Here is a 72,089-nt window from a genome sequence, read left to right as displayed (position 1 = left end):
TTTCTGGACTGATTTAGACGAGACTTGTTTAAAATCAAAAAAAAAAAGCTTGTGAAATATTTCATTTATTTATAATTCTTGTCAACATTCAGCCTCACACCGATATAATACACTACAAAACAGTTAGTAACAACGTAATTATAATCAAGAACAATAATGAATAGGCGTAAACCCCTCCTTCGTCCATTCATTCTTTTCAATGGTCTGTCATGAAATTTCATACTCTACAAATGTAGTTAATTGGTCTGGCGGTTGATGAATAAATATATTTGAGGAGTTAATAGAAACCGCAGTCATTTGTTAACATCAATTAAAGTCAGATAGGTTACTGTTAACATCGCTGCTGGAACGCCAGTAATGTTAATGCACATATTTGCTCTTTTGTTTTGTACAAAGCACAACAAAAGTCTTTTCACAAATAAATACAATATTGGGTGTTTAGAGCCAATCACCAATATTTACTAATTCGCGTGGCGATTCATCTGCCATTTTATTGACGTATGACTACTTCTGAATATAACATCCAATGACAATTTAGTCATACTTCAACGTACGTGACAGATTGAAAAGACCAAAATGTGAAACATTGAAAGCATAACGACTAATCCAACGTAATACGAGTAGATGAGTCAATAAATATGAAGTTAGCGCCCAAGTGATCAGTAATTATGGAAAGAAATGGCGGTCTCAAATAGCCTATCCGATTTCAATGTCACTTTTCCCGCCATTTCTATCTCAGAACGACGTCTGCCTTAAGTGGATAGAGACCAATATGAGATGATTTAAATTTTTTGATAGTGGTATGAACATAAGGGTACCATCAATATTGTGATCTGCCAAACTTCAATTAAGATCATTTCACCCACCTTTCGCATTTCTCAAATATTTCTGAAATTAATGGATATAGTTGGCGCCTCGTAGATGATACAGACGATTAATAGAATGACTATTCAGATTCTATATAGGGGACGTTTCAGACAATTATACTTAGCATATAAAGGACAAGTTTAAATATTTTAAAGGTGAAGTAATGGGAAGAACAGTTTACTCTTAATAGGCGTTAAAAGAAAAATTGGAGGAACATTGAATCATTAACCATTCGAGAGATCATTTAAGAAGTTTATTAAATGGTAAATAATGGAAGATATAGCGACTTTGGGGCGACACCAAACCCTCGACCTGGGCAGTAAATATCTTGACCTGTCTCTCTAGATTCTCCACTCTCGACCACATTATAATAGTAATAACTGAGATATTAGTAATAAAATTCAAGTATAGTATAGAAGATATGTACCTGTGTATATTGTTAGCTGTAGATACTAATTCAAGATTGATATATGTATATTGATACACTTTGCCCACCAAACACACCTTTTCTGACAAAATACACAAAAACAGAGGAATTACTAAGGTATATGTACGTTGGCCTACCTGCAATGCGTTTTATAACAGTAAATTGGTTTTGGAAATTAATTCCTGTTAAATATTAGTGTGAGTGTAAACACCATAGGATGAACCTTATTGAAAATTATTTGATATGAGCTATCCAGTTTTTGAAAACGTGTTAAATTGATAGAAGTTATAGTTATAGTCTAGAAGTCACAATTATTGAGAGATTTGCACAAAACGTAGTGAAATTGTTTATTATACCAAAGGATAAACCCAAATGAAAATGAAAACTATCGAAAAATATATGTGTTATTGCTCTACTTTTGAAAACGCTTTCAATTTTCAACTTCTTCATTCTAGAAGGCACATTCTCTACAATTTTAAAGTAACTTTGTGAAATAGTATATAATCACACAAGGATAAATATTTAATACTTCCCGACCAAGATCAAATAATGCGACATATATAATATTGCACTTTTAGCCTATATAAAACAAATACCTACATCTTAAATGTATTATTTGCTAATAGCTCAAGTCAACCTCCTGGACAACTTGGCTACCATCGCTATTTTTCTTGTTATTACCCCTTTCAGGGTCGATTGCATTATACACTTCTCCATATACATTCTTACTATTTCGTGATTTTATCTTTAGTTTTCTCTGTAGTATTTTTCATGTCAGAGAATATAGCCTGGCTGAATAGAACGACTAAAATTATAATTGTCAAAACTTTATATGCTGGACTACAAAGCATCCCATTACAATCCTAAAATTTCAAAATTACCCCTTGATCAGTGATGAAGGCAAATTTACAGCGAAGATATCTTACTTTAGTCGTGTATGGAAATTATTACAAGAAGTACGGTATATCATTCTATACCTGTCTACTATTTTGAGTACCATTGACAACAAAAGTTAATGTAAGAAGTTCTTATCGCTTAATTTGATTTATTTGTATTTAAGTAGTGTTTACCTATACGTATATTGGTAAGCATTTCAAGAGCTTTACCGTCTTATGAATTGATGACAAAATATTGACATTCGTAAATTTAGATTATATCGATTGGATCTCGGAATATACGATTTTGTTTCACACAGCAAATAAACATCACACACATCATTTCATATATGCTGTGAATTGCCCGAACAGGTAGTCTAATCTGTATGAAACACAGTCCTCGTTTCCATTTATCTATGTCACAAAAAATAATACCGTTATTGACTTTGTCGGTGATCATAGGTCTAAATGAATGGAACGATTACGTATCTCTTCTGGTGAGAGAATCTATTCTTTTAACCACTGGACTGTCACGTGATTGCAACTTTGCAAATTGAACAAAGATATATTCTCAAGCTTTAGTGTCAAAATTGGGAGATAACTCGGACTCTTATTTAAAGATGAGTTCCCCTATTTTCATTTATGAAAATGAAAATGCTAATACTTATTTAAATAGAAAGTAGAGTTGTTCTTATGACTTGTAAAAATACCAGTTTGTCTCACATGTCCATAATTAATTCATAATAATGAGCTAATTAAGAAAAGAATTACCAGCAGAATTCCACTGAATGACCGATCAAGAAAGGTCAAAAAGTTCATCCAGACTGTAAATACACAATTATGATTGGTTAAAAGTCTTAATTATATGTAATAAGAACATAATGATTTGATTAAGAATACATGATAATTCATTAGAAAAACCAATTAAGCAAATATTTTGCTTAATTTGACACTAAAAAAATAAGGAAACCCATCTTTAAGCACTCTATATTAGTTTATGTTGTCATTTAACTAAGATTTTACCAAATTGCCAACACAAGTGCCTTGATATGTAACATAGCACAAGCGAAACTTTTACGACGGATAGTTTGTCAAAGAAAGTGTCAATTCAACAGTGTTCCTCCGTATATTTACACAGTATTTTTAAGAACCAATTTATTCACTTACAAGAATTATAGGGAAGATTTAATAACTCGATGGTTTGTACTTTATTGGTCACCTTGCTCATCGGATCATTTTCACAGTTGAACGAAAAGACGGAAATATAAAAATTCCCACTAGCCTGAAAAAAAAAGTACACGATTGTCAGTGGGAACTCTCTTATACCCTTTTGTACCGTGTTTTAAAAAAAATTATGTGCCAAAATTCAGTGATTTAAAATTCTTCGTATGTAGATGGTCATAAACATAAACTTTTTAATAGAAAGTTAGGCGTTGTCCAAATTATACCGTTCTAATTTATGATATATATTATAGAAATATAAAGTTATTGAAAGTGATATATTATGTATTTATGATGAAGATTTTATGATTAATAATAAAGGTATAATGATATCATACTTGACCCTTTCAATTACAATATTACCTAAAATAATATCGTGTCATAGCCAAAATAAAACTTCTCAACTAATACTTCAGATAATGTGAGAAACCACCTCAATACTTCTCGAAACAAACCACCTTACTTTATTACCATTTAATAACTCTACCAGCTTTATGTTCGCTTCATATAGCTTCTAATCTTGTCCTTGGCGAATCACTGTCGCCCCCAAGAACTCTTTATAATCATAAATTTGTCAAATTATTATTGAAAGAGACGATTATTAACCTTATTTAATAATAAATATAACAATTATAAATACTATTATATTACAATCTATCAATATCTTCTGCATAGAGTAGTGGAATTGTTTTTTGTTTTGTTTCCAGAACCTCAATCACAAAGGAGCGGGCGCCAAAGAGACTATTCGCCCACACAAGCAGAAAATTACAGGGCAGCTAAACATTTTGACCAAAGGGTCAATGACAATAATTTGAAAAATCACAAAATTTCTTGCGTACCCAAAAAAAATTTCCTTCTCAATTAACTTCTGAATTCTATCATTTCAACATTTCACAATGCTTAAATTTCTCTTTTCATCATAATGATGATATGTATTGTATATGACTTTTAGTATCTCGAATTCCTTTTTTCTCTGCTTCAAATGTGTTTTCTGTTTCTGTAAGAGTTGGGTTTGCTAGGATTTTCGGTTTTTCTACTATCACGGCGTCTTTGTATGCTTTAGTAGATGCCAGTAGTTGTATATTGGAATATTTGTACCAGGCGTATCTTGTATTATGCACTTTCGCCCTTTTAGTGACTATGCAAGGTATATATTACAAACAGTTCTCGGAGGTACTGTGTTCTCAATCCATGAACAATTGAAATTCGGACCAATACGTTCAAGGCAATACCAAGACTAATTAGCTTATTAATCCAGTAAGGGTGAAAAAATACGGTGTGTTTTACCAATAAGGGTATATTATTTTAGAGTTAAGAGAGATAAGGCAGAGTTTGTATATTTAATAGTAAGCTGATCAATATTGAACGAGATCATGAATATTATTATCTGAATAACTTTTCATTGTATTTGAACGATACTTGATTCAAGTACCTGCATATTAGATAGATAAATGACCAAGATATACCTCTATTATAGATATATTACTGACTTTTCAGATAAATAAATAAATAAACCTAATGGATTTCTAGTACCTCTATAATCATAATAATATGTACTGCTTGGAAACACAAACCTTGCAAGTAAAGCGTAAACAGATAGGTATTTCAAATTTTTATCCGAATGATACAGTGACTAAACGAGCAACTCTTTTAAACGGATGAAAGTTTTGAAGCTTGCATATGTTGTTCTATTCCCGTCATGATTTGAACACCCAATTCAGAATTCGGAATTCGAGTGTATTATAACATAATCACGAAAACCGATGGCCAGCATCCTATCAAACTAAACTCGTTTGTACTTTAAAATGTCAAACTAATACGAACTCTTCTACTTTGATTGCAATAGCCTCCTTGTTTACGGCCTTTTGGTCGAGGGCTTCGATTGTTTGTATTTGCTAACATACAATCCAACCAAATCGCAGCATTTGCAAACTTTCGTTATACAAGAAAGGTGGCTATTGCAGTCAAGGTATAAGACGCAGTTTTGAAAAGATTGATATTGTGAAGCGAACAAAGAAATAAACAAAGTATAAGAAATCAGTAGAGTGAACTCAAGATTGTACCTCTCGATTTCAGCTTGACCCTTCCCTTATATATATATACATGTACTTCTAATCTTCGTGTGGAACAATAAAAGAATCATGAAACACTACAGTCGGAAAAAATAAATTACAGGCACTTTTTCTGACCAAAAGGAGGTTAATATGAAATGCCCCCTTCAGCAGACAGCTCTATTAAGTGTATGTACAACAGGTATGGTATGGTATGCTAATAACATACACTCAAGTTAATTATTAGGTAAAAAGAGAACGACATAGATATGTTTTCACTGTGGAGAAATGTGTTGAATCGGATTAGAAGGGATTTCATTTTCATTTAATAAAAACTTTAACATGACATATCAATCTCGTTTACATTAATAACATTTTAATATTCGGTTTGAAGAGGGTTAATTTTCAATTTATTTCATACGTTTAAAATTCTTAAACAAACTATTATTTAATCATTATGTTATAAACACAGGTCTGCATGGCGCCTTGGTCTTATAAAATTTTATAAATTAGTATTTAAGGACATTTAAACTTATGTAGTTTTAAATCTATGTATTTTATCACCAATGTTAGGACAAACGAACAATTTAGTGCAGAATGAAATAGGAGTGAATGCATAATTTACAGGGATGTGTTGTATGTCAATACTTGATTTTGAATTTTTTGTTTTTTTAATTATGATATAAAGTTAACTTATGTCATTGAACTTTATAGATTTAGAATTGCGCTTTAGGCACAATAAAATTGTTGATTATGTAAAGTATATATATATACAAAATAATTCAATAGTATGTATACATGTGTATTCAATTGACCAAGAATATTCGAGGTTCAGTTTTAAAACAACAGTACATAGGTTACCACTTGTAAACTAGATTGACGCCAATTCTGTTTGAAAGGAAATTGTTTGATTGCTAATAGAATTGTTACAGGCCATAGAGTCATAAACAAAGCTCTCATTTCATAAATTATGATTTTATCAAGTATTATGATAAGAGCACATGGTTTGTTATATACGCGATATTCGGAAAGTATCTTAATTATTATCCTAAATATCAAAAAGTGTATTTGTATATTTCAAGTTGAACTTCACGCTTTGTTTCCTGAGTTGACTTCCATCTATATTACTACAATCAAGTGTCTATTGTTTGTAATTTGATATTTTTAACTAAAAGCGACCTGCTCGTCCCTCCACTAAACAAGAGCTGATTTCCGTATATGAAAAGTCATACAGTGTAATTAATATCAATTGAGTTTATAATAAAGGATATTGTGGAAGGAATAAATATTCATTCACTTCCATGTTTATATTTCAAGTATAAATCAACGCTAAATAAAACTCAGTGATTGACAAACATAAAGAACTATATTTAGCACGAATGAGACAAGCTTTCTTTTCATTGTGAATGAATGACTTTAGTCATCGTAACAAATTTACAAAGACAACAATATACCCCTCTTAAAGATTGGTTCCCTTATTTTCATTTAGGAAAATGAAAATGCTAATACTTATATGAATAGAAAGTAGAGGTGTTCTAATAACTTGGAAAAATACCAGTTTGTCTCGCATGTCCATAACCAATTCATAATTAGCTAAATTAGAGGAGCTGCAATGAGTGACCGATCAAGAAAGGTCAAAAAAATTTTTTTTTATCTTGACTGTACATGCATGAACATTTATGGTTGCTTAAAACTCTTATTTATATTCAATAAGAACATATTGATATGATTAAGAATCCGTGATAATTGAATAGAAACACCAAAAAATTTGACACAAAAAGACTCAGAAGCAATAACTTAAACTTCCGGTTGGTGCGGATGAGTTGTTGGTATGTCAACGCTAATATCTTAAAGCAATTCGTTACTTTTGAGTTAGATGAAAAGGTCTACTTTTCATTTGCTAAGCAAATATCAAGTTCTCTCAACTCAGAAAGTAAGTACATGTACATGTAGTCGGGTGACTTTATTTCTTCAACAAATACACTTACAATTGTGAAAATTGTGGAGTAATCGAACCGAGTGAGAGAATACCATCAACGCGGCCTGGTACTAGTCATCCTATCGGTAGACTACAACACTTGATAGCAAACTTTCTGTCTCAATATTGCAAGTCAACATAAATATTTTATCTGGATTCTAAAATCATTTACTTAATCCTATGACCACAATTATTTATCTATTTCTTTGAAAACAGTGGCTTAGTAAAACTAATAATTCATGTTTAAAAGATGATAAATGTCATTGAGGGGGTCGTGTCTTTATACTAATATCATGTTTAAATCGCCTCTAAATCGCTTATAGACTTTTTATTTCAGAAGTAAAATTGTAAAGTATGGGGTATTAGGGATTAGTTAAACAGTTAATATAAGTGATAAATTAGAAACATGATTTAATCAAAACTTTTATATTAAATTTGTGGATTTTGTATGCTGTTGACATAATCAAATCCAGTTGATCTTATAAACCTTTTCACACGCTACAGCAAACAATTTTGATAAACGCATGTGTATACCTTTCGATCGCCCTGTTTTCGCGATGCTCTGAAGGCTGTCGACATCAGAACCGTATTGATTATATCATGATGATGTATTATTCTACATGCCACTATTCTATCAGCCATATCTGTAGGAAGGACTGTTTCACTAATACAAGACCAATAGTCGGAACTATTTTTTCAGATTTGAGTATTGCAAACTTTATTCTTACACGTCGAAGAATTCCTCACAAATGGTGGGTCCACAGAGGTTATATTTAAAAGTGTAGATTTCGTAAAAATATAACGGGTTACCTGTTAAGTTAGAAACTCAGATTTGAAACAGATTGCGTCGTTCCAGAGTTCACTGCGCAATAGTAAACGAGATTCATTGGAAACCCTTTTAAATCATGAAAGCAATATAGAGATACCAAGAGAAGCCTGAAGACAATCATCTAAACATTATCTAAACAATTTGCTCGTTTTCAAGAGTATCTTGTCATATTGTGTCAAATTAGTTCAACTCTTGCAAATAGAATTGTAGAATTGACTGATCATTTCTCACATTTGAAATGTATTTTTTTTGTAAGGACACCACGCGGGGCCGATCATCAAATTTCTACAAACATCAAGTTTGAGTCTGTGTAGGTCTAACAGCTATATTTGTTTTTATTCAATCAATATGGTGGAATTATATGTTGAAATAGTTAGGAAAATGAACAGGTGATTGTATTATATTAACTTATACCTGATCTTAATTTAACCATTATTATTAGACAATTTGGCGGTTGTCAGGCAAGCAGATTATCTCTGATACAATATATGATGTTATATTACCGTGATATCATTACTATTGTTTTATTCTGGATTAAAGGTTTATTTCTCAAGCAATATTGAGATAGGCCTAATGTAACCAGTCGATATATTATTGTTAATGTAATGTTCATTTTGATGTGGTGTTGGATAATTAGCTAACAACCACAGAAAAAGAACATTTTCTCTATGATCCGGATACTCGTCGGATAGAATGTCATTTTCTGATGACTCTTGTATCGTTTATCGGTTACTGATCAACAGATCTCGATCTATAGGCTATGACTGTTGTTAAATTGTTCAAACGTTTTGGTATGTAGTTGTCTGTATTTACACTGTTTAATGCAGTAAATGATTAGCCTTTTAAAAGCCTATTACGTCTACTACATGTCAATCAAAAATGCCAACGAGTTCTTTTCATTGCAATCCAATCTTGAAAAAATACCAAGGTTGTTCGAATAGATTCCACATTACAAGAGACAGTGAGCCAATTAATTGAACATTAACATGTTTTTTCTATTTCTAACTCTATTACTATTACATTGTTTCTACGACTTAGTTCACTCAATTTTAGTTACTCAAACATCCTAAAGATATGGTTATAGACCGTCAGATAGAACAGACAACAAACATTTTACAATCTCTATCTTGGAGCTATTAAATATGCATTCTATGTATTCTCTCCGCCAATCCTTTTAAAGAAGATATTTGATTTCAATATTTCATTATTTCATATAATTAAAAATGTTTTTGTTTTAGGTAAACTTAATATACATGACACATTATAAACATTGTCATCGTCATATAACTGGAAAGTTCTTTGCAACATTAGTGTGAAAGGAATAACAGTGTCCCCAGCCATCATAGATTTTGAATTTTGATTTTCATTGCCTGATGTCTATATACCCAGTCGTTATGCAGTACACATACTCAAATGAAACGAAACCTAGTTTTACTTTTCTGCACTCTTTTGGGGCGAATGAGGACGAACAATGCAAATAAGAAGGTACAAATATCATTACTTATCAAATATATTCTTTTTAATAAATAATATTTATAGCACTTGGTTAGTATGGTAATGCATACACTATAACAATACTTGATAAAAAAAAATTAAATATATCTGTGGTCACTTAACAGTTATTTGGAGGAAATTAGTTTTAAACTCTTGGTACTCAATTTTGTATTTTAATTTATATAATATTGTTCACATATATATTGTACCGCAGTCTACAGATAATAAGCAGAAAGAAGTCAATGGTCAAAATTTGTTCACAAAATCAATGTGTAAATAAACAAATTTCCATCCGTTATGTTTCATTGACTTTTGTGTCTACATGTAGGTTGCAGAAGGTCGCACATAGATGTTTTATAAATTTTTTATAATTTTGTGCTTAAATCACTTGAGATACATGACATGTTTATGATTATCTGCTTCTCGAAATCATGGAATGTAGTTTTGATATTATTATCACGTTAGTTCTCCTTGTAGCGCAGATTATACACATTTAGTATAATTATGCTGCGGTATTCTTTTTTTCGGAACAAAGTTTTAAGGCACTGATTTACACAACATCATTTGTAGTTTTCGGTAATTCTAACTTTCTTCTTCCTCTTCCACATCTATCTCATCACCTGATATATCTGATTCGATGCGCGGGTAACCACCTCTTGATTCACTTTCCCTTTCAGACTTTAATTTATCAGGTCCGTCAAGCTCTATATCCTCGTTTGTAGGCGAATCCTGTAATATATCGATACATATGATTACTGCATGGCTTTAGAACACAGATTCCATGTTATCGCTTCTACAGGGAAACATCTTCGCTTCAAATGAGATTCATGCGTCTATAGTTATTGAAACAATCAGATGTTTGTTTTTTCAATCCTTCGATCTTAAATCAATGTGAGAAATCAAAATCTAAAATAGTAATATGGGATTATGAAGATGTCTAGGAAAGTACATTGTCGTTATTTGTCTCACACAGTTCCGTGTCTGTCGAAATATTACCATAAACTGTTTAAAGTTGGTACCAACACGGAGTAGAGTAAGATGGATAACTAATGACAGAGAGGTGCTGCATGATAAAGATCAAACTACATGTAAATGTGATTTACCTGTTTCAGTCTTCTCCATTTTGCTCTTCTATTTTGAAACCAGGTTTTAACCTGAAATTGAAAGTAAAATTTTTAAAAACAAAATTATAATTTTCGCTAATTGAAATTTAGTCTTATCACGTTGGTTAATCATATAGCTAGATGATTTCACACCTTTACAAAGAAGTAATCGATAAACTTCAAATGATCGGATGATCGCATACTTAGCCGAAAGAATCTCCAAAATAGAAATATTGTTTTATGTGACATGAGACAGCACAGTACTGTTGTTACAGATGCCTTTTGAAACAGTGCACCTGATGTATGAAGTATGATCTATTTGGTTCCGGTTTTCCTGAGTGAAATATTAGGCTGTAAAAATATTTATTACCACATACCTGTCGCTCGGTCAATGTTAAAACTTTTGCAAGTTTTTTTCTCTCTGGTGGTGACAGATATTTTTGTGATTCGAATTTTTTCTCCAATTCCAATGTTTGATCGTTAGAAAATCGAACCTGGCCACCTTTTCTTTTATGTAAAGGACGTTGTAAATAAGGGTTCCAAAATAATGGTTTAGGACCTGAAAGTAGAAAATATAAAATAGTGTTCAGCATTATGTCTTACTAATTAACTGGATATTCAATATTCTTATTCTCAATAAACTATTTCAAAACAGTTCAAAACAATGTTTCTTTTAAGATATTTCGATATTTTTTAGGGGTTTAGTATTTATGAACTATATCAAAGTTTTAAGAAACTACATAAAATATTTTAGAAACTTGTATATACTATATAAGTTCTTAGGATATATCAAAGTTTTTACATACAAATTTATATCTGGAAAAAAAGTTTTTAGAAACTATATCATAGATTTTAGAAACTATGTCAAAGTTTTTAGAAACTATGTCAAAGTTTTTAGAAACTATATCAAAGTTTTTGGAAACTATATCAAATATTTGAGAAACTATATCGAACTTTTTGGAAAAATGTCTCAAAGTTTTTAGAAAAATGTATCAAAGACTTTAGAACTTTATCAAATCAAGTTTCAAGAAACTATATCAAAGTTTCAAATAAATATATTAAAGTTTCAAATAACAATATCAAAGTTTCAAGTAACTATATAGAAGTTTCAAGTAACTATATCAAAGTTTCAAATAACAATATCAAAGTTTCAAGTAACTATATCAAAGTTTCAAGTAACTATATCAAAGTTTCAAATAACTATATCAAAGTTTCAAATAACAATATCAAAGTTTCAAGTAACTATATCAAAGTTTCAAATAAATATATTAAAGTTTCAAATAACAATATCAAAGTTTCAAGTAACTATATAGAAGTTTCAAGTAACTATATCAAAGTTTCAAATAACAATATCAAAGTTTCAAGTAACTATATCAAAGTTTCAAGTAACTATATCAAAGTTTCAAATAACTATATCAAAGTTTCAAGTAACTATATCAAAGTTTCAAATAACAATATCAAAGTTTCAAGTAACTATATCAAAGTTTCAAATAACTATATCAAAGTTTCAAATAACTATATCAAAGTTTCAAGTAACTATATCAAAGTTTCAAATAACAATATCAAAGTTTCAAGTAACTAAACTATATCAAAGTTTCAAGTAACTATATCAAAGTTTCAAGTAACTATATCAAAGTTTCAAGTAACTATATCAAAGTTTCAAATAACTATATCAAAGTTTCAAGTAACAATATCAAAGTTTCAAGTAACTATATCAAAGTTTCAAGTAACAATATCAAAGTTTCAAGTAACTATATCAAAGTTTCAAATAGATATATCAAAGTTTCAAATAATAATATCAAAGTTTCAAGTAACTATATCAAAGTTTCAAATAACTATATCAAAGTTTCAAGTAACTATATCAAAGTTTCAAGTAACTATATCAAAGTTTCAAGTAATTATATAGAAGTTTCAAGTAACTATATAGAAGTTTCAAGTAACTATATCAAAGTTTCAAGTAACTATATAGAAGTTTCAAGTAACAATATCGAAGTTTCAAATAACTATATCAAAGTTTCAAGTAACTATATCAAAGTTTCAAGTAACTATATAGAAGTTTCAAGTAACTATATAGAAGTTTCAAGTAACTATATCAAAGTTTCAATTAACAATATCAAAGTTTCAAGTAACTATATCAAATTTTCAAATAAATATATCAAAGTTTCAAGTAACTATATAGAAGTTTCGAGTAACTATATCAAAGTTTCAAATAACAATATCAAAGTTTCAAGTAACTATATCAAAGTTTCAAATAACTTTATCAAAGTTTCAAGTAACTATATCAAAGTTTCAAGTAACTATATCAAAGTTTCAAGTAACTATATCAAAGTTTCAAGTAACTATATCAAAGTTTCAAGTAACTATATCAAAGTTTCAAGTAACTATATCAAAGTTTCAAGTAACTATATAGAAGTTTCAAGTAACTATATAGAAGTTTCAAGTAACTATATCAAAGTTTCAAGTAACTATATCAAAGTTTCAAGTAACAATATCGAAGTTTCAAATAACTATATCAAAGTTTCAAGTAACTATATCAAAGTTTCAAGTAACTATATCAAAGTTTCAAGTAACTATATAGAAGTTTCAAGTAACTATATCAAAGTTTCAAGTAACTATATCAAAGTTTCAAGTAACAATATCGAAGTTTCAAATAACTATATCAAAGTTTCAAGTAACTATATCAAAGTTTCAAGTAACTATATAGAAGTTTCAAGTAACTATATCAAAGTTTCAAGTAACTATATAGAAGTTTCAAGTAACTATATAGAAGTTTCAAGTAACTATATAGAAGTTTCAAGTAACTATATAGAAGTTTCAAGTAACTATATAGAAGTTTCAAGTAACTATATCAAAGTTTCAAGTAACTATATAGAAGTTTCAAATAACTATATCGAAGTTTCAAGTTAGTATATCGAAGCTTCAAGTAACTATATCAAAGTTTCAAGTAACTATATCAAAGTTTCAAGTAACTATATCAAAGTTTCAGGTAACTATATCAAAGTTTCAAGTAACTATATAGAAGTTTCAAGTAACTATATCGAAGTTTCAAGTAACTATATAGAAGTTTCATGTAACAATATCAAAGTTTCAAGTAACTATATCAAAGTTTCAAGTAACTATATCAAAGTTTCATGTAACAATATCAAAGTTTCATGTAACAATATCAAAGTTTCAAGTAACTATATCAAAGTTTCATGTAACAATATCAAAGTTTCAAGTAACTATATAGAGGTTTCAAGTAACTATATCGAAGTTTCAAATAACAATATCGAAGTTTCAAGTAACTATATCGAAGTTTCATGTAACAATATCAAAGTTTCAAGTAACTATATCGAAGTTTCAAGTAACTATATAGAAGTTTCATGTAACAATATCAAAGTTTCAAGTAACTATATCAAAGTTTCAAGTAACTATATCAAAGTTTCATGTAACAATATCAAAGTTTCATGTAACAATATCAAAGTTTCAAGTAACTATATCAAAGTTTCATGTAACAATATCAAAGTTTCAAGTAACTATATTAAAGTTTCAAATAACAATATCAAAGTTTCAAATAACTATATCAAAGTTTCAAGTAACTATATAGAAGTTTCATGTAACAATATCGAAGTTTCAAGTTAGTATATCGAAGCTTCAAGTAACTATATCAAAGTTTCAAGTAACTATATCAAAGTTTCAAGTAACTATATCAAAGTTTCAAGTAACTATATAGAAGTTTCAAGTAACTATATAGAAGTTTCAAGTAACTATATCAAAGTTTCAAGTAACTATATCGAAGTTTCAAGTAACTATATCAAAGTTTCAAGTAACTATATAGAAGTTTCAAGTAACTATATCAAAGTTTCAAGTAACAATATCAAAGTTTCAAGTAACTATATCGAAGTTTCAAGTAACTATATAGAAGTTTCAAGTAACTATATCAAAGTTTCAAGTAACTATATAGAAGTTTCAAGTAACTATATAGAAGTTTCAAGTAACTATATCAAAGTTTCAAGTAACTATATCGAAGTTTCAAGTAACTATATCAAAGTTTCAAGTAACTATATCTAAGTTTCAAGTAACTATATCAATTTTTTTAAAAACCACATCAAAGTCTTTAGAAACGGTATCAAAATTTTTAGAAATTGTATCAAAGTTTTTACAAATTGTATCAAAGTTTTTAGAAATTGTATCAAAGTTTTTAGAAATTATATCCTTTAGAACTTTTTTAGAACAAATTTTTCGAAACTATATCTAATGTTTTAGAACCTAAATCAAAGTTTTAAGAAACGGCATCGATTGTTTTAAGAAACTTTATCAAAGGTTTCAAAAACTGTAGCGAGGTTTTAGAGAAAAAATAGTACAGTAAATCTATATTTATATTAAAGGTTTAAGAAACTATATCAAAGTTTTAAGTAACTTTATCAAATTCTTTAAAAGTCTTAAGAAACTAAGCCAAAGTTTTTATAAACCATATCAAAGTCTTTCGAAACTATATCAAAGATTTTAGAAATAATATTACTACAGTAAACTTTTTAGAAACTACATCAAAGTTTTTAGAAATGATATTAGTACATCAAAGTCTTCAGACATTACATTAGTATATATAGTTTTTGGAAATTTTTAGAGAAAATAACAAAGTCTTTGGGAACTAGTTCAAAGTTTTTAGAAACTACATTATTATATTAAAGTTTTTAGAAAAATATTGATATATTTAAGTTTTAGAAAAAAAAATTAATAAAGTTTTTAGAAACTATATAAAATTCTCTATAAACTATATCAAAATGTTTAGAAATTATATTAGTATATTAAAATATATAGAAAGGACGTGGATGTTCAGGAAGTTACACTGTTTTCTATAAATTAAAAGATAACTACTGCATTGTAATTAGGTTAACATTAACAAAAGAACATTAAAAATTTATATATTTAAAAAGGTTGAAAATACGACCAAAGCCTGTAAAAGCTGAGAAACAATATATTGTACAATTTCTTCGTGAGAAAAAGTTATATCAGCCGAGAAACATCTTATATCAATTCATATATTTACTCTGATTAGAAACCATTGGCAAGATATTTTATAACAAACAAATATCAGGAAATTCATAAACTTCTTTGAGGAACATTTTAAGATATTAAAGATTTCATAGAAATTTTGTTGGCTGTTTTGTCTTGTATACTAGCAAAAATATAATCATCAAAACAAGTTACGTTTGCCAATTGTTAGGAGGGGGATTGATAAGTGTGAGCCTTATATATATATATATATATATAGACATATTATATGCCCAATAAAACAGTCATCACCACATAGGGATTCATCCTTTCCACTCTCCCTTCCGAGAAAGGCTCATAACCCCCTTTCAGTCAATAGTTTATATTAATTATCTCATATATATATGGTTATGAGATGAGAAAAATGCTCCAGCACACACATCATTGATAGTAATGGCCAAATTCCACGAGTATGGGCTCTCTTCCCAACATCCACCTTATTCACCTGATTTGGTGGATATTAGAAAAGTACACAGGTACACTCATGGGTTTTTAACTTATAACAATTATAACATCTGTTAGTAACAATATAGAATAGTTCAAAGTTTCTAAGAGTTTAACCATAAACTTTGTTTAGAATTCCACTGTTACTATGATCAAAATTCAGATCTGTTGAGCCATTCTGGTCATTAAGAAATCATCTGTCACAGTGTTAGCGCCAATCTACTGATAGATATAAGCTATAAGTATATATTCATGAAGATCTATGACTGATGGTCTAATAGTGTCGTGAAATATAAAAGTCGTCAGATTAAACTCTTTATTGACTATGATGATAAGAATATTGATATCTATGACCACTATAAACAATACAAGATGCTAACAAATATCTTTATATGTTATATTGAATATAAATTTAATCCCTCATATATTAAAATTGCACTATGTATATTAAATTAGTGATTTACCTATTATATTCAAACAAGACCTTCTCTGGTCGGATTTATGCGGTATAAATAGTTTGCTGGACCGTTTTATAAAGTCGATTGCTAGTAACTATTATTCTCTGTTAAGGTGCAAGTGATATGATGCGTAAGTATGAGTTTACTATTAAGATTAAACCAATACATAGCCGTTTAATTCAACGACGAATGTAACATTTCATGATGTTGACAGAATAAGCATCAAATCTTGAAGTGGATGTAAAGATATATAACAACTTGTTTTTTGGGGTCTGCCAGTGAAAGTATAGTAAAATGATACTATACTAAATGGTACTAATTTTCAGCATTCCTATCACAAGTATAAAGCGGTCTAATAACAAAAAAGGCTTGACGACAATATAATGAAGTGTAAAACAGTTATGAGAGTATAAAACGTAGGTGAGAGGCGGAACTTGTAAAATTTATCCTAAAATTATTAATGAATTTTCCTCTCAAGGGAATTTTGCCAATTCACTTTGTGTACTTTGAATAATAATCAGCAGACTTGTCATGATGGAAAAAGTCTTCAAAAATCAGACTAATGTAATGAGTTACTTGGAAATCACTGTTAATACTTACATGTTTTGCGGGTGATTACTACATCTATTAAGGTTTTTAACAAAAATAGAATGCCAACTGTAGCACAATTTTGACTTTATTTGAAAACTTTATTGGTTTATTGGTAGATTAGTTATTTCTTATTGCTGGTCATATTACATACAATTTGATATAAAACTTGTTCCGAGTGAGTTTCTGAATGTCCTGAAATCACTTGTAAATGTTTGAACCTCGATTTTTGTGTCAAATGATTGCAAATCATTTTAGATTGATGTTAACAATTAGATTTTGGTCTGTTTTACAAATGGAAATGGCAAATCCTTTCATTACATACTCAAATTTGATGACATGCAAAATCAAATTCAGTTCATTTCGGTCTCGTGCACTTTTAATTGTTTATTACTCTATATTGTTACCGAAAAGGCTCCGAGGTTAAAAAGGTGCAATATATAATTCTAATATAGATATATGATATAGTTTACTATTATATATTATTGTACCAGTCTAGCATTGGAACTATACAATTTTTGTATCTCAAATTTCAAATAGAAAATGCAACCAAACTTTGATCTCAAATAGACAAAAGGTATGAGCAATAAATTAAATATTATGATTTCAATTCATTAATTAATAACACTTATTGAAAAATAGGAAATATTAGCTGTGACACGTGCTTGCATTTGAAGTTGCCTTTTGCAATTTTCAAGTAGACCTACGCCCCAAAAGTGCTCATTATTTATTGGAGTGGTTGCAGGCGTTTCGATAGAATGGCAAACACAAGTGAAAACTTAAATTTATCACACATCCGCAAAGTCTTCCGCTAAGCAATATAGGCCAATAAAAGTATATTAAAAGGAAGAAAATAATGAGTGTATATATGACACTGTCTTTCCGCAGATTAAACTATACAGTAAAATACTATAGTGGTTATTATTAGTACCAATAGAGAAAATCTTATTCAACTGAATGATTAACTTTAACAGGAAAACAAGGCAGAATTAGACGTTGTTTGAGTGAAAATTGGAGGTTATATTTGGGTTATTTAAATCAGAAACGAGATTCTTGTTTTCTTTTATTTTCAATTCCTTGTTGATTCGCAATAGTAATTGAAAACATATATCAAATTGGGAAAACAAGATAGATCAAACTGTCTTAGGCTAATAGCAACAAAACGGTAACACGTTCTTTCACCCTAACAGATCCCCAATCTTCCCTTTGTCTATACAAATATAAAGTACTCGGAAATGAATTAGGATATTATTCAAATGATTAAAACTAATTAGTGAGATAGACGCCCGATGTCAACAACTTGAGGTCATCTTTGACTATAGAAATTCAATATGTAATATATATTTGGGTGGGAATTTTTGTCTTCCGATTGTTCTATTCCTACTCGAATATCACAATTGAAATTTGTATTTCACCAATTCAGTTGATTCACACATAACACATTTTTAAAATGAGGGTTGAGATTTCTTAATTATTTTCAATTAAAGAATTTCCACAGCTTTCTCATGTTACTTATGCAGCTTATATAACATTATTCAGTCTGTAATGCATTTTCTAATTTTATTTTTCTTGAACTTTGTACATTATCTGAAATTGAATGTACCAGTTCTTTTTTTTTAATTGTTGCACCTACCCTGGAAGTTTTTAACTGGAAGAACTTGTGTCGAATTTAAATTAGTGACGCAAAGCCTGGAAACGTAAATATTTAAAAACATTTTAAAAAGTAATTTATCCTTATATTTAAAGTTTGTTAATGTCGAAAGTGAAACCAATCCTCTTATCATAGTATGTAGGCCTAACTGACACCAAAATTTATATATATATATATATAATTTTTGGCGGGTAATTAATACGACCGATCAGACTAAAATTAGGTTAGGCAGACACAAGACAGTGATGTGAATACAAAATCCAAGACTTTTTGATTGTCACAGTAATGAAACTGATCTAATGGCCTTATAAGCGATTGCGTAATTCATTACAAATTATCCATTAAAAATGTATTTTGCATTGATCAGTAATTGAGTTTGATAAAAGTTTTCTAGCCTATTCATGTACATAGGTGACATTTACAGCACCTTATACCGATTATCAGTTTGTCATCTGTGATTTTTCTAGAACAACTTAATAAAATCATTAGTCCATTTGGAAATTTGAAAAATTGTTCATCCAATACATCGTACACGTAAACATTCATTTACATAATCAAGGTATGACATATGAAAACACTTTTTATGACACAAAGTGTGTTTTGTAAATGAATAAACCATGTTCAATTTGATTTTAGCTAACTCTTATTCTATTACAGTCTGTTAACTTTTGTTTTTTGTCAAATATCTTAGATTCATTTCACACGTTAATTCGTTTTTTATTTTGCCACTAAGTTCAATAATGGTAAAATTATTAGAAAGTACTGAAGAAAGTTTTAAGGTAATGAGTTCGATTAAAATTCAAATTAAATATTCTTTTCTTTATTTTAAACATATTCTTGTATCCAAGAAAAAAATTAAATGATAAAGTTATTTTACATTCAAATGTTGAATACTGCCCGAATATTAACGATATCAGAATAACGCTTTATAATATTTGAAAAGTAAACTCTTTTTTCTTCAAATTAATTTTTCAGGAAAATTTCAATAAAAAGATCATTTTTAACATCTACTATAAATAAGTTAACAATAAATAAGTTATGACCTACAGAGATAAACTCGGGATGAACTGTATTTCACAGCAAACCACGAAAAGCTTCAAATTATACCAGACATGCATCTTTTAAGTTTATTTTAAGAGAAAACTCCAGAGATACAATCTTTAAGTGATATTTCACAAGATTTGGACAATAGACTTCTTCTGATCAAGTGGGATAGTTTTGAGAGGCGTCTTCCAACCTATCCCAATACACTTGCTACAAAATCAGATGAACTGGGAAAATATTTTCTAAGGAGCAACATTAAGCATGAATTTAGAAACATGTTTGTATACGATATACTTAACATAGGCCCACACAATACCGCTCCTTGGTCTTTTACAGGTATACATTATTGTTTCAATATTATGTTTTATATACATACCTTTCATAAAAGATAAATGTCTATCAAATAAAGCTAAATCTGGACGAGTATAAGGTAATGAATAAACAGCTGCAGGATTCACTAAAGCACTGGAATATCCCATATGAGGTAAATAAGCGGCAGCGGCAGCAGTATGAGTTAATACACTAGGGTCATACATTGCTAAGGGTTTATAAAAATTGGAAGCTGTTAACGGTGCTGTTAAACTATTAGTCTGTAAGGTAACTGGATTTATCGGTGTTGGCCGAGTTATACTAGATTTAGGTGATAAACATAAATTCGATGTTGAACATGAGCTACCTAATATATCGTCTATAAGAAATGAAGTTTGTCCATGTCCTGTATAGGAGGAGGGGTGCCCCTGTGATACCCCGGTATACATAGCTGCTAAACTATTATCGTTAACTAAAACCTCAGATGGTCGCTGTTGAGAAATCGAATGAATCATGACACTGTAAAAACTTGAACTGAAATTCTGTAATCAGTTATTCCATATACTGCAATAATGCCACATTGAATTATATTTCAGACGATATTCCACGTGCAGATTTCTAACAAATCAAAGAAATATGTTTGCTTCTTCATTTATATCACCGATAATCCTTGAACCGATCAGCTATTTAACTTTATCTTCAATAATTTGATTATAAATTAATTTCCATCAAAACTTGTCTTTTATTGTGATTGATATGGTTTGAACATTTACAATCATTTCATTAATAATATTGAAAATGCGGGGCGGGGACGATGGTCACGTGAGTAGAATTTTATCAAATCAAAGTTCTAGTTTAATTATATACCGAATAAATTGTTTACATTCAACGTGATTGACAGTACTGTATTAAATATATAAGAGACCACAAAATTCAAGTCATTCAAGAACGACTATGAATACAAAGTTTTTCCAATGTCTAAGTGTATCTATGAGTTGTCAAATTTATATTTTAAAAAAAAAATCATATCATTTTCAAAATGTCCAATACATCCAAATGGGAAAGATAAATTTTTGAACGGTTTTGCATATTAATTCCCAGAAACTGACCACGCCCCCATGATATTAATTTGAATGGATGGTATTGATGATAGGGGGGTTCTGTTAAACTGATACGAGATTGGGACAAGATAAATGACAAACAAACGCTACCAGTAGTTAGTAGTACAGGAACGGTTTATTATATTATATATTATAAGGCAAGTGGCGCCATAAAGTTGTTGACCTTCTGTTTGGTTTGATAACAAACGACACTTTAAGATTTTCTAATGACGACAAGAGATAGTTCAATTATCAACATATAACAGCGATTAGTCTTTCAATTTCATTCAGAATCTAGTTATAATGAACCAGGTATTCGCCGAGGTACATTGTATACGGGAAAAAACCTACAATATTCTGGAACTGATTCATATCTCCCCCCCCCCCCCCCTTCCCCTCTCGAAAAAATTCTGACAACCGACCAATTCCATTACTGCAACTAAACAAAATAAACCATTGGAAATATGACTTGGTCCTCCGAACAAATAAGTCTAGCTCAAGGCCTGTTTCTTCAAAGGATCTTAGCAGTCTAATCAGACATTTCCAATGTGTCAATGAAGTAAGTATATTCGAAAAGACTGGCATTCCTAAAAAGAACCGCATAATAAGAAATGCTGTAAAGAATTCAAGGCTAATTATGCATGTAGGTATAAAATTATTTGTGTACATGTACTAATGGTTGTAGTGAAGTGAACAGGATCTATATTGTAATCATAATAAGCTAAACACTGTGTGATATATTTGTTTTACTGAAGATAATAATGTTATATTTTGTAATAATTGACACTAGAAGTGTTTGCCTATCTCATGCAATCTTCTCGATTCATTCTTTATTCATTGTTTACCCAATAACATAGCTTATACAGCCTTGGTCATTAACACTCTACTGATATTAAATATCTTCGCTCCGTTCTAGTCTCCATTCCTAATTGTCGATCAAACCCTACCGTACAAAAACGTTATTGTGCTGGAAAGAAGAGAAACGAACTAACAAATATTAATTTTGCGACACTCTAGTGGCAATACGCCTTTATTCCAATGATAATAGACGGGGAATAAACATTGACTAACAATAAAGTAGAGATTAATTAACCAGCAATTAGATAAATAGTTAAACATGTCAATGAGATGTTTAGAGGAGTAAATGGTATCAAACAACTGGTCAGTTCACATCTCGCGTGCCCTCCATTCATAACTGACAGGTCACGTGAACACTTCGAGATTGTGCGAGACAATTGACTGGAAACCGAAAGCTCAGTAAACACTTAAACTAAAAGCATGTTTTGTCCTTATTGAGACGATTGGCCATTACGTTCATGAAATAGAACACCAAAGAGTTTTGAAATGTTTGAAAATGGTTTTATAGGCCACTACAATTACCTCTTATCAATTTGTCGACTTTCTCCTTATTGTAATCTCCCTTGTCATTTGTTTGCCCAGTGATTTAATAAAGCCATAGTTAGGCCACACACAAGGATGTCGATCTTTACTCCTGATTATTTAATCTCCAACTTGTAAAGCACTTGAACATCATTGTGAATGGTTGATGGGGACACCTTGACGGTGGTTTTGATGCTGTTACAGTTAAAATGGACAGAAGCACCTGTTATCCAACTAACTATAAGCTAGTTAACTAACTAGTTAAAACAGAAATACCCAAAACAGGAAGAGCTTGACCATAACAAGAGTAAAAAAAATATTAATTACAGATTTACAGGCTAAGAGAGATCAGGCTATAAGGGCTCTGAAATGAAAAATAATTTGGTCAGGACGAAAGCGGTTTTCCCCCTTTGTATCCTATATGCCGTTGCTCGTCTTCATTAGCCCACAGAGTGCAGAAAAGTGGGACGTAAAACTACATTCATTCCGTTTCTGACCAATGTATAAAATGAATAATGGATTACTATGGATAGCTTGTAAGGAAAATGATAATATGATTCCCCTACATAATACAGCAACAACTTTTTATACAACATTACCGACTGTTATATCGATATATATGTTACTTTTCAGTGGCAACCATCTCCATTTAAAACATTTTTATACACCCACATCTCTCTATGTGGACGTATATTGTCGGCATCCCTGTCCGTCCGTCGGTCCGTCAGTCCGTCCGTCCGCCCTTTAACATCTATACAGTAGGTGCTTCTATCAACATCAATTGCTCTTAAACACTCTGTCCGTCCGTCCGTCAACATTTGCTTGTAAACGCTCTAAAAACTAGAATTTTTGATGGAATCAAATGAAATTCGGTATGTGTATACATATTCATAAAACGAAGATCAAGTTCGAATTTGAGCTATTTTCGACCGTTAAAAGAGTTATTGCCCTTGCCCCAAAATCTTGAATATGCTATTACTCTCTTATATTTCAACCGATTTTGATGAAACTTAAAATGGATTATTGGACCTAAATCGAAAGGTTTGAGAGAGTTAAGTTTACTTCTGATTAAATTCAAGGCTTTTTCAAGATTTAGGCCTCTTACGTCAGTTTTGAGGAGTTATCGCCCTTTAACCTCTATACTGTAAGTGTAAGTGCTTCTATCAACATCAATTGCTCGTAAACGCTCTAAAAACTAGATTTTTTGATGGAATCGCATATTCATAAAACGAAGATCAAGTTCGGATTTGAGCTATTTTCGACCGTTAGAAGCAGAGTTATTGCCCTTGCCCAAAAATCTTGAATATGCTATTACTCTCTTAGTTTTCAACCGATTTTGATGAAACTTAAAATGAACGTTTCGTTTTACCATCCGCATGCCGTGAAGGGCGTATATGGCTGTGGTCCACTATCTTTTTAATTTGAATCATTTTGGGGTTGTAATCAATTTTAACAAGTTTCGTTCAAATCCAGAAAGTATTTTGCCTTCGAGAGTATTACATGTTTAAATCAAAAGCATTTCGAAGAACAAGGGCAATAACTCATAGTAAATACTTTCTGATTAGTTGGTTTTTCAAAAGGGATCATCCTTGAGTGATAATCAATAACTTCAACGAATTTTGTCAAAATCCATCAAGAATTGTGTCTTTTGGAGAGTTTACAATATATTTAGATTTTTCTAAAGATAAGGTTCATCCTCGGGTGATTATAAATACAAGCACCAAGTTTCTTCAAAATCCATCAAGAATTATACCTCCTTGAGTGTTGAAACGGGATACAGTTTAATTTCACGAATTGGGCCACATCCTGAATAATAAAACTATTTAATTATATTACTTACTTTCTCTTAACAAGATGGGATATCTCTGTGAATTTGTGATTTTTCTTATGACATTTCAACAGTTTAGGACAGAGGATGCTTGCTCTTCCAAGTTGTGTGAATGTTCGCATGGTAAGGTAAATTGTATTAGACTAAATTTAACGTATATACCTAGACTTCCGAAAAAAACTTTCAGATTAGAATTTATACAGAATTATCTTCCAAATATTACAGAAGAAACATTTCAAAATATCAGTTCACTTAAAATCATAGATCTGAGATTAACATCTTGTAGAATAACTTTCATTCATAAAGATTCGTTCAAGAAATTTAGAAATTTGAGAAGGTTGGATATGTCCGGTAACAGTCTTACTCTGGATTCAGTTCGAAATGTCTTGTACTCGTGCAATGTTCACAGAATTGGTGGCATTTATTTGAGAAATATTCATTTAAACAAACTACCACCCAATGCATTCCAGGGACCATTGGAGTCTTTGTTAAAATTTGTGGATCTTTCCAGGAATAATCTAAAAATTGTTAACTTAACCGAATTTAAATCGTTGATAAATTTGGCCGATTTGAAAGTAGAAAGCAACAAATTAGAGAGAATCATAACACATCCAATGCCGCATCTAGAACATTTGTATCTAAATTCAAACTATTTAAGGGATGTGCCACAGTTCTGTTATGGTGATACAGCTCTCTTTCCAAAACTTAACTTACTTTTTATGCGCAATAATTCGATCTGTGAGTACATTCCGGAAAATGTGAATTGTTTGAAGAAGTTGGCACAATTAGATATAAGTGATAATTGTATGTATCTCGTTAAAAGCAATTCCTTCTCACGTTTACCACTTCTTAGTTTGCTGAGAATGACAAATCAGAGAAGTCCACGATCATCTCTGAGGTTTGAAAAATACGCTTTAAATAACAGTAACCTTGGTCAGCTTCTATTGCACAGTAATGGAATATTGATCAAATATTTTGATGAACTGACCTTTGTGGGTTGTCATAATCTACGATGGCTTGACTTTTCTTACAATACGTTATGTGGTTATATCCCGGAAAATATTGACAAAATAAATAGAGTTCTCTCCCCTCTTAAACAGCTACGTATTTTACAGCTTACATACTCGTACCTGAAAAATGTACCCAGTGTAATTAAAACTTTTCCAGACCTACAACAGTTAAAACTTGAAGGAAATAATATTGAGACATGGTCCAAGGGAACCTTTGATTCGAACCCTAATTTGACTCTACTTACTTTAAAATCAAACAAGATTAGAACTATCACCGAAGAGATGTTTTCAGCCAAAGTAAGGAAACAATTGATATCAATAGCATTGGATGATAATCCATACATCTGTGATTGTAATTTAGTGTGGTTTATACAATGGTTGAATCGGGATCACAAGAGGTTTATGTACTATCCTGAAGGTTATAAATGTGTTAATATCACAGAAAGAATATGTTTGAACAATATCGCCGTATTTAAATCAGTAATCGGTGTTTCGACTGTCATAATAATCGTTCTATTCATAATATCAATCATATTTAAATACAGGTGGTCGATTAAATACCAAATATACATCTGGAGACATCAGTCTAAGAAAATCGCGAATTTACAAGGGAGACAATATGAATATGATGTATTTGTGTCGTACAGTGCTGAAGATGGTAATTGGGTTTGGGATCAGCTAGCACCACGCCTGGAAGGTGAAGACAACCTGAAGTTGTGTGTTCACGAAAGAGATTTTGCTGCCGGTAGATTGATAATTGATAATATTGTAGAATCGATAGAAGACAGTCGTCATGCACTTATTGTGGTATCCAATAATTTTGCACGCAGTGACTGGTGTCAGTTTGAAATGACTCTGGCTCAGAAACATGTTTTAAATGAACTTATGGAGCCGTTGGTCATAGTGTTATTGGAGGATATTAAGATTGAGTATATGAGCAAGACATTGAAAGCCTTACTTTCAACTACCACATATTTGACGTGGAATGAGGATCCAGAAGTAGCTGCTATATTCTGGGAAAAGCTGAGGCGTTCTCTCAGAAATCATCACTGAAAATGATTAACTGATCGGCACTGAAAATTGGTAGTTATCTATGAAGAATATTAGCAATGTTTTCCCTTTTTTTCAAAGTTGTTTTGTATGTATATTATTACAGGTTTAAGATAAGCATGCAATCATCGGTTTTTTGCTTTTTATATAGGCTAATCGTTGCATTCTTTGTATTCCCATTATCTTACAGTACTCTGTAACAGATACAATAAACAACCCATTTCGATGCAACCAAATATGTACATCTAGTAGTTATCTCGGCTATGTTATAAATTATACACAAATAACTGATATAACCATCCAGGTGAATGTGTTAGGTTTGGTTTGGATTATCGATACTTAAATCCAAAAACAGTTGTTACGAAAATGTATATTGCTTTTATTAAAACTATGTCAACTTCACATATGATGTAAAACAATTTGGTTTGTGAGATTTCTTGTTCACGGCAAGAGGAATTGCATTGATAAAAATATTTGGTTCTTCGTCATCAGAAAGAGCTAAGTCAGACGACTCGTCACTTGTATCTATAGCTTTTTGTGGTTTCGGTGTTGGAAGATATTTAACCCATACCATGTTCCCCTGAGGTATCCATGTATAACCTAAAACTTGGGCTTTTTTAATTCCAAGATCGTCTTTTGTAGGTATAAAACCGTAGGCTACTTCTTTGTTAGACGTTAGTTTGTGTGTCATGGCTTTTAACAGTATTTCCCCGTATCCATAACCTCGATGGTTTTTATTCACATGTAACATTGCCATCGACCCATTAAATTGCATACAAATATATGCGAGTAGTTCGCCTTGTTCATTTATCAGCGCACTACTGTCAAAGTTTTTTATCACACGTCGAAAATAAATATCTAGGTCACTGCCACCACGCACATTCTTCCAATCACATTGTAATTGTTCTGCATGTTCTGGAAATAATGTTGTAAGTTTGATACCTTCAGGAATCCTGAAACATGTAGAATACTTGATATTTTTTACATTACAATACATACAACTGTGAAGTAATATATAATTGACTAATTTCCTTCATACAGACGTCATATTATTGAAAACTATTTCTGTTCATATGAAACTGTGTGTGTGTTTTTTCTGGCTACCAAATGAGCACTTTAGGTCGATAGATTGTTGCATTAAACAAGTTTATGCAGTGAAGTATCTTAAGCTTTTGACAAAACCGACTGAACAACTGGAATGCGAATTTAAGATATTATAATAGTCAATGACGAGTCTCTTACTTGGGCATTTCAGGTGGTTTAGTAGTCCAACAGTACATAAATCTGGGTTCTATATATGGCAAGTGTCCACCATGTTTTCTACAGACTTCGTGTATAACTGGTAAAATATCGTACGGTACACCTGAAATATCAAATATTCAACTGGTTGAAATACAGCTCTGAATATTTTAGTACATTGTACGTTTTCCAACAAATTTTACTGATTATCTGGATAAATACATAATCAAAAAAAATTGTAAGTACACGACGGAACAATATAATCCAATAAATCCATAAACCGGAGTAATTTTGAAAAACCTTTAGATAATGCATATATTGTTAATATAGAGCTTCTGTTTTTTAGTCATGGCACCTGGTAAGTCCAACTGATGAATATATACTCTTATTGACCAAGTTAAAGAGTTTAAATCTTATGTCCATTTTAAGAGGTAGTATACCTTTAAGATAATGACGATTTACCTGTAAATGTAGCAGGTTTTTTCCAGTCTATGACACCTGGTCGTTGTATAAAAAATTTAAGAGACGCAACACTTTTGGCATAACAAATATAGAAATGTTCAAAATAACCAGGTACCTGAAATAATTATAGTTTGTTTACAAATATTCATAAAAATTACATCCCGGCCACAAGGGCCTAATCATGAGAATCTAACCAACAATCACTTAGATATTATAGCTACATCAGTAGCTAGTTATATGGCTGCTTGCTTTGTTACCTTTGTTTCGAATACCCTCAATTCATGAAAACTTTCTGATGTCATGCGTAAATTGGCATTTTGTGTTAACTACCAGGATGCTGCACCCACATTTCTGTTAAATTTGTAGGAAGTTTCAAATAAATACAGGAAATTGATGATTATTATTCACTCATTTCAAATAGTATTATTTTGAAATATTATTCAATGTATTATACAACTACGAGGAATTATGAGTAGTAAGCTTTGATGACATCTGATTATAAATTGCCCCGACTTATGTCCTTGTCGTATGTAAATAAATATAAATTACCTCTTGGTCCGACCCTGGTTTCAATATAATACAAGTCCATTCTGGCCAATTATCAACTATCACCTCAAAACCTTCCATTAACCCTAGTAAATAATTTCTTAATACATAGAAGATCTGAAATAATAATAATTTGTGTCATCTTAACCATATTAGACCTACTTCTTTCATCTGATTTTTTGCAGGCTAAAGAAAAGTATGTCCAGAATTATGTAATTATCACAAACAGTATCAACCGATGAAAAATTCTAAAGCGTCTAAATAAGTGAAAAAAAGAAGTTATATTATATATATCTAGATCATTCCCATAGAAACTTTCTGAACTAATGCTTCAAGCAACAATCTGTGGAAATATTATATTTTTAACAGCCGAATAAACTAAAATTAAAAAACCTAAAATTGTGGAGAGTTCTTTGATATACTTGGTTGCGTTTTTGATAGCTTTTAACAATAACTAGATGTGAATGATTTGGGGAGATAATCAATTGGTATTTTATTTACTCGTTTTATACGCACACATGGAAATGTGGACGTATATTGCCGTCGCTCCTGTCCGTCGGTCCACATTTCTTGTAGGCGCGATAGAGGCTACAGTTTTTATCCGATCTTGATGAAACTTTGTATGAATGTATATATTGATGAGATCTCGATCAAGTTCGCAATTGGTAATAATCGAATGAACGGTTTCAGACTTTTTGCCCTTTACTTAGTAAAAACGCGTCAAATTTGCCTTGTAGGCACGATAGAGACTACAGTTTTCATCCGATATGCATGAAACTTGGTATGCATGTTTGTATTGATAAAATCTCAGTCAAGTTCGAAATTGGTAATAATCTGATGAACGATAGAGACTACAATTTTATCTGATCTTGATGAAACTTGGTATGTATCTATATATTGATGTGATCTCGGTCAAGTTCGGAATTGGTAATAATGAGATGAACGGTTTCAGAGTTATTGCCCTTGACTTAGTAAAAACGTGTCAAATTTGGCTTGTAGGCACGATAGAGACTATACAATTTTTATCTGATCTTGATGAAACTTGGTATGCATGTATATTGATGAGATCTCAGTCAAGTTCGACTTGGTAATAATCGGATGGACAGTTTCCGAGTTATTGCCCTTGTCTGTACAGCGATGAGACATTGTTCATGTTTGAATTTCATGATAACTTGATGAATTGTTTCAGGATTTTGCCTTGATTAAAAATGATCTTAAGATTATTTGAAAAGGCATTATTAAGCCACTAAAGATTTTGTTATCATTTCTGACAGCTGGTAGTGGACGTACGGTACCTTGCCTGGCAAGCTATCTTTGTACTTGCTGTTCATAAAACTTCAATAAAGTTTGGTTGCATAATAACATATAACCCCACTGTCAAGGAATTTCATAACTTAAGGCATTTCTAAGAGTATGAAGACTGGCCTTCAATTTATTTCTATTTTCTATATGTCATGTTTAAATTGTAGCTAAAATGTAAATAAAACACGGGGTAACTTGACATGTTAGAATCTACCACACCTTTATTTTTGTTTCAATATAAGCTCGCAGATTCTGATATGTCGAGCAGCATAGGGGGATACAACCAAACAGCACACAAATCTGTCGTTGTAGTTAATGGAAATGTTTCATGTATGTCTTGATTAACCTACACAGATTATGCTATTTGTAAATTCTGACCGAATAGTTTAAATCACCTTGTAGAGTTGCGACGACCCCCGCACTACCCTTCCTCGATTTTAAACCTGTTACTTGCTAAACTAAATATTTTGCGGAAATCTATAATCCACCTTTGAGGTCTCAATATACCCCTGGTCGAACTAAGGCATATACTTGAGTATGTAATAGATTAATAAAGAATGTATTTAGATCACCTTGAGGCAAGTACAAGTTCATATTGGAAAGAAATGTATTTGTTATAAATGTAATGTCAATATTTTAGATAAGATTTGTCTGCTGGACATTGGCCAATAATTCATATAAAGTACATTTAATAAAATAATCAAAACCCAATTCGCTAGATAACTCTGAACACACATGGATTTGAAGGCTTTGAGACTAATTTACGGTTGGTCAAACGGATGGCGAACCCCTATGATAAATCATATCATTCGTCATATTTGTTGGTCAAACCATTAGAAACAAATTTGGAAAACATAATATATATTCCGAAACAACTTCCGTACACGATACGTGTATCTTTGTTTATACATGAATTGAAATATATTTTCAATTTAGAATAATTTACAAGTAACTGAAAATAATTTCAAACCTTCAAAATTCTCTTCAATCCATTGACAGATAGACTATCACAGAAAATTAGTATACATAAAAATTGGGTTCATTCTTGAAAGAAATTTGTGTTACAACTTAAGGTGTTAATTGATTTTTCGTTATACCACATCCACCACAAACTGTATGTCAGTATATTTATACTATATCTTCCGTGAAAATCATTAACATTAACAGTCTTGGTACCTGGGGTACTAAAGTATATCCTAATGGTAGCAACATTACTCTCATGGACAAGGTTGTACCAGAGTCGTCTAAATACAATATGTGTAGCCAGGATTTGGATCAGTGGAACTTATGAGAAATGATATCTAATGATGTGTTTTGACATAATAAGATAGCTTGCCAGGCAAGGTAATATACGCCCACTGGCAGATTTGATTTTGAATAGAAATATTGAGCAGTACAGTAACAATTACCAGTATGAAATATTCAACCTTCAGTCATACCACCCGATTCGCCTTTTATTAGTTTATTCTTTCAAGAAGTTGTTAGTGGCTATTACTGCTTATAACATAACAAAGGCGCCTTTCCGCCTCCAGAGGTAAATGTTAGTTGCTACGAACAGCTAACAAAGGCTAACAACTTCTTGAAAGAATCAACTAATAAAAGGCGAATCGGGTGGTCATACACCTCTTTTGAACTCTTTAGGGCGATACTGAATAATATTGATTAAGTTTTAGCTCGTGAAAACTCTAGAAGGCAAATATTCAATCTTCAGAACGGGACTGAATAATGAAACCAAGTTTTGTCAAAATCCAGTAAGAATCATGCCTTTTAGTGTTTAAGAGCTAAACAAGGACAATAACTCATACTAAATATTTTTCTTCTGATTTTCAATGGGGTTCATCCTTGGGTGATAACGAACACTCATGCCAAATTTCGTTAAAATCCGTCAAGAATATTATTGTGCCTTCTAGAGTGTTTACAAGCTAAAAATTGAACGCGTTTTCAAGAATAAGGGCAAAAACTCATACTCAATATTTTTAGATTCTTCTGATTTTCAATAGGGTTCATCCTTGGGTGATAACCAACACGCGTTTTCAAGAATAAGGGCAATAACTCATACTAAATATTTTTCAATTTTTCTGTTTTTCAATACAGTTTATCCATGGGTGATAACCAACACTCATGCCAAGTTTCGTCAAAATCCGTCAAGAATTGTGCCTTCTAGAGTGTTTACGAACTAAAAATTGAACGCGTTTTCAAGAACAAGGGCAATAACTAATACTAAATATTTTTCAATTTTTCTGATTTTCGATAAGGTTTATCCTTGGTTGATTACAAACACTCACACCAAGTTTCGTCAAAATCCATCAAGAATTATGCCTTCTAGAGTGTTTACAAGCTAAAATTTAACGCGTTTTCAAGAACAAGGGCAATAACTCATACTAAATATTTTTCAATTTTTCTGATTTTCGATGGGGTTTATCCTTGGGGGATAACGAACACTCATACCAAGTTTCATCAAAATCCGTCATGAATTGCACCTTCTAGAGTGTTTACGAGCGTTTCAAGAACAAGGGCAATAACTGATAGTAAATATTTTTCGATTCGTCTGATTTTCAATAGGGTTCATCCTTGGGTGATTACAAACAACCATACCAAGTTTCGTCGAAACCAGTCAAGAATTGTGCCTTGTAGAGTGTTTACGAGCAATTATGGATGGACGGACCGACGGACCAACGGAAAGAGGTGACGGCAATATACGCCCCCCATTTCATGTGGGCGTATAAAAATGATGATATTTACACGAGAGATAGAGATCATCCAAATAAAAGAACAATTTAAAGACTGGTGTAGAGATATATTGATATTCAAGTTAAAATCTACGTTTCAGTGTCACAATATAACATCGATCCATCTTGATTATTGACTAGTGTGTAAATGTTGATCGATAACAAGATCCAGTGTTATTGACAAGCATTACACCATCTGGACATTATGATTAGTTTGGACCATGTTATTACCATGTTCTGTTCTCGTGATGGTCAGTTAAATGGTCAGTCGGGCAGTTATCTATATCAAATTGTTTACCCGGACTTCATTGGTCATTTGTCACATCAAATAGAATTAAATCAGTGGATCAGACAATATGAAAGGTGAAAACCTGTTTACAAATCAAACCATGATGAACCCGAGACATCTTAATATACAATATAATCATTATACACCACATATGAAGATTGACATTTAGTATAAATAAAATAAACAAATTGAATTTCATATGTGTATGTAATACAATATTACATATTATGTTTTTTATACCCTCTATGATGAAAATGAACATCTTTGAGTATCTATTCATTTTTCGAAGACTATCCAAGTAGAAATACAGCACATTTTGTGTAACTAGATATTTTGATTAGGAGCTAAATTTCAAATTTGTGTCTAGTCATTGTAACATGGACCCACCTCACCAAAATCTACACTTATTCACATACACATTCACTTCTATTGATTCGTTATCAAACGATATATATCTAAATCTAAATATTCAGATAGAAGAATCATTCGGAACTTTTAGATAGTAACAAAGCTGAGTCTATGAACTAATATTTCAGTAATTTTGATTCAGAAAATGATGATAGTAATTGAGATGTTCTTTACCTTAGCTGATCCCGGAAATTCGATCTTTAGTTCATCTGTTAGTTGATCTACTTCAGTCTTGGTGATAACCTGATAAATCATGCCAGTGTATTGTTATCTATTGTATGATCTAGAAAAATAGAACAGGTCCAATATTATTGGTAGAACCTGGGAGAGATAAAGATTACAAACTTTAAAAGTACAAATGACTTGTGTCTAATATTTCGCACCCATCTAATCTACTTTATATATAGTTCCAGCTTCAAGAAAGAAGTCTTCGTCGAAAGATACAATAAACGCGGAAATATCTATATACCTATATGTGAATTTTAATATTACAATTAAATTCATTAGAAGCCAACAGCGTATAAATACAAAATCTCGTGTCACTATAAACATTATTTATTATATATCTTTACCTAATAACGCACAACTGAATATCTCGATCAGTAACATGTGTCGCTTTAACACCAGTCCTTAACAAAGGTTTAAATAGATATAGTTGTATGAAGATGTCGAGGCAAATAGAATTCGTTGTGTTTACTTTAAGTACCGTCTTTGGTTTAATTATAAGTAATACTGCAGTTTCATTGATTTTTTCATAATATTTGTGATCGTTTGATACCTTGCATCGAGTTCAACCACTCATAATAACTTATTATCCGCAATAGGCCACAGAAAGCATCTTTCTTTAAAACAATTCAGACGATAATGAATTATTTTCAATCCTAGTTACACGACTATGTATAATAAAGGTTTCCTCTTGAAATAAATGTGTGTGGCTTTGGAAATGGGAACATCTGTGATGAATATATAAATTCCAATCCAATAAATTCCTAATTGAATAAAAGTATTGTGATTTTCACAACATTATCATAATGAGATCTGCTTCGCGGTTCTTAACGGTACTTGAACACGTGATCCGCGTGTGATAGACGGTCAATAAAATAGATAACCAACCTCAACACAGTAATATCTTCAATATATTCTTTTGCTACTTGAATATTAATTTAATAGTTCTATTAATCTTACCTTACGATTTGTGTTCTTTACCAGTAATCCAATACTATCGTCAATACAACAAGGCGTTGAAGGCAGGTTTTCACAATGAATGAATGCTTTCATACATGTATACTATTATAACCTACATTTACTGATCACGTGATTTTCACTACTGAACAGTGGGGCCTTAGATTCAGAATTTCGTAGGTCAACAAATACTTAATATACAAAGGAAATCCCCACGAGCAGGCCGACCACGATTTACCAGCATGTCTCTGAAATAAGACCGAGAAGGTCGAACTAAAAATATTTCATTCGAGTCGTGGATAATGTTAGGTGAGTTAGTAATACGGAAGTTAGACATCTTTCGAGGAGATAATCTCCTTACGGTGCAGTAAGGTATATTAAAATACAGATGTGACGTCATCCTTCGATCTTTACGAACCAATATCCAACTTATTGGTATGGACATGGTGTCAAGAGTACATTAGGATTGGAGTAATAATAAGAGTAATAATTCTCTGAGTACTCCTAGACAATGTTAATTTAGTATGTGTATAGTGCAGTCATCTTATGAGATGTTGCATATATTGTAGTTGGAAAGTTTTTATTAATCACAGCATGTGACTGGCTGTGACACATCAAATGTCCCCATAATGAAATGCAAATGTCCCCACTTTGGGACAAATTCACCGCCCGAATTACTGCCTACTCCATTTATTCAAAACTAATATAAGGCAATAGATTCAACCATCATTTCATTTTAATACAATTTCTGTTTAACCCTGGTTCCACCTCCATTTCAATGGTACAATCATAGTTATCTCTGATATAATTATTGGTTTACTGTGATACAAACACTATTTACTCTAAAAGAATTGTTTTTAACTTTGATACAACCATGATGATTATTGTACAACCTTTTTTATACTCTGGCACAACCTTCTGTTTTAATTTGATACAACCATTGCTGTATTCTGGTACAATGGTGTTTTTAATTATGATAGAAACATGTTTTTTTGATATTTTTTATTATTATTAACATACTCTTATTATTATCTCACCACCAAACAAAATGGTTTGTACCCTCAAGAAATTGTATATGTTTTTGCTCCAAACTGTGTGCAAGAATCCACCAAATCATTTTATTTTCAAGCTTTTTATTGGGGAGAACGTTCCGTGGCACAAATGGTGCTTCCACAGAGCTGTCGTATTTTGAATTCAACATCGACAATTGTCCCCTTGTTAAATCAGTCTGGCCCCTTATTGAACTCCTTGGGAGGCTGGTGACACCTCTACCCTAATCTTTTATACAATCATTGTGTACATCCGCCACAGCCTTGCTTAACTCTGACACAGTCATTGTTTTATTCAGATGAAACCATTAATACAACCATTACTTGTTCTGACACAACTATTATTTTACTATGATACAATCATTGTTTTACTATGACAAACTATTATTTTACTCAGATACAACCATTGTTTTACTCTGATTCAACCATTGTTTTACTATGATACAACCATTGTTTTACTCTGAAACAACCATTGTTTTACTATGATACAACCATTGTTTTACTCTGAAACAACCATTGTTTTACTATGATAAAATATTATTTTACTTTGATACATCCATTGTTTTACTCTGATTCAACCATTGTTTTACTATGATACAACCATTGTTTGACTCTGAAACAACGATTGTTTTACTATGATAATGTATTATTTTACTCTGAAACAACCATTGTTATACTATGATAAACTATTATTTTACTCTGATACAACCACTTTTTCAACCACTGATTCAACCTTTGTTTTACTATGATACATCCATTGGTTTACTCTGAAACAACCACTTTTTCAACCACTGATTCAAACTTTGTTTTACTATGATACATCCATTGGTTTACTCTGAAACAACCATTGTTTTACTCTGATTCAACCATTGTTTTACTATGATACAACCATTGTTTGACTCTGAAACAACGATTGTTTTACTATGATAATGTATTATTTTACTCTGAAACAACCATTGTTATACTATGATATAACTATTATTTTACTCTGATTCAACCACTTGGAACGAAGTTCTGTTTTAATTATAAACTGTAAAAATGAAAAGCAGGAAAACCCAGTAAAGGAATACAAGTCCGTCATTAAAAGACAAATTGCGGCTAAAAAACCCTAAAATGTGGCAAATTAAAACAACTGTCCTCTTAAACGAAGGGATGGTGTAGATTTACGATCGAATCCAGTAAATTTAAACAATTCATTGTGAAAAGAAATTTAGACTCAATAGTCGGTAATAAAAAAAAATAGAATTGGTACAACGTTTTGCGTCTTAAAAAAAACAACATAAAATGAAATAACGTATGTGTATTTATTTTCAGGAGCGGAGGCTAGAATGAATAATTATGTATTGAGACATGTCTCAATGAAAACACTGTCCAAGGATTAAAGTTTACTAACGGTTTGAGTTGAGACTTGGATGAATCAGAGTGAAAATGAGAAATGAAGAAAATTCGCGATTTGCCTCCTACCTTTGAACATGGACAATCAAGTTTTGATCGAGATATTTTGGATAGAGGTTCCATTATTCCACAAAATGTTCTACTAAACTCAAGGCCAAAAGAAACTTTAAAAGTTAATTTTAGCAACAAAAAAAAAAGAAAATATGTGGCAAGTTGAACCTTAAATACATTACTCAAATCACTGCTCATTGGACTGAGAAAATCACGCAACGATAAAAAATCGCACGAATATTTGCACGACTGATAAAACAATTCGATCAAGCTCTGAGAATGCTACAAGTGGAAGCCACCCGTACTCACATCGCAAGAACCTTCAGTTGTTCCCGTGTTACTGTAACAGTTGATGCAACGTTACAGGCAGACATGGCAGACAAGATAGAAGTCTAGAACGGACAAACCAAGAGTGACCACACCACGTGATGACCGGTACTTGCTTTTCTTACATCTCCAGAACCGTGACGTTATCAACGAACTATGCGTTAGATCACAGGGTCAGTCGACAGACGCCTCCCGAGGTTAAGGAATCGGGACTTACAGACCGTACACGGGGCAGTTATTGACAACTCAACATCGACGTGAGCGTGGTCTTCGGTGATGAAGTTCAGAGTTTGTGGGAGGCAGAGAGGTTATCAGGATGTGAGGTGAGGGATGGCGCCATGAAGAGTTCAAGAGGTGGTACCATATGAGAGAGAGGGAGTGCCATGGTGTGCAGGGGTAACTTTGGACAGGAGAAGACTCCACTGGTTATCGTGACGGCAATTTGACAGCTCAGCGTTACGTCGATGAAATTCATTTCTCAAGTTTTCAGTTATCAGTATGACAACACCAGATCCCATACAGCCAGAATCGTTTGGCTTCTTTGAAACCAACAGATATCAACTTGTTGCCGTGGCCTGCATGTTTTCCTGACATGTCCTCATAGAATATCTCTGGGATATCCTGGAACGTCGTGTTCGCCAGCGACCGGGCCCTCCAGCTAATCCACAAGAATTCAAGCCCTCCAGGAAGAATGGCGAAATAACCCCCCATTACCTAATCAGACGAATAACTTTATCAGTGTGTCGGAGAGCATATGCCTGCATAGAATCTCAGGGTGGTCATGCAAGCTACTAATGTGACTGATATTGGACATTGTAGCAGTTTTCTTTTTGCATTCTAAATTCTGATTGCTCGATTTTTGTACCCCACCTCACTCTGAGTAGCTTTACTCTGACATCATAAACGGAAGCTATAAAGTTGTCTAAAACATTTCAATCCAATCACTTCTATTGTGTTTTCAAACCTCGGTAAAGTATTGGCCTTCAGATTTTTTGGGACCGTTGTGATTACATCTATATCTAACTGAATGTTAGTCATGGGGTCAGAGCAATGAAATGACCACAAGACGTTTCAAAACTTTATTATAACAAAAAATCTGAAAGTACGAGAAAAATATGATTATATAACAATCAGAGATATTAATAAATTAACGGGAACAGGTGCGCTATTTTGGGTGGTTGATCTGAGTCTTAAATATATGTGAATAATCTTTAGAAGTACTAGAAATGTACGAAAATCGCACAATTCCTTCAAAAACAACTTTGTTATCATATAGCTGTTCTGCAACTGAAGGATTTTTATACATCTAAAACTGGTTGATATTGTATTGTGTACTGAATGAATCAGTTCATATGGAAGTATATGTACCTCTCATTTGAAATGCATGGATTGTATATGAAGATCTCAAGACAGGCCCGTAACTACATGGGACAATGCTGACAAATTCTGACAATCGACCAATTCCATTGCGGCAAACAAACATTACCCCTCCGAACAGTTTGGCTACGAGTCTGTTCCAAGATAAAGAGAAAGGCCAGTGGTTGTTTTTGAAGGAGTTTATATTATTATAGTAATTGTTGGAATAACTGAATAATATTATAAATACCAATTACCACTTAAAATATTGATAATGATTTATGTTGTAGAGGATAGTGAATGTAAATTCTTAGAAATTGTAAAAATGGTCATGAGGTCAAAGAGTATAACAAATATTGATTCATTATTAGGGAAAATTTCTTGCGGCTCTCCCCTCCCCGATTTTTTCCTTGCTTTTTACGTTTTGTTTCTTTTCGTTTCAGCCTTCTCGCTTTTGTCGTAAATTTCCGGTGGACGAGAATCGATGAGAGAAATAGTCACTGTCAGGTTCCATAGTTATTAGTCCGTCGAATCTTTCTGCTGGTGACATCTGCAGGAATACAGCAAGGTTTATACCTATTAAAATCTTCTAGGCCTACATTTTAAGATATATTATAAATTGGGATTTATAGCAGTCTCAATCGGTCATGATCTTTTATTCAAAATAAGAATTAATTCCTTCATGCGTAATTTTATTGAGATGTTACATTTCAATTTCTCAGGAGCCAATTTAACGTCAAAGAGGGCTATTGAGTATTTATATCAAATGTAAACTTTATGTTTTTATTAACATCACTGTTGCACTGTCTGTATGCTACTGATATAAAGCTGATTTTCTAATTGACTGAAAAACAATCAGTAATATTCAACTTTTGGACAACAGTACGACGACAGTAGTATATCAGTAGCAGTTGGTTGGTTAATAGGTGACATGTTAAGGTCGGCTTCTAACAGAAGTTGGTTGTTTGGTACTGATGATTAGTTGAAAACATCAGATCAGATCGGGTCGAATGGCAAGTCGATAAAACTCGGTCCTGGTAGTATGCGTGAGTCACTCGAGTCACTCTTCATTTTTCCAAACCTCGTTATGATCATGGTAATTATGTTTTGTGTTGATAGTAGTCTAATGGTAGTCGTTGGTTTGTTTTGGTTATCTGTTATCAATTTGAAAAGTGGAAGACACAAAAAATGAAAATAAGAAAAATGTGGATTGCTTCGCTTGCTGACATGCTGACAATAAGACTTTTATTGTTAATCTGCCACTTGGTCGCTTTTGACGCTTTGCATTGGTATGTTTCAAAACTTATATTCTACCGAAATCGACATTTATTATTTAATGGTGTGGGCATGGATCAATACTCATTTATATTCAATACACATAATGAATATATAACAATATAGGGATCAAATGGTATTATTCTGTGATCTTTTTATCCAAGTACAATTACAAGTTTTACCCATCAGATTGGTATCTGAGATAAAGAATATCATAACAATAAAGAGTAAGGGCCACATCGGCATCATACATGACAAAAACACACACACAATATTTTTATAATACATGTACCATAATTCCTTTATCAACACTGTGTTGTAAAAACCTTTTATCACTTTTATACAAATCCTGCATGTTTTCAAAAGTTATGGTTCTGCATATTGCACGTATGTGTCATCAGGAAGTAAGTTTCAACTGAAGATACGTTATCAGATTCACTGAAGTTAGTAAGGCCAGCAGCATCTGTCTTTATATGCATCTAGTCAATCTATAATTTTTGTAAAACATCAGAATGTCATTACGAATAACTTGTGTATAAAAGGAACAAGGTCAGTACTTTTAATCATAAAAAAAACACAAAACAGGACTGCTTCTTTAATGTATCATGACGCGAGTTACTGCAATTTTAAATCAAGCATACTATTGGTGTTTAACCCTTCAGATTTATACATGATTTTAGATTGGGATATTATACTAATTCCTATCTATCAGAATATATTAGACAAGTTTTAGGGTATAAATACATTCTAATAAATCATTGAATACGACACTCCTATTATAAACATGGTGCCTCTAATATTTCTCGTTTTTGTTGTGTTTGGAAAAGGTAAGTCAAATACTTTCTGGACATTCTTTTGTTTTTGACTTTATATTTTGTTTTCACTACAAAAACTGAGAAATAATTATTCGGATGACAAACTCTCTTTTATGTGCCATAATTGCTTTGATTGTTGAATGATGCACAAAATAATAAGAAGTGACAGAAAATGATAGAGCGTGACAAACTCTTTAATTTTCACTTCGCCTGTTTTCACTTAAAAAGGAGACCGAAGTAATCTAAATGCTGCTTTACTTATATTATCAGTTATATTCAGGGATTATACTCTTGTAATTCTAATAAAGCTTTCTTATTACTTTGCTCTTCCTCTCTCAATCGTTCAAAGCTCATGTAAATTGAGACCTGGTGACGGAAATGGCGAATGGTAGACTATTTTACATTGCTCGTACGTTTCTCTTAATTTACAGGTGAAAGTAACATGTTAGAACAACAACACGATGACTGTATCTGGCAAGTCTATGATTGTTACAAAGAATTAACACCAATTTATAATGCTATACAAAGTTTTAATCTAGAACCATTGTCCAAGGGAAGAAACCTTATTAATATTTGCAGGTACAGTACATAATAATAGTTGTCTGTTTCTTTATCTATCTACATGTAATACATAATGTGATATGAATACAATATTAATAGACGTTTGTTGTTTTTTATGGAAGCCTGCTACTGCCATATTACCCTAGACTTCTCGCGACAAAGCGAGGAAAAAGGCGAGAGTAAAAAAGGCGAGACGTCGAGAAAGCGAGAAAAAAGGCGAGACGTCGAGAAAGCGAGAAAAAAGGCGAGACGTGGAGAAAGCGAGCTTTTTTTTTTACCCTCGCTTTCTCGCCTTTTTCCTCGCACATTTTTCCTCGCTTTCTCGCCTTTTTCATTCATCTTTATAATTTTTTTTTTAAATCGTTCAGTTTATTTATTTAAAAATTCAACACAATCGTACAAAATTGATTTCGAAAGAATGTAAATTAACATTATCTTAATACACAAGCTTTTTAATCCGTTATAGCTGAAACGAGAATACAAAAAAAATGATTTTCGAAAGGGTGAGGATACAAAAAGCATATCTGATCATTTTTCCAGACAATTACCATTGGCCATGCAGTGCCAGAATGCGTACAAGTGTGATGCCAGTGAGAGCACTAAGAAATACCTTCAATCTTCAACAGAGATATACAATTTTGTATGTAATGAACGAGTTGGTAAGATAACTTTTCATGACATTAAATGGAATTTTTAGGAAATCATATAACGAAATTTTAAGATCTTTTAAAAGAGAGTGAATGTGTTTAATAAAGTTATATCTAGTTAAAACGGAAGTTTATGCAGGACAAAGTCTAAAGTTATATTGGTACTACGTTATTTTTTTCAGCAATAAAAATGGAAAGAAAATGTTGGAAGAATTTGAAATACAAACAAAGTTTAAAGGAATGTACGTCAGAGTTTAAACTGAAATCTCAAAATGAGGTCTGCAGGTAAGAACAAAAATCTTACTTTAAACTGCAGAAGCAATTCATCCCAAAGGAGGCATGGCCGCAGCTATAGGGGAAAAACAAGGTCTGGCTATGGGCCTGAAAGGGCTGCAGGACAGAAAGTTTCACGTCAGTATCACATTACTGATTAGGAAAATGAAGAAGCGTTGTTGTTTTGAGGTTTTTTTTTTAACCTAAAAATATGGAGTACCTATAATGCATTTACTCCCATTAAAAGTAAAATATCGCTAGTGGTGGTCCATCTCTAGTCGATTTTTATGAAATATAAGTAGATACCAACTGTAAAGTGGTTTTCACTTTGCCAAAGTACTAGAAAATGTTTTCATTTTTATTTCAGTGATGTCAGTATTCTGAAGAATTGTTTATCAGATAGACTTAGCGCTATAGACGATTGTTCTGTTTTGGCTGAAATATTTCTCGATTACCTTGTCGATAAAGTTAGTGTACATTTCATAGGCAATGCATGTTAGATGACAGCACTGATGGCAGTATCAGTCAGAAAAACAGGGAGGGTTTTTCGGCTCGGGACATTTCCTTTAAATACTGTACATGTGGCAATAGTATCACAGTGACAAGCTTGTATAATACATATTTATTACACATCATAATGAAATCATGCATTAAACTTTGTAGATCGATAATCCTACATTTTGTACATCTATTAATAGCATGATTATGCAAAACCTTTCAGCGTAAATTTATGATAAAAGCTAACAAGTAACCATACAACTGATAAAAGAATAATTTTGCAATTGTTTTTTGTATATATAATTAAGTTCTCTGATGTATTTTCTCTCTAATATTTCATGTTACCATCAATTTAACTGTTGTTTAAATTTGTCCCCGGGTTCTGAAACTCGCATTGACAATCTGCAGATGCATAGAATAGTATTTTTGGGAATCATAAGAAACTACTAGTGAGGACTAATGTCTTTGGGCGATGAAATTATACAGGCCTAACGCCGATTGTGAAGTACATCATCAAATCAGGCGCATTCGTAATCCAAGAGGGTTAGATAGGGAAGCTAATAAATGGTTTCAATTAGTTATTTGGATGACGTTAGAAAGCGGCTGGTCCAGCTTTGCAACCATCTTTCAAATTTAAAAATCATGATACATATCGAAGGAATTGCCAGGGAGCCTATTGAGAGCGATGATAATTTGTTTTAATCTTTCTTGATTGATGCTTTGTCATCAAAGAAACGACTACTTTGGAATTCAATTCAATTTTCTCGTATTCCTAGCTCGTTGTAGTCTGTTTTTGTAACATAATCATCGAATGAAAAGAGTTGTCCCCCTTATTCAACCTTGACCTATTTATATTAGATGACTGTTTGTACCTCCTTTATAAAAGAGCTATGATTTAACATGTCGGAACTATCCGAGAAAGATGATGACAGGAATATCTCTTATGATTTTAATCCCGTGGTAAGTAAGCTGTTTTATATTATTGAATATAAAAGACTAACTTGTTGCATGTCATGTTTTGGACTGACAATTGTTATGGTCTAATAATCTTGTGTAATATTTCGTTCTCCTAAGTTGAAACGACAGTATTATTACAGTCAAGTAATCTAATTTCGTGGAAACCTATTATTCGTGGATTTCTGGAAAGGATTAATAATTTACATGAGCGACCTTGCGCGACCTCCGCATTAGTTTGTTTTGTTAAACATGGGTTTTCTCTACAATGCCAGCTAGTAGAATGAATCCAGTAGTTTCTAGCAAGGTAAAAGTATTAATGTATACTTTGACAAATACAAAATGGCGGATTTCAGTTATTACCAAACGTCACCATTTTTTATCGGCCAAATTTCCTTATAATCCCAAGCGGTAATCTGAATTCCAAGTGTCGTCTGCTAGAATATATTCCAACGAATGAAGTCGCGTGATCAACTAGCGGATTCTGTGTCAGCAGAAAATTTCTATGGAACACAAAGTGGACCATGTTCTTATGTTGTTTCAGTGACTTTTAGCAAGAAAATCAAGCTACGTATCTTATTTTGTCAGTCACTATTTTTATTAAATCGTGGTTCTTTGAAGGAATTGTCACTAGTTATAATGAATTGATATTAAAGATAAATACGGTAGGTAGATGACAAGTTAACGTTCGCTTCCAGCGGATGCTGATTTCGCAAACTAGGTAGTTGTTGGTAGTCGTAGTAGTTGGTAGTTGGATTGAATCAAATTGGATGATTCGGTGTTGTTGGTTTGGTTGTTGATTCTTCGTTAGATCTGGTCAGGTCGAATGACATGGCGGTGAAACTCGGTCCTGGATGGTGTGGCGTGAGCTACTCGGTCTCCTTCATTCTTCCAAACTCGTTCTGATCATGGTATTTCTTGTTAATTGGTAGTCGAATGGTAGTCGCTGGTTTTAAAGATAAATACTAAGAGAAGTTAATTATACCACCGGGTATCCATACAACATGTTTTTCTAGACTTATTTATAGATCAAACATTGTACACGAAAATAGGTGACGCATTCTGCCGCCGTTGCTGAGTTGGTTGCTCATGAAATATAGGTCAAAGTGAAGGATTCATAAAGAAAATCGAAATAAACCAATTTTAATTATTTTGTAGGAAACATCTAAGACATAAAAAAAATTTTTCGTTTTTTTATCTTTGACGAAATTCGGTGTTGAATCCTTATATGCACGAAAATAGGTTACATCACTGTATTCTTTTTACATGCTACCTTTTAATTTTTTTAATCGAATTACAGTTTCCACTAAATTAGGGTCTATCAGCTTCATAAAGCTAATGAAAAATTAGAACAGTCTGAAGAGTGGTTTGAGCTTTATCAACTTTGTGCGTAGATTAAGACATTGAAATTGTGGCAACAGCAGCAACAGCTTGAACAAGTCGCCTGTCACTTCTACTGCATGTGTGACATCGAAAGTAACTGGCTCTCTACACATTAAAGATAAGCCCAAGTCACCTGATCATGAAACTGCAATCACTGCAGGTCCACATCACGTTTATCTGATCTATGTTGTCTGTTATGTTGCAGACATCTGTTGATAACAGCAAAGATCATGCAGGGAAGAAAATAAGCTGTATCACATTGCATTGTGTGTTAAAATTTTCAGCTAAATGCAATGTAATTTTCATCAGTACAGCAGCTTTTTTGCGATACAGCTTTTTTTTTGTGATACAGCGTGAGTGGCAAAATACTAACCTTGATGACGGTGGTCACTCAGTGATAGAACTAGAAGCATAATATTTTCTAATAATAAATACTTGTATTTGCTTTTAAACTTATTATCAGATTGTGTAACTTAAACAATGAGAGCCTGTTAATTTGTCACACCTTTGTTTAAATTTCATGAGGACAAAGGAGGTAACTGAAAAATAACTTCTAATGAATATCCATTTGTTTTAGATTGACTGCAAACCTGAGCTAAGATATTATTGGTTAGTTTTGACTTTTCTTAGGGCTGGGCGAATATCGGTTATCTTTAACTTTTCTTAGGACTGGGCAATATTTGTTCATGTGATATTAGTGTATATCACGATATTTATTAAGTACGGGTATGGTTTTTACTGGTTTTTGAAACAAAATGTGGTGTTTTTTATTATCTAAAAAATTTTAACAACAATTAATATATCTCTAAAAAACAAAAAACTCAGTCATCATAAAATAACATCTGTTTCCAATATTCATTGACTTGTTAATTGTGTACATAGATGATCTTATCTGGACAAAAATTTGAAGATATATCACAATACGCTGATATTTCAGTGTTTTTTAATCAGGTGATATTTCTAACAATATACGTTCCTATACGGTACTGGTATAAGATATCATGTGACCAGTATATTGCCCAGCCCTAACTTTTCTTGATTGAGAATTATACCTGTGAAACGTTGAAAATTTTAGACTCTTAAAACATCACAGTAATAAAAACGATATTCAAATATTATATCATTGAGAATATAAGGAGTATAAGAAAAGACATTATTGAAGAAATATTATAAAAAATGTATTTGAAGTGAGGTAAAATACTTTTTTTTTAAACGCAATATTACCACTCAATATTATGGTGTTTGCATTTTGCCAACTTGTTGATTTTTTCGTTGGACAGGCCTTGCATTAATTACGGCAACAGATTAACTCGAGGGTAAGTTTGTACCCTGTAGTGATATCACTGCACTTATTCCGAGTGCAATATTGAAACCCCATAGACATGTGGCGGTTCGATTTTTATTACATCTATTGTTTTACTTGGAGTAGGTAGGTAAAACATTTTAATCATCATGCTTATGAAACGTATATTTTGCAATGTGACCTACGTTTATTTTATGTGATATTTACAATTCAGTAGGCCTAGAGAACAAACAATCAGGGAATTTTACTTGTAGCAATAATGAAGTTAATAACAGCTTATCCACTGAGAATTTTAAAGTAAAGGTAGCTTAGATCACAAAGTCGCACATTTTTGACAACTCGTGATGTAAAAGACTACTAAGGCAGACTGGAGAGACCAGTACATCCCCTATTGCCAAACAAGAAAAAGCTTGCTTTTGTGTTTCCCTGATTAAAGTAAAGTGAAAGTTAGCCACCGATAAATTGCCGTATATAGAAAGGTTTTTTGGTTCCCAAGCCGTAACAGTTTTGCGATTTACACAGTGGAAACTGGCTTTAAAGCCGGCTATTTCCCTCAGTGGAAACTGGAAACACAGGTAATAAGGGCTTGGCTTCATGCATCTGAGGAAAGGATAAATAATTAGGCATACATGATATTCCCTGGAAACGAAAACAAGATGAATGCACAGCAACTTTATCAATCTCTGCTGAACTGAAGGTTTTCAGAGAGTTCAATTACTTGGGCTTAATTCTCACTTGCTGGGAACTGCAACTGTTTGTCTTTTGTTTTTTTACCTTCATCTGACGTGAAGGATCGATTTCAACTTCTTCAAGAGTTTCACAGATAAGCCTACTGAGAAGAACTGTTCTCAGAGCACAGATTTTACTGTAAATGGACACATTTATTGCAGCCTGGTCAGCACAGAGAACAGATATAATAGTGCCTAGTGTAAAATGGGCCAGAATTAAACAGTTGTCTCTTTAGGAAATTTGGTAGATCAAACGGTGGCGCACTATATTTAGCATGCATTAAAGGGACAGATTAGCCACCTGTAAGACCAGTCATACCTTAGTTTCAGAAACGTTTGTCTTAGTTAAGCTAATCATTAACAGTGTAAACAGCTCATGATCAAAATTTAATTTGAGCCTACGAATCTAAGTGTGTTCAGAATTATCTCTCCTTTCTTAAGACTGCCACATATAGAAAAAGATATATGTAGGAAGTGAAATTCCTAGTTTGAGGTACATTTCAAGTACTTCTTAAGACTATCAACGTGTAACACAGTGTGAGTTTATTTATAGTTGTAAAAAGGTTTAAGTAACAAGGGGAGATTTCAATACATCTATTGATCCCTATTTTAAAGTTACTGTAAATAGATATGAAATAACAATTGAATTTTTAAGGGTTAATGAAATGGAAGGTCTATAATTATATACTATATAATTCAAGAATTTCATTGCTAAATTACAAGTTTCTCCATTCTCCTGATTTGATGAGAGGTATTTTATAACATTATTTCTGAGCATCCTATCTTGGAAGTTTTTTCTCAATCGCAATGTCTGTATTATTTACTTCTTCAATTTACAAAACTCATAATTCACAGAACGGAAAAAGATAGGCAAACTTTACTTTCTGAGAACCATGCTTATTCTTGTCCACGTATTCTCTAAACAGTTCTCAGTACAGAATTTAAATATACACCGGTGAAATACAAATTATTTTGTTGTTATGTTGTACAACATAATACGTACACAGCTCTCACTGATGAAGGTTGATGCAACTGAGTACCTCTGAGCACCATAACATGTGGAGGGCAAAATTTACCTTCTTAAATAGAGCATATTGTGATCAGTAGTCAAAATTGAAAAAAGTATAGAGAGTAGGACACTTTAAGCTTTGGCCTTCTTCTAGTTTTAAACCTGCAGTTTATTGGTTGATATATATGACTAACTCAACAAATTATTAATAATCATATTAGGTGTAGTTTATGTCTCCTTAAAGGGAGGTTTTCTAAAGAATTGTATATGTATAGGGAACACTGATATCATCGATTTGCACCATTTAAATTTTCAATCAGACACCTGTTGTTCCACTAAAACTAAGTGATTGATGATGTCACTAATGGCAAAATATGCTTGCATACACATACGAAATTTAAAAAATTTAATACATTAATAATTGTGCCATCTGAACAGTTTATCTGAAATTTGAAGTCAAAAGTTTTTTCGTGTTGAACTTCAGTAATTTTCTGATGTATTTGTGTGTTTTCCATTTATTTTTAATCTTGAAGAGTTCTTAAGGGATTTAACCAGCGTTTTTTAATATCATAAGTTAAAGGTGTTGTCATGGATTAATGATTATTCGTGTTTTTATTGCAACCTAGTTGCCAGCATACTCTAATAAGATTCTAGTTTTGTTCTTGAAATAATGAAGAGGCACTGACTTCATGCTATGTCAGTGTATAAGTGGGCGCTATATTAGAAATATCAGTACCAGTTAATATCCATAGACTGAGACCCAAAAATGTCCAGACTATTTGAGAGTAATTTTAACGAATTTTGTGTTAAATATTGAAATATGCCATGCTGGTCGAAATGAGACTAATGTCCTTCCCATTTTAACACCTGTAAGCTTACTTTATAAAATGCTATTATAAAAAACCTGAGTGTTCATAATTTTTCATTTCATAGCATAATAATAACAATAACAAAACAACAAAAAAAGTCATCAAAAGTACTTTGGTTTGCGTTTGAAGAAATAAAACTTGAATAAAGAATTTAGACATTTTTCATTGCTTCGTAGAATCTTTAAAATAGTACTATACCTGTCCAAATATTGACAGAATTCGTTACATGATTCACTTCTGTATGATCATAAGATTGTTATCAAAGTTATACTTCTGTATGATCATACGATTGTTATCAAAGTTATACTTCTGTATGATCATACGATTGTTATCAAAGTTATACTTCTGTATGATCATACGATTGTTATCAAAGTTATACTTCTGTATGATCATACGATTGTTATCAAAGTTATACTTCTGTATGATCATATGATTGTTATCCAAGTTATACTTCTGTATGATCATACGATTGTTATCCAAAGTTATACTTCTGTATGATCATATGATTGTTATCCAAAGTTATACTTCTGTATGAGCATAAGATTGTTATCCAAAGATATACTTCTGTATGATCATAAGATTGTTATCCAAAGATATACTTCTGTATGATCATACGATTGTTATCCAAAGTTATACTTCTGTATGATCTTAAGATTGTTATCCAAAGTTATACTTCTGTATGATCATATGATTGTTATTCAAAGTTATACTTTTGTATGAGCATATGATTGTTATCCAAAGTTATACTGCTGTATGATCATAAGATTGTTATCCAAAGATATACTTCTGAATGAGCATAAGATTGTTATCCAAAGTTATACTTCTGTATGATCATAAAATTGGCAACTTTAGTCAAATGTGAAGGTAATATTTTTCAAAGCTTTCTATTTGCCTGTTTTTTTCCTGGGCGTTTGTTTATTTTTCTCACTTTATAGTTATGGATTGGTATACTCTTGGAATTGTGATATATTATACCTTTAAATTGATACTTTATGGAAGTTAATAACTGCAAGATTTGTGTGCCTAGTCAGTTTAGTTCAGAAAAGGCTACTAGTTCAACATGCTCATTGAGGTGAGGTTATTTACAAGTCAGTTAATGGCATAGTTTGGTTTTCTCCAAATTCATCCAGTCATTAGTATGATTGAAAAAAATATGATAATAAATAAATGAAAAATGAAAAAAATTACAGGTTATTATATTAGTCACTCTTCTTGGAATCTGAGATTAAATCCAGATTTGAGGAAATAAGATATGGTAATGTAATTATTGTTGATAAAACTAAATATAAAATCAATTTTAGTTATAAACCAATCAGATGAATAGCCTAAGATAGATAGATACTAAGATCTTTGTTAGTATAGTAAAAGATTCAGATATCTGTTATGATAAAAGTCAATAATATCTATACACACCAATGAATTGTTGATTCTCCAATTAAAGAACAAAATTGATATGATTCTGATACGTATTTTGTAATTGAATTTTTTTATTTGAAAATAAAATTTTGACCCCTGGGAATTATAGAAATAACAAGATCATATCCTGGTATTACTATATTATAAATCAATGCTTGTCAAAAAGAAAATTATGGGGCTGTATAACTTGGATCATTAATATACTAGTATATAAATTTATTAAATTATCGAGCTAATAAGTTTAATTGGTTATATTGTAAATTGTAATCTGCTATGATCTATAACCTTCACATAATTAATACCATATACTTTTTTTCTATTTTTATACTTAAATATCTTTTTACCACAAAGACTTTTTAGTAAAATATCCATTAAAAAGATATATTTTCTGGTAAATTTTGTGATTGATATTAATCATTCAATAAAAATATCATGAATTTTAATTGTCCTGGAAAAATGAAAAATCAATTATGATTGATATACTTCCTCATGAAAAGTTCATCAGCTTCTACCTAAAAGTGATATATTGGATTCTGGTTTCTGTTTGGTTTCATTAGTACTTACTTCTGTTTTTTTATTATATGGCTTTAGGCAAGATATTGTACTTACATAGCAGACTCTCTTATGTGGATTTGTTAAGATCTTGGACTCTTCCAAACTTGACAATGATGTGATGAATGATATTTGAGTACTTGCCCTTGACTTTTAACATGTAAAAATCTGATTGGTAGCATGGTGGAGGTTAGCCAATTTTTGACGATTTAGATGAAATATGTTTGTGTGTGTATGGTTGTATCAACATTGACGGAGGTTCCATGAACCATTTTTGAAGTATTGCATATTTGACTTAATGAAAGGGGATGTGTAACGACTAGATAACCTGATAAAATGTAGAGTTTCATCCAATTTAGCTAAAACTTTGTAAGATTATGTAGATAGATCTTGGATGTTTTAGAATAATTGCCTGTGACTTTTAGAAAACGTGTCAATAACAACGTAACTTGTTAGCAAAATAGAGGCTTGAGTTTTTAACTGATTTAAATGGTTTGGACAAAATATGGTATTGATCTGAAGTTTAGTCAGCATTAAGATATTGATTTGAAGTTCAGTCAGCATTAATATATTGATTTGAAGTTCAGTCAGCATTAAGATATTGATTTGAAGTTCAGTCAGCATTAAGATATTGATTTGAAGTTCAGTCAGCATAAAGATATTGATTTGAAGTTCAGTCAGCATTAAGATATTGATTTGAAGTTCAGTTAGCATTAATATATTGATTTGAAGTTCAGTCAGCATTAAGATATTGATTTGAAGTTCAGTCAGCATTAAGATATTGATTTGAAGTTCAGTCAGCATAAAGATATTGATTTGAAGTTCAGTCAGCATAAAGATATTGATTTGAAGTTCAGTCAGCATTTAGATATTGATTTGAAGTTCAGTCAGCATAAAGATATTGATTTGAAGTTCAGTCAGCATTAAGATATTGATTTGAAGTTCAGTCAGCATTAAGATATTGATTTGAAGTTCAGTCAGCATTAAGATATTGATTTAAAGTTCAGTCAGCATTAAGATATTGATTTGAAGTTTAGTCAGCATTAAGATATTGATTTGAAGTTCAGTCAGCATAAAGATATTGATTTGAAGTTCAGTCAGCATTAAGATATTGATTTGAAGTTCAGTTAGCATTAATATATTGATTTGAAGTTCAGTCAGCATTAATATATTAATTTGATTTAAAGTTTAAGATTTTGCTTTATTTAATGGAAGCAATGTTACAGGGTTCGCACAGCCTTGAAAAACCCTTGAAAAACCCTTGAATTCCGTCAGTTGCCTTGAAAAACCTTGATTCAAAAAAAGTCTTTGAAAACACCATAAAAAAAAACATTTTCTCTTGAAAAACCCTTGAATTTTGAGTTGGATGAAATTGTGTATATGTTTAACAATTTAATAAGTGGACATTTTTGTCTGAGTAAGATTTATCAACAGAACAGCCGTTACTAAAAATGATAAATGTTGACTTGGAAGTATTCAATATAGATTACATATTATAAAGCAACAGCCATGGTCATGTAGTCTCGGTTGTCATCTATGATATCTACTATCTCCACACACCATGATAATCGAGTCAGTGATTATTATGTTACTATATATACTCAAAAGGTCACGTCTCGAGATGATTGTCAACTTAAATTGATAACTTGCTTGTAATTTTCACTGTAATTTATCAATTCCCAATCATTCGAGAATTTTAGTGATTTTTTTGCTAATTTGGCAGAATGACCTGTTCGAAAAAAAGTAATATTTCAGAGCTGGGAAAAGGCCTCCTTGGTAACTTGTACATCTTGATTGGCGACATTGTTCTAATCTAAGTTTATCGCTATGTCTGAAAGTAGTACTTTTAGCTGATCGTGGTTACAAATGTTTGAATTTAGTAAATGGGTCAAGGAGGTTAAAGATAACTGAAATCATGCTCGCTGTTCAGTTTGTAACAAAACTATAAACCTGGCAAAAATGGGACAAGCAGCTCTGAAATCTCACATGAGTAGTGAAAAACACGTCAGTTTGGTGAAGTCAGATAATGGCAGTGTCTTCAAATGTTGGTGGCGGTGACAATCCCTACCGATCTAAACCTATTTTACCACCGATGAATCCTCTTCAAAGCAGGTCAAGTAGCGATGAGCCATTTCACATGTTATAGTGTTCCAAACTTGTTTTTGTAAGCACCACCAGTACTAGCCTAAACATACACATGTTATTGAGACAAGAGAACCAAACTTCCTGATGATTTAAAAATCACACACATCTTCAGGCAAAGAACAGATTAACCCCAAAATATTAACTATCTTTATTGATTTCACAATTCAGATGTTCGGTACATGTGTATTCTGTCAGACTAATATCCTTGAAAAGTCCTTGAATTTCAAAGTCCAGAGTCCTTGAAAAGTCTTTGAACTTTTGAGGCAAAGTGCTGTATGAACCCTGTGTTTTATCTTAACTTCTTCTGTGGTCATATTTTACCTAGCCATTTTATAGGAAGTTAAGTTTGAAATAATGTTGAGTAGAATATATATCTTAACCCTCTGGCTAAAATTTTTTTATTTGTGTAGGTCATAAAGATGAATTTAGTGACATTTATAGAACAAGGTCAGTTTTCTTCACTTAGCCAATTTTGAAGAAAAGAAATTACTTCTTTCAAAAATTATCTGATCATTGATAGATCAGATTTAGTGTAAGCCATGTTAATATAGTTCACATATATACAAGTGTTCGAACCGGTAAAGAAAGTCACCTTTTTATACGTCCACATGTAAAATGTGGTCATAAATCGCCATCTTTCCATCCATCAACATTTGTTGATCTCAGTCAAGTTCGAATTTGATGATTTTTTGATTAACATATTTTGAGTTATTGCCCTTGAAAAAATTTGTTTGTGGGAACCATAGAAACAACAGTTTTCAATGGATTTTGATGAAACTTGGTGTGAGCATTGGAATTGATAAGATCTCGGTCAAGTTCAAATTTGACAATTTTTCGATGAACAGATTTTGAGCTATTGCCCTTGACTTCGTAAAATCATGTCAAAATTTGTTTGTGGGCACAATAGAAGCTGCAAAATTATCTGATTTTGATGAAACTTATTATGAGCATTGGAATTAATAAGATCTCATTCAGATTTGAATTTGATTTTACGATGAACAGATTTTGAGTTATTGCCCTTGACTTAGTAAATTCGCATCAAAATATGTATGTGGGCACTATAGAAACTACAATTTTCAACCAATTTTGATGAAACTTTGTGTGAGCATTAGAATTGATAAGATCTCGGTCAACTTAAAATTTGATGATTTTTTGATGAACAAATTTTGGGATATTGCTCTAGATTTAAGTCGACTAAGTCAAAACACATTAAAAAAACTTCGGTGTGATCATATATATTAATGAAAGACTGGAAAAGTTTGCATTTGACCAACAGTTTTTGAGTTAATGCCCTCTATACTCAAGCGCTCTATTGAGTCAATTTTTCCTTCCATTTGAAACTTTGTGTGATCATTGGAATTGATAAGGTCTTGAGCAGGGAGTTGATTACTTTTCTGAGTATTGAATGAACTTGACAGATTAATCTTTACGGTTTATGTTGCTCTTTATTGAGTCTAAAATTTTAACAAAGCTGCTGTGTGGACGTATGTTTACCTTGCCTGGCAACCTATCTTTAAATCTGAAAACTGAGTAAATTTGACCACTTATTATTATCTTTGGACAAAGCTTGACAAATCTGTCCCAACCCGTTCCTGGGAGCTAGACTCTATCTTGAGTTGCTGAGACCCAGATTTGAGCATCTTCACCATGACAAAAGCCAAAAGCCAAAAACATAACTTTTAGTATTGATACTAAGTTGAACCATTAATGAATCCATTATGACATATTAAGATATTCTGCAGTGTCCCCATGCCTCACCCTGTACCACAATATATTTGAGTGGTAGACTTTATCCTTCTTTGTACAACTCCCTACAAAATACTTGTTAGTTTTTTAGTGAGCGAGTTTGTTCTCCTTTTATTTGTCTATAAAAATAATTATAACCACTTGAAAGCAACATTTTCATTTACATTTTTGACAATTTCTGGGTGGGTGTCTTTAAACATATAAAAAGATCTACTGTTTTTTTAGATGAACAATATTTGAAAAAAGCATATGTAGATTTCTTGACGTCAAGATATGTTTGTGCAGGTTTTATATATAAATACTCTAGACCAGTCTAAGTCAGTATTGGACTGTGTCAGTAGGTTGAGTTATATTGAATATACTAACAATGGTCATTTTAACCTTGTATAAGGTCGTTTCATGTCATATGTACTTCTCTCTTTCTATAAGTCACTAATTATTATTGTTAAATATCTAAATATGACGTTACTTCAACATTTTTTCTCTGAATGTTCACTTGTTTTGGGTTATGGCATTTATTGAAGAAAATCATTACAGCCTGAAATAAGGTATACCTTTGGCACTATACTGATTTTGTTTTGAAAATGTGAAAAGGTGTTACACCATAATGTTGCTATAAATTTGACTATCACCACATCAGAATTATCATAGATGATTACATTAATGTTGAAATGTCTGCCATCATATGGCCCACTATTTTTCATCATGTTGATCAGACATCTACCACTAGGTTAAGAACATTCAACAACTCACTCCGAGTAAGTTTTATAATTTTGACACAATGATAGTTCAAAAATGTAACCAAAAAGAGTTATCTTTAAACAGGTTATTTAAATAAAATCAATAACAATTTTAAACTTGGTAATTACAGGAGGCTGTTTTGTTCAACTTGACCATCATTGTTAGAATAAAATATACATGATACCTTGAAATAGGTTTTTACAATTCTTCAAGATTTTCTGGAGAAAAGAACAAGCTATCGACATATTTAAAAAAAGATTTGTTCTGATATTTAACCTTTGAAATAACATAGAATTAGCTAATACAAAATATGTTTGGAGAAATATACATTACTCTTAGTGTATTATTATATATTGTAGTATAAATACATGGTAGTTTTTCAGTGATCTTGATTAATATGATTTGTTTTTCCTATAATATAATGTCCTGACAAAAACAATTTCTTTTAGAAAGTCTTTTAAAAATACATATAACCAAAAAAAAATCATTTAATAATCATTGTATCTAGGAAGACTTATTATTTTTAGTGCACCTTCCTGGTGGGCAGCCACATATCTTGTAAATTCAAAATATTTCCTACCCCAACGCTTTCCTCAATCCAAAGATGGGTATATTGATACTGGATTGTGTAAAATTCCATTATTCAGAAGGGGTGGGGTGTTAAGATCTCAAAATAATTCAAAATAACTTATATCTAGACTGTGAGATGTGGAGATGTGGACGTATATTGCCGTTGCCCCTGTCCGTCTGTTCGGCCCGTCCGTCTGTCCGTCCACATTTGTTGTATGCTCGATAGAGGATACAGTTTTTATCTGATCTTGATGAAACTTGGTATGCAAGTATATATTGATGAGAATTCGATCAAGTTTGAAATTGGTAATAATCCGATAAACGGTTGTTATCTGTTATTTCTGACAGCTGGTATAGTGGGCGTATGTTACCTTGCCTGGCAAGCTATCTTATTTTCATTCGAAGATGTAGTATCACTTTAATGAAACTTAATAAGCATTTGATGTGTTTGAAATTGGTTAATCGGATGAACAGTTTCAGAGTTATTATCTCTGACTTTGTGTAAACGCATCAAATTTGGCTTATAGGCAAGATAGAGTCTTTAGTTTATATCCGATCTTGATGAAACTCATTATGGATGTATATATTGATGAGATCTAGGTAAATTTTGAAATCGTACGAACGGGGTTATTGTCCTTGACTTAGTTAACACACATTTGGCTTATTGACACAAAAGATAATACATTTTTCTTAATATGCATGTATATATTGATCAGATCTCGGCCATGTTCAAAATTAGTAATGATTGCACAAACAGTTTCAGAGTTATTACCTTTGACTCAGTGAATAGAGTCTATAGTTTTTATCTGATCTTGATGAAGCTTGGTATGCATGTATATAGTGATCAGATCTTGGTCAAGTTTGAAATTGATAATAATCGGATCAACGGTTTCAGAGTTATTGCACCTGACTGAGTAAAAATTTGGCTTGTAGGCACGATAGAGTCTACAGATTTTATCCGATCTTGATGAAACTTGATACACATGTATATATTGATGAGATCTCATAGTCAAGTTCGAAATTGGTAACAATCTTTGAATGGTTTCAAAGTTATTGCCCTTGACATAGTGGTAGCGTCAAATTAAGCTTGTAGGCACGATAGAGAATATAGACTACAGAATAAAGAGAAGCTCTAGCTATTCAGAGACGCTTTCCAGAGATCAACCGAGACAATGGACAGTACATGTCCAGATATGGCTGAACTAATCCCCCCCATTCATTACATGTTTTCTTCCCATCATTCTCCTATTTTTCCTCCCAGTGTCTTCCTCAGCATATCTCATTAGCTTATGTTTGCTCAGTACCTGCTCAATGACTTCACATTGTTACCTCACTTGTTTTAATACCCCTTTATCCATTGTCTCTCTTAATCACTTGTTTATCTTTTGTCCCTCTTAATCTCTATATTGTTTCTTGTTCGTTTATATTTTGTTATGTTTTATTCTCTTGCCATTACATCTGATGATGACACGTGTATATTGTGTTAAAACGTTATGTGCCCAACTTTATTCAAGAAGTGTGTTATATTCCATAATATTGTCTTGTGTTTTGTTACATTTTATGATAATTGAATTTTGTATGTAATGATTGTCATAGTCTACAATAACAATTAAGAGATTTGACAGGGAAATTTTAAGTCAAAGTATGTTGTCTATCAAAATTTTAAGACATGATTAATATTAAATCCAGGACATTAACCATTAAAATTCTTAAATCAATAATTGTACTGAGTTATAAACCCTTTGACATTTCAAAAATTATCTCAGAATGAAACAAATAATTTTCAAGAGGCAAGCATACTGAGAATATTGAAAGGTGGGCGTATATTGCCGTTGCCCTGATTGGTCGGTCATTACGTCCATCCGTCAGACCTCAAATCTTGCAAACATGATAGAGGCTTCAGTTCTCAACTGATCTTGATGAAACTTGGTATGCATACATATCAATCAAGTTCGAAATTTGTAATAATCGAATGAAAGGTCTCAGAGTTATTGCCTTTAGAGTTTATTTTGGTCAAGTTCAAAATTGGTACTGATTGGATGAAAGGTTTAAGAGTTATTGCCACTGTGTTTGCTATGAGACCTTAATGAACTGTTTTTCAAGTTGGTTGTGAACACAATAGAGAGTACAGTTTTCATCCAATTTAAATGAAATTTGGTGAGAATATTTATAATTATGAGATCTTGGACAAGTTCTAATTTGGCTATCTTTCGATGAACAGTTTTTGAGTCATTGCGCTTGACTTATGAAAAACTTGTCAAAATTTGGTTTTGAACTCAATAAAGACTACAGGTTTCGTCCAATTTCAATGTAATTTGGTGTGAATATTTATAATGATAAGATCTTGGACAAGTTCAAAATTGGCTATCTTTCGATGAACGTTTTTTTAGTTATTGCCCTTGATTTATGAAAAACACGTCAAAATTTGTTTGTGAACAAAATACAGAATACAGTTTTCATCCAATTGAAATCAAAGTTAGCATTTATAATGACAAAATTATATTTGACAATTTTCCGATCAATGGAATTTGAGTTATTGCCCTTGACTTGGGATAAACGCACAATTTGTTGGTGATAGAGATGACACATTATGTCAGAATTTTATTAAATAATGTGTGTTTGTTTAAATCAACAATATCTTGCACAAATTAGATTTTTGGTATGATTTGACACAGATAGGTGGCTACCCTTGATATACTGAAAATGTATCTGTAAAGTGGACTATCTTGCTAGGCAACCACTCGTTAAGTTAATGCTGTTGACTTAAGCTTCTGAATAAAAATTTACCAAGACTTAACTAGCTGCCAAACACTGATATACATGTATAAGTTTGTTGCTCTGTATTCTACAGTTTTAGATGAAAAACCCAAGGTACCACAATCATATCAGGGTTCGAAATAAGCATTATTGCATCGCAGTTTGTAAATCTCGTCAATAGAGCAGTTTTTTGCAATACAACATAATTGTCAATTTTTCCCGTTTTTTTAAAAATCTGGTACAAAAGAAATTCGCGGTAAACGTTTTATGTGTTATTAAAGTTATTGCATGATCGAAAAGACAATTTCAATGGACAGTAAACAAGTTCATCCCAATTTATTTTTGCATCAAAATTTCAATCAGATAATTTGAATTGAAATCAAAATATATATACATACACATTGATTTAACCATCTATCAACCCATCAGGTGAAAGGTGACAGTTTCTCTGGAAGCCACACCCATAATATGGTCATCAAAGGCAAATGTTCACCTCGTTGTCATGGCAATGGTTAACTTTAACCCCATAAATTGGCACCCTCATCAATTAATCTTTGATCAAAATATTGTAAACTATCAACACCTTTTTTAATTCCACAACTTTAAATTGCCCATATGTGAAGGAATGATCAATTCTTTTATTATTAACATTCCAAGTGATAAAATAGGACTAAAATCAGAATAATTTAGTTTAAAAATGCCAGGTGTAAGACTAACTAACTACATCTTGCTAGACACCCATTTGTTAATTTATCCTGAATGAATGGTTCATTAAAAATATAAATTGTTTATGATGCATTGTTTAAATTGAAATGTTTTGTTTGTAATCAAATGTGCACATCATCCAAATATAGTTGATAAAGTTTATGAACAAAAGTAAAATCCTGTTTGATGAAGGTCATATTCCTGTTTAAAAGATAACAGATCTATCTGTAGAATAATATTGTACAGGTGCCTTTAAATCATCCTAATTACTGATCAAGAAGTGTTACTTTTTAAAGAGAAAATGAACTTCTTAAAATCATAATTGATGTATTCGTGGAAGCATACATGAATTTATGGTGAACTTATGGGGGCAAACGTGTTGTGTGTATTGGATTTATAAATAAAAACCAATTGTGTTTTGTTTTATGGTTTATTGTATTAATTGTAATGTATTTTTATATTGTCGTCACCCATGTCCGTCGGTTGGTCTGTCCACAATTGACTTGTGAACGCGATAGAGACTACAGTTTTCATCTGATTGGAATGAAATTTGGTGTGATCATTTCTATTGATAAGATCTTGGGCAGTTTAATATTCACAATTTTTCGATTAATGGTTTTTGAGTTATTGCCCTTGACTTAGCCAAAACGCGTCAAAATTGGCTTGTGAATGCGATAGAGACTACAGTTTTCATCTGATTTGAATGAAATTTGGTGTGATCATTTATATTGATGAGATTTTGGACAAGTTAGATGTTAGCAATTTTTCGATGAAAGGTTTTTTGAGTTATTGCCCTTGACTTATGAAAAACGCGTCAAAATTTGTTTGTGAACACAATAGAGACTACAGTTTTCATCCAATTTAAATGAAATTTTGTGTGAATATTTATAATGATGAGATCTTGGTTAACTATAAAGTTGGCTATATTTTGATGAATGGTTTTTGAGTTATAGCCCTTGATTTATGAAAAATGTGTCAAAATTTGTTTGTGAACACAATAGAGAGTACAGTTTTAAGTATGATTTGACACAGATAGGTGACTGCCCTTGATATACTGAAAATGTATGAGGAAAGTGAGTGTATCTTGCTAGGCAACCACTTGTTTATCTTATGATGTATATATGTCACTAAGGTCGAAGTACTCTCAAAATAGAAGTAATTTTTGTTATGAAAAGGTCTTTAATTTGACAAATTGAGTAATGAAAGAGTGTTGAGATTTTTGGCATCAGTTCAGAAGTTAGCATAGAGATATATGTCAACATTTTACATGCTGGGTTGTTCTTTAGCACAGCATAAATGTGCAGTTTTGCATGTTTTTGCCGATATGTTCTAGTTCTAGTCTAGTTTAAAAGAGCTATTTTTGATGAAATCTTCTAGGTTCTTTATTCTATGAGTTTTCAAATTTGCATATTCTATCATTCATCTTATTCTCATGACCAAACAAAAGCTATATCAAAACAACGATGGCAGTTGTAGAGCTAAAGAGATGACGTCATATTACTAGCATACCAGAATATATACATACTTATCATAAGCCGCGTTTAGACAGCCATAAAAACTGGCCAACTTGAAGTGAACCGTACTCCGTCCAGACTCGGCCCGGTTTGTCTGTACCGTTTACACAGCACTGTTTTCACTGGGCCAAAATCAAGAGTAGACCTGCTCTCCAGTCAGAGGAGGCGAAAAAAACACAAACATACAAAATGGCGCCTGCTATAAAAAAAGCTATGATTTTGAAGTTTTTGTTGAATTTGTCTCGTTTAAAGCGCAAACGAATCTTGTGATTATGACGGGCACCTTCCAATTGAACTTGGACAATCTCGTCACCCCAAATAGCGATCAGAGCTTCAGTCTCTTCATCATTCCATGTAGCTCCCCATTGGGCACACATTTTAACAGTAAGTTGTTTTTGTGCCGAACCGAATCCGGACCTGGCCCGGATAAATAAACGTGGCTATAGTGCTTATTTTTGATGAGACATAAGAAATGTATATATCATTGGAAACTTAATACAACATAAATTATATAAAAGGTGTGTTTTATGTGAGGTAAATGTCACTGCATTCTATATAAATACACTAATGACCCACTCTCTAATCTTTAGTTTGTTTTCTCTCATTTTGTGCCAAAAAACAGGCTTCCATATAACACTGTGACCTGTTTAAGGACTGATGGATAGTTTGGATGTGTTAACATCAGTTAGAAACTGAGCTTTAACAACGATTCTAATCGCTTGTAACAATTTGTTCATACAAACCTACTTGAATCAAAGTGATTCAAAGGTACACTTATTGATCATGAAAGTCTGTCTTGAAGTTTAACTATCGGGTTCTTTCTGTCAATCATCACTTTATACCAGTCCAAACCGGCAGTCAGTTCATCAGCCATGTATTATCAGTTCTTACAACATATCAATGGATATAAAAATTTCAAATATATTCAGGAACCAAAAGATACATCATCTGTAAGTTCATTTTATATCTATTTCATGTTTATTTTGTTTATCAAGTTTGGTTTTGAGAAGATGGTCAGAAAAGTAGGTCCTACAAAGTACAAAGGTGGTAAGATGAAAAGACAATGCAAACGGGATATTAAGTGAAATATGATTGAAGTGTAAAGAAGGTATAGTCAAAGTGGGTAATGTTAAAATTTGGCAAATAGTATACTTTAGAATAGGGTATATATAAATTGAAAATATTTCAAAGAGTACATTTGTAGAATTTGTTAGGGTGTTTAATGGTATGAAGTGTAATAAATGTATACGAAAGGAGAACACAGTTAAAATGGAGTATGCACCTTGTGAATCATGGAAGGGGAGTATGAAATATAGCATATGAGAAGTATGAGGACAATATACAGCTTCTACTATCAAGAATATACTGTATTTATTGAATTCTGTTGTCATGTTAGATATTGAACGTGGCCTGCTAGAACTATCAATAAAGGCTAAAGTAATTATAGATCGATCACCAGCATATAGGTGAAAATGTTGTGCAAATGACCTATTTAGTAAACTTAAATAACTAGACTTTAAAATTAATGTTAACAGGAAAATTAAAACTATTTCAGACCTAATGTATTATCATTATTTATAGTGCTGAAGAGTCATTACTTTATGAATCTTTTTAGAATCTAAGACCAAGTCAATTCCATCTAGTCACATGATTAATCTTCTTCAAAAGATTGTTGACATTTGAAAGATATTTAATCATATAATACCCTGCTGTATTAAATACTTTTAAATGTATGCCAGAAGATAGGAAGCGCTGGAAAATTCCATTTTGATCAAAAGTTCTTGGTATTGATTAGGTTAACATGTCCGTCAAATAAAGAAGGCTATGACATTAGTGAACTTACTAATATAAAGCAAGAGAAATGCTGGAAATGTTAAATAGTTAATATCCCTTTATTTCCAACAATATTTTCATCCTCAATATTCACTCAAATGTTTTAGCTTTCAATTGTTTGATTTTTTGATATTTGAACCCAGAGATTTCTGATCATGAGCAACTTCAAGATCATTACTCCATAATTGAATAATACGAAAAAAGCTTTGGAAATACACCATATCAATAATCCATGACAATATCAAAAAAAAAAAAGAAAAGAAAATGAAGATTATCTAAGGAAAGATTAATGACATTTTTTGCTTTTCATCTTTTCATACACAGGACTTAGTAAATCCGTGTTTTCATATGATTCATGTATTTATGAATATTATAAAAACAAAGCAATTAAACAGATGCTGAATTATAATAAATTTGAAATATTAATTACTTTACATTGTTTGAGAGAAGATCGTTCTCTTTAGTTTTTTTTACGCCCATTTTATATATTATACAATTTTTGAGTTATTGCCCTTGACTTATGAAAAATGCGTCAAAATCTGCTTCTGAACACAATAGAGACTACATTTTTCATCCGATTTATATGAAATTTGGTGTGAATATTTAGAACGATGAGATCTTGGACAAGTTTCAATTCGACCATCTTTCAATGAACGATTTTGAGTTATTGCCCTTGACTTATGAAAAACGCTTCAAAATTTGTCTGTGAACACAATAGAGACTACAGTTTTCACCAAATTAAATGAAATTTGGTGTGATCATTTATAATTAAAATTGAATTTGACCATGTTTTGATCAGCAGAATTTGAGATATTGTTAAATAAGACAGGTTGGGAACCAGGGTTCTAAGTCAATACCTTTAGCTTCTTGATACAACTGTAAACTTGCATTAAGAAACATAAGCTTATTGTATGAAAAATTTTGTAGATAAATGTTTAAGGTGTGAAAACTTATTGTAGATCAACTTTCAAGTTCTTTTTCTCTGCCTAATTTGATAATATTACAATTGTGTACCCTGCAGTCAATTTTGTCTGAGAAAAAATATTCATCTCTTGCTATTTGACACAAACATAAAGATTATGGTTTCATTTGACAACATGATCATGTCAATGTGCCATGCCATAGTGGTTTTCAAGTTTAGCTCATCAATTTACTCTTCTATTTTTAAGTGTACAAGTTATTTTGAATTTTAATCTATTTATACTCATTATATTTCAGAGTCAAATATTTTCAACTATCCAAAGAATCCACAGAATTGGTAAAAAAAATAAACATAACATAACAAAAGAAAAAGAATATTAAGAAACAATCAATATAAAATAGAAAGTAAAATTGTTTGTTTTATTGTTTCGACAGCACAATGCTAAGTTTAATGGAAATTTCACTGATCGTATTGCAACATATTTCATGTTTTTAATGAAATTTTGATTTTTGATTTCAAAATTTGCCAGTATTTTGTGAAATTTCAGTGGTTTTTGGTGAAATTTGACCCAATCTTTCATTGAGATTCTAAAGCCCTTATCATTTTGATACCTATTTACCCATTTTATTTGTGCATTCCTGCTACTTCACATAATCTGATGTATATATATTTTAGACCAATAGAACATTAGTGCATATGCACCTAGTCTAAAGGTTTTTTATGCAGACAGAAATAGATATGTATTTTTGTACTCTAATTTAAACTGAGTACTTTTACATCTGTTATCATATTACATTCCAATAGGCAAACTTTTGTCCAGAAATAAAATGTTTTGCTGTGGTCGATCCATATTCTGCACACACAATTTCATATCGAAGGCTCAGAAGTATAAGAAGGTTTTTCGGATTTCGTGTATTAATATTATGGTGTCTGTGTTGATCCGACTGTAAGGCCTGTTAATATTTATGTTGAAATAGATTTAAAAGGGGCATATTTTGAAATATGAAATGGGGGGCGATATTGTCGTCACCTCATTTCATCGGTCCGTCCGTCCACAATTGCTCGTAAACACTCTACAAGGCACAATTCTTGACTGATTTCGACGAAAATTGGTATGCTTGTTTGTAATCACCCAAGGATAAACCCTATTGAAAATCAGACGAATCGAAAAATATTTTCTATGAGTTATTGCCCTTGTTCTTGAAACACTCGTAAACACTCTAGAAGGCACAATTCTTGACGGATTTTGACGAAACATAGCATGAGTTATTGCCCTTGTTCTTGAAAACGCGTTAAAATTTTAGCTTGTAAACACTCTAGAAGGGACAATTCTTGAAGGATTTTGATGAAACTTGGCATGAGTGTTTGTTATCACCCAAGGATAAACCCTATTGAAAATAAGAAAAATCGAAAATCGAGTTATTGCCCTTGCTATTGAAAACGCGTTCAATTTTTAGCACATAATCACTGTGGTGAAACTGTGTGTGAATGTTCGTAATCACCCAAGGATGAACCCTATTGAAAATCAGAAGAATTGAAAAATATTTAGTATGAGTTATTGCCCTTGTTCTTGAAACCCCTTTCAAATTTAGCTCTTAAACACTAAAGGCATGATTCTTTCTGGATTTTGACAAAACTTGGTTTTATTATTCAGTCCTGAAGATTGAATATTGGCCTTCTAGAGTTTTCACGAGCTAAAGATTGAACACGCTTTCAAGAACTAGGGCAATAACTCATACTCAATATCATTCAGTGTTGTGCTTAAGAGTTCAAAAGAAGTGTATGACTGAAGGTTGAATATTTCATACTGGTGATTGTTACTGTACTGCTAAATATTTATGTTCAAATTCAAAGCTGCCAGTGGGCGTATATTACCTTGCCTGGCAAGCTATCTTTATATGTAAGATTGAATTGAGCCTGAAAATGAATTATTGACCTCAGAGTGATAAAAATGAAATTTAAGCACATTAAAGACTGTATAAAAAAGATTTTTACATCCCACTTTCTTATCTTGATTGGGCTTATGAAAAATGACGACCATGCAGTGCGCTGTGAGGGACATTTTATCAAAACAGTGGCATTAAAATAAGCTTGCTCTTCTCTCAATCTTTAGCTGTCGAGAAATCTGTAATTCGTATGTTTCAAATTGTCATATATTTCAGAATACTGAGAGTCTAGAAAATAAACAGTTTGCCATAGATTAAATTGATAGCGACACAGTCCGACAAATTTGGCCCTACCCTTTCCTTGTGATATATGGAGAGGGCATTTAGGACCAGACATAAAATGTCATTTTTATACGCCCACATGAAATGGGGGGCATATATTGTCGTCACCCATGTCCGTCGGTCCGTCTGTCCGTCTGTCCACAATTGCTCGTAAACACTCTACAGGGCACAATTCTTGACGGATTTTAACGAAACTTAGTATGTGTGTTCGCAATCACCCAAGGATAAACCCTATTGAAAATCAGCGAAATCGAAAAATATTTAGCATGAATTATTGCCCTTGTTAATTTTAGCTCGTAAACACTCTAGAAGGCACAATTCTTGACAGATTTTGACGAAACTTGGTATGAGTGTTTGTAATCACCCAAGGATAAACCCTATTGAAAATCAGCGAAATCGAAAAATATGTAGTATGAATTATTGCCTATATTTTTGAATATAATCTGCAAATACACAATTCATGACAGACTTATTGAAATCACCCAAGGATAAATCTGATCAAAAATCTTGTACAACACGTAATTTTTATTCTACAAAGCAGAAGTCTAAAACAAATTTGACAACTTGATGAAATTGATCACAATTAAAACTAAACCTTTTGAGATATAAAATACAAGTTATTGCCGTTATTCTTACAAATGTGTTTGATTTTTAACTTGTGATGGCACAGTTTGTGATGGATTTGGGTATAAGTTGAATATTTCCTGGTGTCTATGTTTGCAATTTTCTAACAAATATTCAATTTCAAACAAAGCTATCAGTGGGCGTATATTACCTTGCCTGGGAAGCTATCTTTTTATTGAATAGTTTTCACCATGACAAAGGTCAAATAGGAATAACTTTTGTATCTGTAAAAACTGAACCATCATTACATTACCAATCCATTGCTTTTCTGCAAGTAGTATCTTTCAATTAGATTATGATCAAACATACCTTCATAACTTTTTGATGCTTATGTGAAGAAAATATTTTTCAACCAATGAGAAATCTCCTAGACAGATTTAGTGGCATAATAAATTTAGCCACTCGATGCATACAATTGAATGCTATACTCTTTAAGATGACCTCACATGCTCAAACAGCTACTCCACCACCAAACCCTGACCAGTGCTTCTCTAGAAATATGTTTTTAATAAAGTGTAGCTCTATTTAGTGTATTCAGACACCTTAGAATACGACTATCTTTCAATGCGAGATTTTTTAGTCCGAGTACTATGACTAAGTAAGTAGCCTTTTGTGTATAAGGTGTTGAATCTTCAAGACAAAAAATTCCAATGCCATGGTCATTGATTCCTAAAAACAACCCGGAGACAGTTTCCAACCACTATGATAGAGGCTCTATTACCAGTAAAGACTACTCTTTTTCAGTCTCATGTTAGTTTTATGCTATAAAATAATATAAAAATATTGAATTTCCTGATCTTCAGGTTTTTAGGTAATTCTAAAGGTAAACAATGCACCTGGACTGTATGACAATTTAAATGCTGTGTTTAAAATTCAGAATTCTGAACTCTCCAAACCGTCAGAAAAGACCTGACAATTGAGATTCAAATTTGGCCAAAGTCTGTGCACATTTGAGAATGACAACAAATGAAAGAAAAAAAATGTTTCTTTTTTCATGTACAGTAATTTTAGTAATAAGCTGAATTATTAAAATTTTGGCAATCAAATTATATGATTTAATTATTAATTGGCATATTATCACCATCAACATTGAACATTGCCATCGATATCCAAATTTTATGTGATTGGCTTTTTGGTTTGACCATAATCTTGTGACATGCTTCTGACAATAAAATCCACAAACCTTCTGCTAAGCTGGGAACAGTTGTGACCAGTGTCCCAGACTTTTTTCAATTTTCATAAAGGCAAAGTCACACTGTCCTGAAATAGACATGAGACAAACACGTTCAAAAACATGCCAAAAAATCTTGGAATGGCGTTGCAAAGGTTTTTTTTCCGTATTTAATTTGTGTTCATTTTGCCCATCATAAGGCCATCATGAGGTTATCGTGAGGTCAAATCGTTTCATTTTCAATTTTGCTTCATATTATCATCTGTGCCATCAGGCATTTTTCAACTCCGAAGAAAACAAGAAGCTGTCCGATTGATTTAGGAAGACCACAGGACTATGCAAGGCCTTTGCAATGCCATCATGGATCCACCGTAATAAAGTGCATTATCATCACATGAAGGCTGTCCAATTTTAAATAATTTTGATATTTACAGTGTGTTCTGCTCCAGATGATCCTGATTATGACTCGCCTTCTGGCAGGATTTGTTGCTGTCTTAGTTTTGGGCTATCTTCGCCCAAAATTCAACTTCCCTTATTTATATGGCCATTCTCAATATGTGAAGCCTGCATTACTGTTGCCAGTGGTGATTGATATGATTTCTCCTTTTGACAGAATCTGTCTGTTAAGGTATATTTGCTAGGCTATAAAGACAATGCCATTGTTTTACTTTCTGTGGTATCTTTTCTATCATATATCACATATTTTATGTGCAGCACAATATATAATAAATGAACCTGAGATTAATTTATTTGCAACTCAGTGATAGAGCTTATATGAATATTTAGTTAATCATTAAAATTAACTTAAAAGCAATGTTATGCTCTTCTACCATGCCATCCTATATGTAGGAATTGATGGTGACACCAATAAAAACTGTCGTTAAGAAATTTTAAGTCGGTATTCAACTGTTTTATATGTTCAAGACATCTGGTATCTTATTTTAATTGCCACTCTACCAATTGCCCAAGATCTGACATCTGGATTAATTCCACATCTGCTTATGTACTTTTTATGGAGACATTCATGTGCTTCAAATGTGCATATTTATATATTAATTGATTTGATTAGATATATTTATGATAAAAAGTACACATAGTTTACACTGTATAAAAACCTTATTGAAGTTATATATTATTTTTACTGGATCATTTGAATAAATATGTCAGAAATAAAGATAATGTTCTAAAACAATTACTAAAAATCATTGATAATGTTCTATAATGTTAAAAAAAAAACAACAGATAATGTTCTAAAAATAAAGAAAAAATATATAAAACAAACATCAAATATAATATTTGTATGTAAGTTGTTATTTTGTAGCAAAGGTCATATAAATGCATATGCATCTAATAGAAAACTTCTGACTTATAACCTTTCTTCATGAAAAAGCCATGGGAATAAAAATTTGATAAATTACAAGTCTCTAACATATTTTAAGACTTTCAGTTTGATCAATCTTTCTATGATAAAAACTACAGACATGATTTATAGACAAATTACATAGCCTACATATACCAGATGTTTTTGGTTAAATAGAAACCTCCATTGGTTTGACATGTCAAATATAACTTGCATTTTTATTTTAAGTCATTCTTATCATACAATTAGTCAGTATATCCTACATTAGTCAGTATGTCCAACATTAGTCAATCCATCTGACATTAGTACAGTCTATCCTACATAAGTCAGTATATCTGACATTAGTCGGTCTATCCTACGTTAGTCAGTCCATCCCGATATTTGTCAGTCCATCCAACATTAGTAAGTCTGTCATACTTTAGTCAGTCTGTCATACATTAGTCAGTCTATCATACATTAGTCAGACAATAGTATGTCTATCATACATGTAGTCAGACTATCATACGTTATATTTTGTCTTACACTATCAAATTGTCTGTCAGTCCCAAAATTACTGTCAAACTGTGTCAATTTAGAACCTAACATTCATTCTCAACCACATTCTAGAAATTATTTTTTGTCCACTGACACTTGGCATAAAGCTTTTTGGTTTGACCATAATCTTGTGACATGCTTCTGACAATAAAATCCACAAACCTTCTGCTAAGCTGGGAACAGTTGTGACCAGTGTCCCAGACTTTTTTCAATTTTCATAAAGGCAAAGTCACACTGTCCTGAAATAGACATGAGACAAACACGTTCAAAAACATGCCAAAAAATCTTGGAATGGCGTTGCAAAGGTTTTTTTTCCGTATTTAATTTGTGTTCATTTTGCCCTTCATAAGGCCATCATGAGGTTATCGTGAGGTCAAATCGTTTCATTTTCAATTTTGCTTCATATTATCATCTGTGCCATCAGGCATTTTTCAACTCCGAAGAAAACAAGAAGCTGTCCGATTGATTTAGGAAGACCACAGGACTATGCAAGGCCTTTGCAATGCCATCATGGATCCACCGTAATAAAGTGCATTATCATCACATGAAGGCTGTCCAATTTTAAATAATTTTGATATTTACAGTGTGTTCTGCTCCAGATGATCCTGATTATGACTCGCCTTCTGGCAGGATTTGTTGCTGTCTTAGTTTTGGGCTATCTTCGCCCAAAATTCAACTTCCCTTATTTATATGGCCATTCTCAATATGTGAAGCCTGCATTACTGTTGCCAGTGGTGATTGATATGATTTCTCCTTTTGACAGAATCTGTCTGTTAAGGTATATTTGCTAGGCTATAAAGACAATGCCATTGTTTTACTTTCTGTGGTATCTTTTCTATCATATATCACATATTTTATGTGCAGCACAATATATAATAAATATATATATAAGTATAGATGGTTGAAAATGACATCTACAACTTTAAAGTTGCCTTTTATGTGTTTAAATGGGTAGTAAATCATTAATATAAACTTTATGTAACTGACAGTTTTGATGAAACAAGAACTTCATTCATTCTTAGTGAATTTATGTTGATTAAATGTTGTAAGTCATAAGAGTTTATTTTATAAGCTATTTGAATTAATTCATTTTACAATTATTGCTTATTTTCATTATTTAAGCAAACATATTATTCAGTCCACAACCCTGACTTTAGTGAAGAAAACAAATAAAGTTGAATTTCACATGCTTCTAGATCTTCTGTATTAAAATTAAAGAAAATTTATTTATTGTAACTCACATTATCTTTTCTGAATGTCTTCTAGCATTATTTGTTTTTTATTTTCAATTGCCGCGGAAGATATAGATATGCTTTATTTGAAATTTCTGTTTGATGTAACTGACATATTTTATTATATTTAGAATAGGGGCATTCTACTTTTTTGTAAAAAGTTTTCATTCTCAAAAACATCATAAATATAAGTATGATATTTATATCTATGTATCTTCTTGATCAAACTAAATTTTAAGATAGGAAGGAAACATATTTCCTACAATTAAGGGTGTATTTAAATAGCAATCTTTTTTTAAATGAATCAGAACATCAAATCAAGACAGGAGTCTCATCACATACCTTCTGTAACCAGCTTATTAAGATTGATTCAACTGGTTGAATAATTAATGATAAGACACATTGTTATGATACTCGAGGGGCAAATAATATTTGAGTTGTGACATTGACAAGACAACTATGATCTAAAACATTCCTTAATTACAGATGATGGAAATGAACAGGAATGTCCTTTAACTTAGACAAATTTAAGTTCGTGTGATATTTGCATTGCTTTTCACATTATTGAGAATCAATAGTTGTGAGTTAAGTATTTATTAATGTGCAATAAATATAATATTTCTATATATATCTATCTAGGTTATTTGT

At 31.8% G+C, this 72,089-nt stretch overlaps 6 protein-coding genes across 6 annotated transcripts; 3 read left to right on the top strand and 3 right to left on the bottom strand.

Moving 5' to 3' along the window:
• Positions 1-2,440: 2,440 nt before the first annotated feature.
• LOTGIDRAFT_167005 (hypothetical protein) lies at positions 2,441-8,061 on the bottom strand (the record flags this gene model as incomplete). Its single annotated transcript, XM_009064478.1, has 3 exons — positions 2,441-2,583; positions 3,337-3,451; positions 7,954-8,061. 3 exons carry the CDS (start codon positions 8,059-8,061, stop codon positions 2,441-2,443), a joined length of 366 nt encoding a protein of 121 aa, XP_009062726.1.
• Positions 8,062-10,824: 2,763 nt separating this feature from the next.
• LOTGIDRAFT_128951 (hypothetical protein) lies at positions 10,825-11,438 on the bottom strand (the record flags this gene model as incomplete). The annotated part of the gene is made up of 2 exons (XM_009064477.1): positions 10,825-10,896; positions 11,223-11,438. 2 exons carry the CDS (start codon positions 11,436-11,438, stop codon positions 10,825-10,827), a joined length of 288 nt encoding a protein of 95 aa, XP_009062725.1.
• Positions 11,439-12,433: 995 nt separating this feature from the next.
• Positions 12,434-12,751, top strand: LOTGIDRAFT_129087 (hypothetical protein; the record flags this gene model as incomplete). Its single annotated transcript, XM_009064476.1, has 1 exon — positions 12,434-12,751. A coding segment is annotated over one exon (318 nt), but the record flags the coding sequence as incomplete, so codon positions are not given.
• A 13,555-nt stretch (positions 12,752-26,306) lies between these two features.
• On the top strand, positions 26,307-26,732 carry LOTGIDRAFT_78088 (hypothetical protein; the record flags this gene model as incomplete). The annotated part of the gene is made up of 1 exon (XM_009064470.1): positions 26,307-26,732. A coding segment is annotated over one exon (426 nt), but the record flags the coding sequence as incomplete, so codon positions are not given.
• A 369-nt stretch (positions 26,733-27,101) lies between these two features.
• Positions 27,102-34,971, bottom strand: LOTGIDRAFT_235312 (hypothetical protein). Its single transcript, XM_009064475.1, has 6 exons — positions 34,902-34,971; positions 33,891-33,999; positions 28,992-29,105; positions 28,443-28,557; positions 27,984-28,104; positions 27,102-27,694 (listed from the first exon to the last, which is right to left on the bottom strand). The coding sequence occupies exons 2-6, from the start codon at positions 33,969-33,971 to the stop codon at positions 27,130-27,132; spliced, it is 996 nt and encodes a 331-aa protein (XP_009062723.1). The 5' UTR covers positions 33,972-33,999; positions 34,902-34,971; the 3' UTR covers positions 27,102-27,129.
• Positions 34,972-41,135: 6,164 nt separating this feature from the next.
• Positions 41,136-43,147, top strand: LOTGIDRAFT_167001 (hypothetical protein; the record flags this gene model as incomplete). The annotated part of the gene is made up of 5 exons (XM_009064474.1): positions 41,136-41,178; positions 41,598-41,745; positions 42,268-42,386; positions 42,557-42,659; positions 43,015-43,147. The coding sequence occupies 5 exons, from the start codon at positions 41,136-41,138 to the stop codon at positions 43,145-43,147; spliced, it is 546 nt and encodes a 181-aa protein (XP_009062722.1).
• Between the last annotated feature and the right edge of the window lie 28,942 nt (positions 43,148-72,089).

Source organism: Lottia gigantea, assembly GCF_000327385.1.
Source record: "Lottia gigantea unplaced genomic scaffold LOTGIsca_63, whole genome shotgun sequence".
Lineage (NCBI taxonomy): Eukaryota > Metazoa > Mollusca > Gastropoda > Lottiidae > Lottia > Lottia gigantea.
The sequence above is the reverse complement of the archived record's forward strand: the minus strand, read 5'-3'. Positions and strand labels throughout refer to the sequence as shown.

Bases quoted from the DNA above. Each gene is read 5' to 3' on its own strand.
- LOTGIDRAFT_235312 (XM_009064475.1), bottom strand. From the start codon at position 33,971: ATGATTTATCAGGTTATCACCAAGACTGAAGTAGATCAACTAACAGAT. The intron at 28,558-28,991 runs GTAATTTATATT...TAATTATTTCAG, and splicing joins AACCAGGGTCGGACCAAGAG to GTACCTGGTTATTTTGAACA. The intron at 28,105-28,442 runs GTAAATCGTCAT...TTGATATTTCAG, and splicing joins AAAACCTGCTACATTTACAG to GTGTACCGTACGATATTTTA.